At 41.4% G+C, this 72,089-nt stretch overlaps 1 long non-coding RNA gene across 1 annotated transcript; it reads right to left on the minus strand.

Annotated features, from left to right (window-relative positions):
* Positions 1 to 22,566: 22,566 nt before the first annotated feature.
* On the minus strand, positions 22,567 to 52,402 carry LOC138740118 (uncharacterized). The gene is made up of 3 exons (XR_011342684.1): positions 52,358 to 52,402; positions 29,789 to 29,871; positions 22,567 to 22,891 (listed from the first exon to the last, which is right to left on the minus strand). It is a non-coding gene; the product is annotated as an uncharacterized lncRNA (long non-coding RNA).
* Positions 52,403 to 72,089: the final 19,687 nt, after the last annotated feature.

The raw sequence follows: 72,089 nt of genomic DNA on the forward strand, positions 1-72,089 counted from the left end.
ATTCTGTGCCAGTTTCCTGAGTGAATACTGATGCAAAATAAACATTTAAGATCTCCCCATCTCTTCTGGCCACATACTTACCCAGCTACTCTAATCTTCAAGGGAACCATTTTTGTTCCTTACTATCCTTTTGCTCTTAATATACCTGTAGAAACCCTTAGGATTTTCTTAACACTATCTGCCAAAAAAACCTCGTGTCTTCTTTTAACCTTTCTGGTTTCTTTCTTGAGTTTTTTCTTGCATTTTTAAAAAATATTAAAAGTATCTAATTTGTTCTGTGTGGCCTATACCTGCTAAATACCTCTCTCTTCTTCTGAACCAGATCCCCAATATCCAACCAGATCCCCAATATCCTTCAAAAACCAAGGTTCCATATGCTTCTTAACTTTGCCTTTAATCCTGACAGAAACATACAAATGCTCAAAATTTCACCTTTGAATGTCTTCCACTTACCTTGCACATCCTTGCTAGAAAGCAACTTCTCCCAATCCACACATAGATCCTTCCTCATTTCCTCAAATTTGGCCTTTATCCACTTTAGAATCTTAACCTGAGGCCCAGACCTATCCTTCTCCTTAATTCACTTGACCCAAAATCTTCCCCTATAAATATTTTCATCACCTGTCCTGTATTGAAAGCTTTCTAGTTGGTACCACTATATATTGATATAGAAAACTTTCCTGAACACATTTGACAAACTCTAAGTCATCCAGCCCTTTTACAGTATGGGAGTTCCAGTCATTATTTGGAAATTTAAAGTCTACTTTCACAACCTAATGTTTCCTGCAGCTGTCCACTATCTCTTTTCAGATTTGCTCCTCCAATCCTCATTGACTATTGGGCAGTCTATAATACAGCCCCATGAGTGCGGTCACACCTTTCCTGTTCCTTAGCTCCACCCATATAGCTTTAGTAGATGAGCCCTCTGGTCTCTCCTGCCTGAGCACAACTGTGATATTTTCCCTGATGAACAATGCCACTCCTCCCTTTCATTGCCCCTCCCCTCCCCACTCCATCATGTCTCCTGCAACCAAGTTTCACTCATGGCCACAATGTTATAATTCTACATGCCAATCCTCACTCTAAGCGAGTCTACCTTTCCTATAATACATCTTATATTGAAATAGATGCTCCTGAGAACATTTCCACCATGTACAACCTCCCATCTGAATTCACTATCACCTGCTAGCCCATTCCCCTGCTCCTTCCCTACCCTTTAATTTAGGCATCTGCCCTCTTTCTTGTTTGTGCTGATGAAGGGTGTCAGCCTGAAGTGTTGACAGTCTATTGTCTTCCATGGATGCTGCTTGACTAGTTGAGTTTTTTTTTGCAGCATTTTATGTGTTGCCCCTTAGAAATGCAATCTCTTAAACATTTCTTAGTGTTCAGAGGACAACCCCTTAAGTTATTCTGAATAATATTACTGAACAAAGCATTCATACCAAATTATTGCTCCATTATTTTAATGGAATTAAATTAACATGTTAATGCTTTTGTTAAAATAGCAGATACAACAGCTAGAAAAATATATACATTATCTGTTGACATATCTCCCAGTTGAATTATCCTCATTCCACAGTACTTGAATTCTCCTGTTAGATTGTGGTGGTACTTAAAATGTTCCTTTGTACATAGCACAACAAACTATAAAACTTGGGTGCTTTCTCATTTAAACGGGAAAACTTTAAACTTTTATTTTTGTTCATTAATAGCAATCCTTGCTGCTGGTTACATTTGTAATTCTGGATTACTTTTCCCAAGGGTGAGAAATTTCTTGTAGAAAATGCTTATTGAACAGATGTAACCATTTATAAAATGAAGGAATTCGAAGTTCAAGCATTTTAATATCTCATTCCATTTACTGTTTTAGCACCAGTAGCACTTTTTTTTTGGATTTCAATATTCAAGCAATTATTTTGTAGCCTACCTGTATTGTGGTCAGCCACTAATTTATTAACCTAAAATGAGCAAATGAAAGCTGTAACAGAAGGAAAGTGCATCCACTGCCAGTAACTATTCATCCTCATCTTGGTTAGAGGCATGCTTTTCTGGTAATGCCACGCAGAACAGGTCAGCAAACTTTGTTCAGCAGGTGGCCCATGGGATGGCACGGTTGGCTTAGCAGTTAGTGCAATCCCTTTACAGCACCAGTGATCGGGACTGAGGTTTCAATCCTGTGCTGTCTGAAAGGAGTTTATACGTTCTCCCCATGTCTGTGTTTTCCCAGGAGGCTTCAGTTTTCTCCCACTGTTTGAAGCGTACAGGGGTTATAGCTTAATTAGGTGGCATGGACTCGTGGCCTGTTACTTTGCTGTATGTCAAAATTTTAAAACAATTTAAAATTGTCTATGAGTATAATCTGTGAGTGAAAATAGTTGGAAGTTGTGTAATGGTTTTCTTGCACTGTTTGTTTGTTTATTATTTTCACCGAAGTACAGCAGAAAACTTTGTTTTGGATGCTATTCAGGCAAGTCAGCTGATACTTAAGTATAACAGGTCTTGTAAACTAAGACAAAAATGCAGAACATAGTGTTAAAGATACAAGTGCAGTTGCCTCCCTCCTGCTCTACATCAGTGCTGTTCCAAGGGGAGGGTGTGATATAACAGTAAGCAGGATTACACTTCTTGCTACCAGCTTATTCTACACCACTGTCATTTCACCATCCTTCAAGCAGGAAATGGAATATGATGCTTCTTTACCATGTAGACAGATCATTTTTTTTCCATTTTTATTGGGTCAACTATTGGATTCTGTCAGAAAGTTTTGAGAGTTTTCCAATTCTTCAGCACCCCTTCAGAATCCAAGGATTTTTAGGAACCTGTAATTACAATCAATGCCTCCACTTTCTATCATCACTCACTTTAGAATCTCAGTATACATCTCATCAGGCCTAGGAAACATTTACCTTTGTTTCATTCACTTACTTTATGCTAATTTTCTAGTGATGGCATTTAATTTCTCTGCCATATTTACATTTATATTTAAAATTTAGACATACAGCAGGGTCCATGAGCTTGTGCCACCCAATTACATCCAATCAACCTACAAAACCCATACATTTTGAAAGGTGAGAAGAAACTGGAGTACTCGGAGAAAACACACGTAGACTCAAGGAGAACGAACAAACTCCTTACAAACAGTGCCAGATTCGAACCCAGGTCGCTGGTGCTGTAACAGCATTGCACTAACCACAACACTAACCATGTTGCCTCAAGGTATTGCTGGTTTTATAAAATTAAACCACAATATCAGTTAACTCCCCTACAATTTTTTTTTCACCCCTAACTGCTTCCTTCCATCATAAGATCAGAAGTGGGGATATTCCCTGAAGTTTGCACAATATTCAATTTCACTCCTTTGCCAGTGGTACAAACTGTGCTTGAATATAATCATTCCCAGCTTCTGTGACAATGCCAGGCAATAACTATCTCCAACAAAAGAGACTATAACCATCAATTCTTAACATTCAATGACTCCATCAGCAGATCTCCATCAATACCGGAGCACCAAAGAGCTGTGGTCTTAGACCCCTGCTCTACTCAATTTACAACTATGACTCTGTGGCTCAGTACGACATTAACACCATCTATAAATTCGCCAACTTTACCACGGTAGTGGGTTGTATAAAAAAAATGTTATGAACCAGCATACAGGAGGGAGATTGAACACTTGGCTGAATGGTGCACCAACAACAACCTTGCACTCAATGTCACCAAAACCAAGGAGCTGATTGTTGACTTCAGGAAGGGAAAACCAGAGGCGTATGATCTAGTGACAATTGGGGGAATTGAGGTGGAGAGGGTGAGCAAATTTAATTTCTTTGGAGTCACTATCTTGGAGGATCTTTCCTGGATCCAACACACAAATGGCATCATGAAAAAAGCTTGTGTTCGCGGAGGTTTGATCTAACATCAGAAACCCTGGCAAATTTCTACAGATGTGTGGTGGAAAGTGTGCTGATTGGCTGTATCACAGTCTGGTATGGGAACACTAATACCCCTGAGTGTAAAGACCTGCAAAAGGTAGTGGGCACAGCCATGCAGATAAAACCCTCCTCACCATTGAGAACATCTACACAGTATGTTGCCATTGAAGAGCAGCAGCAATCATCCACACCACCCAGCATACCCTTTGTTCTCACTGCTACTAACAAGAAAGAGGACTCACACTACCCTCCACCATCAGACTCCTCAACAACAAACTCAATCAGGGACTCATTCAAGGACTCTTATTTTTGCTCTTTATTGATTTTTAAAATTCTCTCTGTATTACAGTCAGTTTATTTACAGTTCTTTATTTGTTTACTTGTATATGTTGTGTACAGGTTTTTTTGCATTACCAATATGTGGTAATTCTGCCTTGCCAACAGAAAAAAGAAGCTCAGGGTTGTATGTGATGTCATGTATGCACTCTGACAATAAATCACAAAACAAAATCAAAATCATGACCATTGGCGGATCCCCTGGCATCATTATTCTGTAGTCCTCATTACCAGAACTTCATCAGGACCAGCCACATTAACACATGACTACAAGAACAGGTCTGAGGCTGGGCATCCTGTGGAGAATAGCTCACCTCCTACCTCCTAATTTCTACCATCTACAAGTTACAAGTCAGGGTCATGATGAAATAATCTCCACTTGCCCAGATAAGTGCTGCTCCCAGGATAGAACAGTCCACTTGACTGGCTCCCTGTCAATCACCATTTATTTCCTCCACCACTGGCACATCATCTATAAAATGCACTGCAGTTACTCAACCATGCTACTCTGATGGCAAGACCCTGGTCACTAGATTCCTTCATATGGGCTGTGAACAACAGGGGCACAAGCTATTGCAGTCACAAACTCTCAACCTGAAAATGACCCCAATATTCACACTTTCTGTTTCTACTGTTCACTTAGCACAAACCAATGGCAATTTATTAACCTCCATACCATATGTTCTAATTGTATTTAGCAATTTGTACTGTGGCACCGTACCAAAAACCTTTGGAAAGTTCAAACACACCACATCAACTGATACATCCTTATTTATTTCATGAGTCACAACTTTTAAAGATCCAAATGTTTGTCAAATATGATTTATTTTTCACAAGAACATAAGAAATAGGAGCAGGAGTAGACCATCTGGCCTGTAGAGCATTCTCCATCTTTCAATATCTTGGCTGATCTGGCTGTAGACTCAACTCCACCTATCTGCCTTTTCCCCACAACCTTTTATTCACTTACAATTCAAAAATCAATCTAACTCTATATGAGGCAGCCTCTGCTACTTCCTTGGGCAGAGAATTCCTCAGAGGCACTACTCCTTGGGGAAAACAGTTAATAGAACACTAAAGCACAGCACAGGCCCACGATGTTGCGCTGATTTACCAAAAAAAAATGGAAACCCTTCCTACCTCATAACCCCCTATTTTTCTTCCATCCATCTATCTGTCTAAGAGTCTCTTAAATGCCCCTATTGTTCCAACCTCTACCACAACCCCTGGCAATGCATTCCAGGCACCCATAACTCTCTATGTAAAAAACTTACCCCTAATGTCTCCCCTAAACTTTCCTCCCTTCACTTTGTTCAGATACTTGCTACTCCCACCCTGGGATAAAGGTGCTGTCTACCTTATCTCTGCCCCTGATAATCTTGTAGACCTCTATTCAGTCACCTCTCACCCTTCTTCACTCCAAAAAGCCTTAGCTCTGCTAACCTTGTTTCAAGTAATTTTTCCTATCCAGAGAATATCCTGGTGAATCTCTTCTGCACGCTTTCCAGAGATTCCTGTAGTGAGGTGATCGGAACTGGACATAATATTCTAAGTGTGGTCTCAACAGATCTATAGAGCATCAACATTACCTCACAACTCCTGAACTTAATCCCCCAATTAATGAAGACCAGCTTCTCTGCCCCAATATATTCCTCCTCATTTCTGTCCTAAATCTACTTCCCTAAATCTTGGGCTATGTTCCCTAGTTCTAGGCACACCCACCAGTGGAAACAACTTTCCTTCCTCTATCTTATCTATCAAGTTCATAATTTTATGCTTCTATAAAATCCTCTCTCTTCTGATATCCAGCAAATTCAGTCGCTGGTGACTCAATTTTTCCTCTAAGGCAAACGCTCTCAGTTCTGGAATCAATCTGGTAAACCTCATCTGTATCACCTCGAAAGCCAGTATATCTTTTCTCAAGTAAGGAGACCAGGGGTGTACATAATACTCTAGGTACAGCCTCACAAATACCCTGTACAGTTGCACTAGGTCCTCCCTGCTCTTTAATTCAATCCCTCCAGCAATGAAGGCCAACATTTAATTTGCCTTCTTGATTATCTGTTGCACTTGCCAACCAACCTTTTGCAATTCATGCACAAATACTCCCAAACCCCTCTGCACAGCAACATACTGCAATCTTTCATCATGTATTCTTATCACTTCTATTTTTCCTTTCAAAGTAGTTGACCTTGCATTTACCAACAGACCACTCCATCTACCAGGCCTTTGCCCACTCACTTAACCTAACTACAGTAAAACCTCTGTTATTCGGAATTCGAGCAACAGCAGAAATTAATACTGTAGGAAAAACATACGGGTTTAAAATTGGCACACCTCGCCATTAGTTCACCAATCCACACAACACCCAATCTCAAGCAATCGGAAAATTCACTTATCCAGCATCTACCAATCCCCATTCGTGCCAGATACCAAGAGTTTTTCTGGATATCTCTCCGCAGACTCTAAATATGCCACACTCAGTTCCTTCTTCCAAATCATTAATGTATATCGTGAATAGCTACAGGCCCAGTACTGACCTCTGCAGCACTCTGCTCACTGCTGATCACCAACCAGAGAAATACTCATTTCCCCCAAATCTTTATCCAGTCCTCTCTCCGTGCTAACGCTTTACTCCATCTTATGAATGCCTTTATGTGGCACCCTTTTTAATACCTTCTAGAACTTCAAGTTTACAGTATCCACCTGTTTCCCTCTACCCACTGCACTCATTACATCCTCAAAGCAGTCCAGCAAATTTGTCAAGCAGGACCTACGCTTCTTGAATCCATGATGTGTCTGCCTGTTGAAATTATTTCTGTCCAGTTGTCTTGCTATTTATTCCCTAATGATAGCTCCAGGCTGTTAACAGATGTTAAGCTCACTATAGTTACCTGCCTTCATACTTTTTTAAACATGCCATGACCATGGTAGGATGCTCAGGTCCTGGCTTTTCTCAGAGCTTGTGATGCTGCCTTCAGGACAGGGGACAAGATGGCTAGGGCTGAACTCTCCCATGCAATCTGGAAGGCAAAGTGTGGGCTCGCACAGAGAATCCACGGACAGCTGTGCAATATTGGTAACATGAGGCACACGTGGCAAGGAATCGAGTCAATAACAGATCACAAATCAACCTTGCCAGTTAAAGACAATGATGTCTTCCTGTCTGGACATACTGAATGTCTTCACTGTATGATTTGATGAGAAGAACAGGATGATGCCAAAGAAAGCTCTGTGTTCCCGCAGCTGAGGTGAGGAGAACCCTATCCAAGGCAGCAGGACCAGACATAATCCCTAGTTCGGTACTGAAGGAGATCTTCATAGACATCTTCAACATCTCACTGCAGAAGTCTATCATCCTCACAGGTTTCAAGACAGCCACCATTATCCCAATATGCAAAAGGGCAACAATAACAGGCCTCAATGATTACTGTGCTACTGACCACCATCATTACAAAATGCTCTGAGCATTGGGTGATGGAATGCATCAAAGCACACTTCCCAGAGGCGCTGGACCCATTTTAATTCACCTTTAGAAGAAACCGTTCCAATGACAATGCTATACCCTTGTCCCTTCACTCAGTCCTGACCCACCAGAAGAATGATGCCTCATACACCAGGCTGTGGTTCATCAACTTCAGGTCAGGGTTTAATACAATCATTTCCCAGAGGCTGGCGGAGAAGCTGTCCTTGCTGGGACTCAAAACCTCTCCCTGTAATTGGATGCTGGACTTCCTAACAGAAAGCCCACAGTCTGTCTGGGTTGGTATCAGAATGTTGAGCACTGTTAGGCTGAGCATTAGCACACTGTAGGTCTGTGTGCTCAGCCCGCTCCTGTTCACGCTACTAACCCTCGACTGCATCGCCAAATCCAGCTCCAATAGTGTCACCAAGTTGACACAGTCAGTGGCCTCATCAATAACATTGATAAGACTCACTATAAAGAAAAGGTTGAAAATCTTATGGTGTGAGTAACAATCTGAGTCTCAACATGGACAAGATGAAGGAAATGATCATGGACTTCAGGAAGACCAGGAACAACCACCCTCCACTACATATCAATAATGCTATGGGGAGACCATAGTGAGCACCAAGTTCCTTGGAGTTCACTTATGACCTATCATGGGCATACAAAATCTCCTCACTTGTCAGGAAGGTGCAACAGCGACTGCACTTCCTGAGAAGATTGAAGTGGCCAAGGCTACCAGCCACCATTACATTAACCTTCTACAGGAGCTCTATCAAGAGCGTTCTGGCTGGTTATTTCACAGTGTGGTATGGTTGCTGCAGAGAAATAGATTAGAGGTCAATCCTCAGGACCAGAAGAGTGGCAGAGAGGATCACTGGAGTCTCCCTCCCCCATCAACGTGATCTACCAGAATCGTTGTCTAAAGAGGGCATGCAAAATTGTTGAGGACCCTTTTTACCTTGTACACAGCATCTTACAACTGCTCCAGTCAGGAATAAGATACAGGAGTATCAGAGCCAGCACCACCAGGCTGAGGAATAGCTTCTTCCCACAGGCAGTGAGAATGCTGAATGACCAAAGGAACTGCTCACACTACCCATCCAAGACTGACATAATCATGAAACAATATTTATTTATTTATATAGATGAATACTTGTCCTGCATATATATTATTTGTCTATATGTGTGCTATGTCTGGTTGTGTGTCTGCATGTTTTGCATCGAGGACCAAGAACTCTGCTTAGTCAGGTTCTACTTGCATGATCAGATAATAAAGTTGACTTGATATCTGCCCTCTTCAAATCTGCCGGGCTCTGTTCAAAAAAAAGTTAAAAGCCCCTTATCTACCATACTCAGTTGACCATAGAGCATTATAAACAGGCACTTCAGCCCATCAGGTCCTTGATTCCAACTAATCCATCAACCCATACCCAGATTATGACCCTCCCCATCAATATACCTATCAACATTTCTATGAAATGTAATCGGACCTACATCTTCCACTTCTGCTGGCAGCTCAGTCCACACTCTCAACACCTCCCGAGTGAATAAGTCCCCCTAATGTTCCCTTTTCACTTTTCATTATGACCTCCAGTTTTAGTTCTTGTCTCACCCAACCTCAGTGGAAAAAGCCTGTTTACATTTACCCCTCATAATTTTGTATACCTCCTTTAAATTTCCCCTCATCTGACACGCCAGGAAATAAAAGTCCTAGCCTGTTCAACCCTTCCCTTTAACTCAGCTCCTCAAATCCCAACAACTTGTAATTTTTTTCTGCACTTTTTCAATCTTACTTGTATCTTATTTAGACGACCAAACAGCACAGAATACTCCAAATTTGAACTCACCGATGTCAAATATGACATCAACATAATATCCTAACTACTCTACTGAATATTTAGGTTTATGAAGGCCATGGGGTAAAAGCTCATTTCATGGCCTGTGATGCCACTTCCAAGGAATAATGTATATGTATTCCGAGATCCCTCTTCTATTGTACTCCGCAGTGCCCTTTCATTTACCATGTAAGTCCTCCCCTGGTTCGTACTCCAAAAGTGCAACACCTCATACTTGTCTGTATTAAATTCCATCTGCCATTTTGCAGCCTTTTTTTTCAGCTGGTCCAGATCACACTGTCCACTCTACCCCTGGCAAATTTGCTGATCCATTTTACCACATTATCATCCAGATCATTAATACAGATGACACTCGTCAGTCTGTCACCAAATTTTGAGCCATTTATTCAATCTTCCTCTTATCCCAGTGCAATTGTCTTGGTGTTATTGTAACCTTAGTCTGGAGTCTGGGAAAGGAGTCAGAACCCAAGCAATCAGATGCTGGAGAATGGGGTGACCTGGTGAATCCAACTCACTTTTGCCTCCATTGAAGTTTTAACATTGTTTTTAAACACACCCAAGTTTCATGTCAGTAAGAAGCATAATATATATTTGCACTGATGGTGACATACACCAATGCTAAATGTACAAAGTGAAGGTAGCCTTGAACAGAAATATAAATTAAACTGATGCTGCTACCTATCCATATCAATAATGGGTAAGTAAATTAACAAAAACTTTGGCTATTTACTTCTTGTCACATTCATTAGTGAAATCATTATATTAATATGGAGTCTTGTGAGAGATAAATGCAAATGTTCATCAGTTCATTTGTAAGGGACCCTTATGGAAATTGTCTCATTAAATTTTGGATAATCACAATTTCACATTAGCTTTACTATTCCACAAGATGGCGCTAGGATTCTACATTGGTCTGATCCTCCCTGACTCTTCAAACTTCTATATCAATTAATTAAATAAAAATTAAAATGATACTGCTGATTGTTTGTTCCGTTTGTTCCTCCGAAGGTTCAGAGAACAAAGATTTAAATAAAACAATCAGATTCACATGATGATCTCAAATCTGTGTTTGATTTATGAAGTTGAGCAAATGAATGAGTGAGCAGGCTACTCTGAAAGCCCTTCCGTTCTTGCTGAGAGAACTCCTTAAAATGTACATGTCACAGCACAAAATTTTCCACTATTCTTGACTGAAGTCAGTAGATACTGAACGTGGAAAATAAATTCTGACTAACTAATGTTAATTTTAAATAAATGTTGCAAAAAATCTTTACATTTTATTTATAAATAGCAAAAATTTGTCACAATTTTCCATCGCTATGTCATATGAAGAAAATGTAAGAAGGGGCTACAGGGTGACTTAGGCGAAGGACCTTGATGAACAATCTAAAGATCCACAATTAGGAATAAGTTGGCATGTCCAATATTTACCTCCAATGGCCAATGCATAGAATGCATGGGCAGGGATTTTATGGTCCAACTTTATAAAATATCGGCTAGACTGGAACACTGTGCACAATTCTAGCCTAGTCTTTGCTCTTACTTTCTTTACTTCCCTTTCTATTTCCCTCTTTTTTGCCAGATGGTGCCAGACCATAATGGTTCGTTTCTAGCCATTGTTGCATGCAAAAGATAGATTTTTGCTCTGTCTTAGAAAATGTGGCAAAAATAATATATCTAGTCTAAATCTAATCTAATTACATCAGAGAGGGTACAGAGGATGCTTCCCCATGATGTTGCCTCAGGTGAATTATTTCAATTATGAGGGGGATTGGATAGGCTCGGTTTGTTTTCCTTAAAGCAGGGGAGACTGAAAGAAAACCTGATTGAACTACACAAAATTATGAGGAGCATAGTGTTTCCTTTCTCCAGTAGAAACCTTTCACCACAGCAGAGGTGTGTAAAACCAGAAGCTACAGATTTAAGGCAAGGAGTAGGAGATAGAGTCATAACATTTTACAGAGCTGAAACAGGTCCTTAAGTCTGTTTCTGTGCCAGCTTGGAGAAAATCTGGAATGCAATGTCATCAAGATTAGTGGGTATGGGCATTCGGAATCAGAGTCAGAATTTATTATCAGGAACCAAGTCAAAACTCAGGAAAGCAAATAACATGGATAAAATAAGTATACAAATATACCTTTTGTTCCTTAAAGTAAAACTCTGACAATCTAGTGCCCCAAAGACTTTGGTCAAAATCAGAATTTATTGTCATGAATAAGTCACAAAATGGTCAAATAAACCACCTTACAAAAATAAGTAAAACTAGTGCACGAAAAGTCAAAATAAGGCCGTTCATTGGTCATTCTGGAATCTGATGGCAGCGGTGAAGAAGCTGTCCTTGTGCTCCTGTACCTTTTTCTCGACGGTAGCTGAGTGAAGTGGGTATGGCCTGGGTGATGACGGTCTTTGAGGAGAGAGGCTGCTTTCTTAAGTTACCATCTCTTGTAGACATCCTGGAGTAAAGTCTGATGCCCATGATATCGCAGGCTGAGTTAACAACCCTCTGGATATTTTTCTCATTTTCAGCTTTGGCATCTCCAGTGATGCAACCAGCCAAAATGCTCTCCACAGTACACCTGTGGAAGATTTTGAGCATCTTTGGTGACATATTGAATCTCCTCAAACATTTCACAAAGTATAGGCACTAGCGAGCCTTCTTCATGATTGCATCGACATGGAGGCTCCAGGCAAGATCCCCAGAGATGTTGATACCAGGGTGGTCATTCTAAAGGAGGACCCGGACATAGGTAACCACATATATATCTACAGTTTGTTTACATTTGTTGTTTTTGCAATACCATTTAAATCTTATTAAAAAATTTAAACTCTGTGTGTGTGTGTGTGTGTGTGTGTGTGTGTGTGCCTGTGTGTGTGCACGTGTGTGTATGTGTGTGTGCGTGTGTGTGTATTTGTGTGTGTGTGTGTGTGTTTGTGTGTGTGTGTGTGTGTGTGTGTGTGTGTGTGTGTGTGTGTGTGTGTGTGTGTGTGTGTGTGTGTGTGTGTGTGTGTGTGTATGATAATATATGGTATCCAAGACCATGTCCTCCTTTGGAATTGCCACCCTTCTTGATTTCCATGCATTTGAAGTTCTTGACCCTTCAGAGCCTTCGATTAAGTCTGGGTTGCGTTCTCCTGAAGTCCACAATCATCTCCTTGGTTTTACTAATGTTTAGTGCAAGGTTGTTAGTGTGACACAACTCAACAAGCTGATCTATATCCCTCCTGTATGTTTCCTCATTGCCGTTTGTGTTTCTGCCGACAACTGTGGAGTTATTGGCAAATTTGTAGATAGCATTGGAATTGTGCCTGGTCACATAGTCATTGGTCACATCATTTCAGAAATATCTGGTCAAGTACTGGAATCACCAAGGCAAAGAGGGCTACAGAAATGAGATTAGTGTAGTTGAGCACTCAATGAATAGCATGGGCATAGTGTGCCAAAGGGCCTATATGACCCAATTCCAAACTCAAAATCTGATTATGTTCATTTTTTAAAAATATTTTATTTATCATTTTTCAAACTAAAACTCATACAGTGATCAATGTTCATCAAAACTCACAGTCATCATTACTGTAAAAGGTTCACAATCAAGTCCGAGACCTTTTTCTACCCCTCCCTCCCCCTTATCATACACAACAGACCACATAACACGACATTCAAGTCACTCGCAACAAAGGTTGAAAACAGAAATCTGGGATATGTGGATTTGTTGTGCCCAGCAGCCTGTCACCTGGCCAATAACCTGTCCATGGCTTTTATTTTATTTTTGGATTGGGATGGGATGGAGCTAGGCTGCAAAGCTGTGCACCTATGAAATTTAGATATGGTATCCAAATTTTAAGGAAGGTACTGTGCTTTTTCCTGAGATTGCAGGTGATCTTCTCCAGGGGAACACAGTTCTGCATTTCTGCATTCCAGCACGCAATGCTCAAGCTGGAGTTGGACTTCCAGGTAGCTTCTATGTACTTCCTGGCCACTGCCAATGTGACCATTACAAATTGGGTTTGAAATATGGACAACTTCATTGTATGTCTTATGTCTATCATATTTTCCAGCAGGAACAATTCTGGATTCTATGTATATTCTTTGCCTATGATTTTCCCCAGGTCTTTGCCCAGGTCCACCCAAAAGGGCCTGACCTTGGTATGTCCAAGTTGCATGCACAAAAGTTCTTGTTACACTGCCACATCTGAAGCATTGGTCTGGGATTTCTGATTTTGATCTGTTCAATTTTTGCAGCGTCAGGTATAGCTGGTGAAGAGAGTTCTAGTGCACCAGGCCTCTACAGCGCATTAATGATTGCCATCAGGCTGATCTGAGACAGGTCTGACTAACACCGGTCGTCAATTGTTATTCCTAAATCCAACTCCCACCTCTGCCTTGACTTGCGAAGGTCTGGTTTAGGCCCCCCTGCTGGAAGTAAGAAATACATTGCCGAAATAAGCATTCATGTGTTCTCTTTTGAATTAAGGTCTCTATGTCACTGCACGTGGATAGGGCCATAGTTAGACCTAATTTGTCCCTTAGAAAAGATCTTATTTGTAGATAGTAGTGGAACATCCTATTTGATAAACCATATTTATTTCTGAGCTGCTCAAATTACATTTGCTGCCCCTGCTCATAACAGAACTCTATCCACCGGATGCCATTACAATGCCAGGTATCTAGGATCTTGATACCTACAGTCCATGGGAGCAGTTTATTCAGAGCTAGGGGTGTTCTTGGAGATAGCCCAGCCCCAGTTTGAGTCCTTTATGTTGATTAATTTTTTTCTAAATTAGAATTACTTGTTTTAATATGGGCTGCCTTTCTTTCCAGACAGCAATTTAGCATTCCACTTGCAAATAAAGTCCTCTGTTCCCTTTTCCCCCATCACGTGCAGATCAATTTGTGCCCAGGATGGTACACCTTCCACTTCAAAGAGTAAGGTGATGTATCTCGACTGTGCTGCCCAATAATATTTCTTGAAGTTTGATAATTGCCATCCTGAAATCCCAAGTTAATTACTCCATAGAGATCCTGTCCACCTTACCATTCCATAAAAATGAGAAAGCAATTTCTGAAAGAATCCCCGGGGCAATGCCACAGGCAGTGTCTGGAAGAGGTACTGAAACCTCAGCAACACATTCATTTTAACACAGTTAACCCTGCCACTAGCATTATGGGCAGGGACATCCACCTATTCAATTCCTCATCAATCTTCCCAAGCAAGGGGGTATAATTTAGTTTGTGTTAATTATTCAAGTTATTATCTACCTTCACCCCCAGGTATTTGATCCTATTTTGTGGCCACTTCAAATGACTGTTTTCCTGGTATTGACTGTAATGGCCTTTTGTTAGTGGCATAATTTCGCTCTTCTCCCAATTGATCTTATACCTATAGATCTCCACATAGTTCTCCAGAGTAGTGAGTAACTAGGTCAGCAAGTTCACTGGGTCTGTCAGGTAATCAGCACATTATCTGCAAACAAGTTGATTTTATGCTCCTCCTGGCCTGTCCTAAATCCCTTAATGTCTGGATCCTGGCATATGGCCTCGACCAAGGGCTCCATGGCTAGTACAAATAGAGCTGGAGATAGCAGGTACCCTTGTCTGTTGGATCTTGACAGTGGGGAAAGCTGGCAGAATTTGTCCATTGGTCACAACTTTAGCCTTGGGCACCTGATGCCCAGCCCCAATTTTTCCAGCACTTTGAATAAAAAGTCCCACTCTAATCTATCAAATGCCTTTTCCATGTCCAGGGTTACAGCTTACATCTCTTGACTGTGCCAGATGCATTATACTCAACAGCCAATCATTGCTATCCGCCACCTGTCTCTTTTGCACAAAGCCCACCTGATCTTTGTTTATTAACTTTAGTAGATACTTTGCCAATCTTTTTGCCAAAGCTTTTGCCGGTATTTTGTAGTCTGTGTTTAACAACGAGATCTGTCTATAGGAGGATGTTACTAGCGGGTCTTTTACTTCTTTTGAAATCATCGTAACAATTGCTGTCAATAAGGATTCTGGGAGGGTACGGGTCTCCACTGTCCGGTCTACCACTTCCATAAAAAAAGGAATCAACAAGTCCTTAAATACCTTGCAGAACCCATCCTTACCTGGAAACTTGTTAGTTTGTAGTGAACTTATTGCTGTCCCTATCACTTCCACTGTGAAGGGGTGATCTAACCCCTCCCATTCTTCAGGATCTAAATTTGGTAGCTTTAATTTTAACAGGAACTCATCCACTTTGCAAGACTCCACTGCCAATTCAGATTTATATAAGCCCTCATAATTTTGCCTGAAGATTTCGTTGTTCTCTTTTGACTTGTATGAGATCCTGCCATTTCCCATTTGTATTGCATTGATTGACCTTGAAGCCTGCTCTTCCCTCAGCTGCCAAGAGACAACCTTGTGGGCCCTCTCCCCAATTCATAAATGTTTGTTTCTTTTCCATACTATACATTTGGAGCATATTGTATTTTAATTTCTTGATTGTCAGGGTCCTGTAGTGCTAGCTCTTCTAAGCCTGACTCTTGGAAGGTCCTCTCTAAATTGGTAATCTTCTGCTCCAATTCCTCCACCTCCCTCATGTACTCCATTTTAACTGTTTTGGTATACCCAATTATCTGACCTCTCAAATATGCTTTCAGGGTGTCCCACAGGAGAAATTTATCTGGAGTAGAGGTACAGTTGGCTTCACAGAACACGTCTATCTGTGTCCTAACAAAACTACAAAACTCCGGCTTTTCTAGCAGCAATGTGTTAAGGCACCATCTGTACATCATATCCTGCTTAGCTGGCATTTCTATAGTTAGTGTCAGAGGTGAATGATCTGAAAGAAGTCTTGCAGCATACTCGATCCTATCCTCTACGTGGGCTGAAGCCAGGAAAAAATCTATTCTAGAGTAGAAATCATGCTGCTTTGAATAGAAGGAGTAGTCCCTCTCCCTCAGATGCTTCTTCCCCCACATGGCTATCAAATTCGGCTCCCTCATATAGTCAGTGGTGGCCCTTGCTGCCTTTGTTTTGTTTTTTTTGTTGTCTTGTCCAAGACAGGATCCAGACATAAGTTAAAATGTCTCCCAACCAAAATGTTTTCCCTTTCCTCTGCCAATTTCATCATCAAAGTTGGGGGCATACACATTCATCAAGGTCCAGGACTCTGAATATATCTGTTAGTGCACCAATACAAACCTCCCTGCTTTGTCTATGACCATGCTTTGCACCCTCACTGGAACATTCTTTCCTATCAGGATTGCTACCGCCCTTGCCTTCCAGCCAAATGAGGAGGCTATTACTTGACCCGCCCATCCCCTTTTTAATTTTTAGTGTTCCTGTTCTGTTAAATGTGTTTCTTGGAGGAAGGCCAGATCCCCCCCCCCCATTTTTTTGATGTGTGCCAAGATCCTTTTCGTCTTCACAGTTCCTTTCAAGCCAATTACTTTGAGACTTAATAGACTAATACCTAATGTCGCCGAAAATGTTCTCCCAGAATCACAGTGTGGCTTTCGCACAAACAGAGGAACTACTGGCATGGTCTTTGCCCTCAGACAGCTCCAAGAAAAGTGCAGAGAACAAAACAAAGGACTCTACATCACCTTTGTTGACCTCACCAAAGCCTTTGACACCATGAGCAGGAAAGGGCTTTGGCAAATACTAGTGCGCCTCGGATGCCCCCCCAAGTTCCTCAACATGGTTATCCAACTGCACGAAAACCAAAAAGGTCGGGTCAGATACAGCAATGAGCTCTCCGAACCCTTCTCCATTGCCAACAGCATGAAGCAAGGCTGCGTCCTCGCACCAACCCTCTTTACTATCTTCTTCAGCATGATGCTGAAACAAGCCAATAAAGCCTCAACAATGAAGACATCCAGTACCGCACGGATGGCAGTCTCTTCAATCTGAGGCACCTGCAAGTTCACACCAAGACACAAGAGCAACTTGTCCATGAACTACTCTTTGCAGACGATGCCGCTTTAGTTGCCCATTCAGAGTCAGCTCTCCAGCGCATGACGTCCTGTTTTGCGTAAACTGCCAAAATGTTTGGCCTGGAAGTCAGCCTGAAGAAAACTGAGGTCCTCCATCAGCCAGCTCCCCACCATGACCACCAGCACCCCCACATCTCCATTGGGCACACTGAACTCAAAACGGTCAACCAATTTACCTACCTCGGCTGTACCATTTCATCTGATGCAAGGATCGACAAAGAGATAGACAACAGACTCACCAAGGCAAATAGCACCTTTGGAAGACTACACAAAGGAGTCTGGAAAAACAACCACCTGAAGAAACACACAAAGATCAGCGTGTACAGAGCCGTTGTCATACCCACGCTCCTGTTCGGCTCCGAATCATAGGTCTTCTACCAGCATCACCTACGGCTCCTAGAATGCTTCCATCAGCGCTGTCTCCGCTCCATTCTCACCATTCATTGGAATGACTTCATCACCAACATCAAAGTACTCGAGCTGGCAGAGTCCACAAGCATCGAATCCATGTTGCTGAAGACCCAACTGCGCTGGGTTGGTCATGTCTCCAGAATGGAGAACCATTGCCTTCCCAAGATCGTGTTATATGGCGAGCTCTCCACTGGTCACCGAGACAGAGGTGCACCAAAGAAGAGGTATAAGGACTGCTTAAAGAAATCTCTTGGTGCCTGCCACATTGACCACCTCCAGTGGGCTGATATCGCCTCCAACCATGCATCTTGGCGCTTCACAGTTCAGCGGGCAGCAACCTCCTTTGAAGAAGACCGCAGAGCCCACCTCACTGACAAAAGACAAAAGAGGAAAAACCCAACACCCAACCCCAACCAACGAATTTTCCCTTGCAACCGCTGCAACCGTGTCTGCCTGTCCTGCATCGGACTTGTCAGTCACCAACGAGCCTGAAGCAGATGTGGACATACCCCTCCATAAATCTTCGTCTGCGAAGCCAAGCCAAAGAAGAAGAAAGAATATATCTTATACTATTAATCATTGCCCCAAGAACTTCCACCAAGTTCGTGGCCCCATACTTCAGCAGCTCCACCCCCACCATCCACCCAATTTTCTCCTTCCAGCCAGCCAATCCAGCCCAGTCTGCAACAAATCTTTGGGAAATCGGGGACAACAAAGACAAAAGAATGAACAAAAACAAAGAGAAAGCAATGTATAACATCAGACATTGAAACAACTGACCAACCTCACACACTTCTCCCTCCACATCTTTGCAAACTTCCCCCTCTCCCCCAACTGGTGACTGAATCCCCCGCATTATCACCACCCCCCTCTATATTAAAGATTGTACCTTTCACAACCATTTACCTCCCTCTCCTCTCCACCCATCTTCACTGAGCCTCCCAGATTATTTTCCTTATTGCATTTCTTCCCCTTTTTATTTTTACACCCAAATATTTACATTCTTTACTATTATTATTTCATAAACATTATTTAAGCTCTTAATTTTGTTGTCTAACAAAATTTTGAGTCTCTTTTGCATTAGAAGAAAATTTTCTCTCCCCCTGCCCCCAGCATTTCTATCTTCAATTTGCCAGGTATCTAACTACACCCTCATACCCCTTTTGTTTTGCTGCCCTTTTCAATGGCTCCAATTCCTTTCTTTGATGCATTAGGGTCCCACTTATATCAGGTTAAAAGAATACTTTGTTGCCTTCCGGCTCCAACAGCCCAACCCTCGCTTTTGCCCCAGTGACTGCAGCTCTTAAAAACTTTTCTCAGTCCTGGTGACAAAATAGCTTCACCAGCACTGAGCATGGCCTTTGTTCTGGGCCTGGCTGCACAAAGAAGGACCGATAGGCTCTCTTGATCTCTACCGATTCCCCCAGACTTCCCTTCCCCAGGGTCTCCGGGAGCCAAAGTTGAAAGAAGGCTACGGGGTTTCTCCCCTCCATCCCTTCCTTTAGCTGCAAATTTTTAATTGTATTACATTGACTATAATTTTCAAGAATGCCAATTTTCTGCCATAAGTGACATCTACCATGCTATAACCTTTTTTTTCAATTGCCCTATCCTGTCCTCATTGTCCCCTGTTCTTTCTTCCAGTGCTGTCACCCTCCCTTGAAAAAGATTCACTACTGAGTGACATTTATCCAGTTTGGCATTTAACTGGCCTGTTTTCCTGCCCAAGTGCAATGAGAGTCTTTTCTCCATTGTTTCTAGAATTGTCCACAGTGAGGGCTCTGAGCCACCCCACCTTTTTCCCGCCACCACCATCTTGGCCACCTTGTGCAGCCTGATGCCATCATGCTTCTCTATGGTACCATGTCACTCCCAGCATCCCTTATATGTCTGCCGTGGTCTCGACCGTCTTTGGACCGCTGTTTCTCACGTCCCACCTCTTCTCCCGCTCATTGTTCTGGGGGAGGGATATATTTCCTTCCTCGTTGCAAGACAAGCCAGCTGAGGTGCTCCTGCTGCCCACTGTTCACCTCGGGGGAACTAGCTTTGTTTCACCGGACCGACACCTCCCGGTGATCGGTCCCTGTTCACACTGCCAGTTTTCTTGCAGTTGATACCCTCCTCCTGCGTCACAGCCAGGCGTGCGTTGGGGGGTACCCCAGGTCGGGCCGCTGATGCCAATGTCCGGCCCACTGGGGCTCCGGGCCACTGCCTTCGGTGCTCCCAGTGCCATCTTGCTGCTGTTGAGGTGGGCTAGATCTAACCTCGCAGCTTGACGCTGCCTTGCTTGCTGTCTTCTGTTGATTGGGGTTTTTCCTTCCCATCCTCTTCTGGTGAGAACTTTATTCTTCACCTTTTGATGCTTTCCAACTTTAATTTCTGGGTGTTTTTCTTCGTCCTGGTCCAGGGGCTCTCGGAGACACATCCTACTACTCCCTTTGCGCCATGTGACCTTGATCACATTCTTTTCTTATTGTGAGATAACTTGAGTGCGTAGAATCGAAATCTTTGAAATTTTGCACTGAAAACAAAACATGCAAAAATGTTGTGGTTTGCTGGCAGGCCAGCTTACAATTAAGTCATCAAATTATTTTCTTGAAGGTGATGATGCAGTAATGTTAATCATGCACTCAGTCTCCAGAATTTTTTTCTGGTGTACAATGACACCTGAATATCCGTTGACTTCACCCCAGCACAGGATTCAAACAAGTCCTAAACACACTAACCTGATCAGCTGCTGCACAGAAGAATAAATCTCAAGATCCTGGTACATCATGCATTGTAAACTCTTTACTTTCCCATTAATTAACCATAGATAAGAGCTACAAGTAAATCAGGCTGTATCAATAATGTAGCAAAGTGGATCACAGATAAGAATCATAAGGGCTCAGTAGACAAATGTCCTGTGGTTTAAAGATAATTTACAGGTGTAAATCAGATACAGATTGTGACATTCAGATAAAGAGAACAAATTTCAATGTTGGAAACATTAATTCATTCATTATTCTCTGAATGTCACAAAATCAAAAAGCAGAAATGTTATTTGGACAGTTGAATTGAAATCTTAATTTTGCATTTTACATAGATTATTATAACAAATTTGAAATGATCCCAATGCAGAAAAGTATAATTAATATAATTATGCCTAGTGCTCAACTATAATTTATAGTAATTTCCTGATTCAACATTGAATCCAATAAAATCCATCTATTTTCTCAGTAGATGCTCATCTTCATTCATACACACTGATCACATTAGAGAGGTTTCTTCAGTAATCTCCCCACAAGGTGGTAGTGTTTTGTTGCTTAAGTTTTGTGGGTGCATCCAGAACGATTGAGAAAACAGTCTGCAATCCGTCAAACCTTTTCCTTCATACAATCGTAGAAAATCTACCCTCTTGTGGGTTCTCTGTCACTTCTTTAATCCTTTGAGTTCTGAACAAATAATCTCTGCTACCAAGGTAATCAAATAAGCAACGTTAATTAAAAAAAACAGTGTGTATTGAAAAAGACATGAACTATACATTCAGTAAATACTTACGAACTTTGCCTTTTGCATTTGGCTTCAATTCAACTATACTTATGAGAATTACAAGCTGTTCATTTGCAATGTAATTACACATCATGAAACATTTTGATATTTCCAGTTTAATTATCAACACAATATAGTAGCTACATGAGGTTGCCATGGTTCCCAATAGATTTGTGGCTTTGTAAATATGTATCTTCCATAGCCACTGACAATAAAATACTTAATGTAACTTAGCTTCAAGGAGTGGACAATTTAATTTACAACTGTATCTTTGGGTTCTTGTTATAGCTGCATCAACGTTTCAAGTGGGAGCCAGATTAACCCAGAGGAGTTTAATAAAATTTACCTTTTTATTTTTTTTTTTGTTTTTCTATTTGTCTAATCATGCCATGAGCTCAACTCTGAGTATAGATTTCTGAATAAAGATAAAAATCCAGCTTTGCTGTTACAAACCCCTGAATCAACAGAAGCTAGCATTGAAGAAGATAAGGTCCAACATCACCTTGGTAATTAAAATTCTGCTCTTCCTGTGCATCAGATGAGCATGAGAAAAGAACGAGTGAGCCATCTGGCCTTTAGAACATGGTCCACGGCTCAGTGAGAGTATGAATCCTCTCTTTCAGTGTTGTTTTTCCTTGAATCCCTTAATATTCTGCTTTAAATTGGTTCAGTGATTGATTTTCAAAGGGACTTCCAAAGGTTCGACTCACTTTGAGAGAGGTTTATTTCTGAGTTCATTCCTAAACATTCCACCACTTATCACCTGGGTTTTCATTTTCCTAGTTAAGGAAGCTCCCTCCTGCTTTCAGCCTGTGGAGCCCTATTAGAAATGGGCAGGTTTTGATACAATCTCCTCTCATTCTTCTAAACTCCAGAGAACAGATGAGATGTGATGAGAGTTTATTATCATATAAAGAGGTACAATGTACAGATTCTCCAACATTCTTACTCGCTGCAGCCACACAGATACATAAGATACAACAACTGCAATAAAAGACCAGAATATGTCCAGTTGGAAAATAAATAATAAACATAAAAGGATAGATAAATAAATATTCCCAGTTGCAGTCTTTAATTTTTAAAAATTGATTTATAGCATGGTAGAACTGACTCTGGTCATTAAACCCATGCCACCCAATTACAGCCAACTAATCTATCAACCCGTACATTTTTGGCGGGTGGGAGGAAACCAGGGCACTCGGGGAAACCCACGAAGAACGTACAAACTCTTCACTCCATGCATGAAAAAAGGGGCAGACAGATATTTTGGTCCCAGAGTAGTTTATGGTTAGCCTTTGTCTAGCAAGGGAAGGTTCAAGAACTTGATCGTTGTTTGGAAAAAAGTATTCTTGAACCTCGAAGTGTTGAATTCAGGCTTCTGTACCTCCTGCCTGAAAGTAGAGACGAGAAGACAGCATGACAAGGGTGATGGAGGCCCTTTATGATGTTAGTCTCCTAATTCTGTCCTCTAATGACCAATCTGCCACCCTAGAACCAGTCCAACAGTTCATATCTTATTACCTTTAGGGTAAATATTTTCTTCGGTAAGGAGATCAAAACTGCCCCTAATCCTTCAATTATGGTTTTCTCCATAGAATATTCATGTGTTGGAGTTAGATATAATATGTTTTAACTTATTGCTTGACTTTATAAGCCACAGCCACATCATTTTATTCTCAGAACATCAGAGTCCCACTTTTATTCCTTTATGACAACAATGTTTGACATCAAATAATCAGAAGTGATTTCCTACCTGAACCAAAGAATTATTTCACTGCCAACTCTCTTAATGGCTTGGCAAAACAGTTTCCTTCCAGGCAGGAAAACATCAACTCAGCTGATTTCAAGTTGAGGTAGAAACTCAAGAACAAACCTGACCAAAATTGTATGATAGACCTTTTCTTTCTCTCCATGGATGCTGCTTGACCCACTCCAGCTACCCGTTGCTTAGTCAAGGTGCTACAGGCTGGAAAGTAGCTAGAAAGTTAGCAGGTAGCAGTATCCACTGCCTGAGCTCACAGTGAGGACAAGGAGGATACAATAGGGCTTTGGCATTTTGGTAAGCTGGAATTTGTGGCAGTGAAGGTCTGCACTTCCTTGCCTGGTCACAAAAGAAAAAGATCTTAATGAGTGAGCCAGTCTTCAACTATTGGTCCACCTCCACCATGACAAAGAAATCCTAACTTTTACTCCACTGAGATCAACATTAAAATTAGCAATGGCCTTGAACATTATCATGCACTCTTACACGTGGACTCTGGGGTGATCACATGATGTACCCATAATCATTTTATCCTTTGATCTGCCACTGTAAACCTCAGACACTAGGTGCAGCTGAATATTTGATGCTCACTTTCACTTGCTGGGGTCAGGACCTGGTATCGGCTGTCATGGGAGAGTTCTGTGATGGAGAGTTTGCAATGGACACTCCCATGACAACACAGAGCAGTCTCCCCAGTGATATTCCAGAGGAAAAAAAATCCATTGGAGAAACTCAGCAAATCAAGCAGCAACAAATCAAGTTTATTGTCATCTGATTGTACAAGTGCACTCCAACAAAATAATGTTGTGACAGATTATAGATATGATTTTGGGAGATAAATTGGGGCAGGTTTTTTTTTTAGTGTAGGTCACATACAAACACTTCAAAATAGACCTCATTTAAAATACTGCAGCTCTGCTCAAGCCAGACAGGTCAGCTCCGAGAAACTTTGCAAAACCTTTGAAGAGTGCCCAACGGACTTCACTAATGAATTGTTGTTTTGAAAAGCAATAGATGAAAGAACTCGGAGGAGTTGGTTTGGAGCTGTAGGCTATCTGGGAGTGCTGCTTGCTGTTCTAAGAGGGTCATGTGGTTTTGCAAGCAGTGAGAGTAAAAGAGGCTTTTTTCTGAGTGAGCTGGAGAGAGAGAATTCAGTTCTGCAGTTTTACAGTTCAGCAGCAGCAGCTGGAACTGGAACAGGACAAGTTGGCAAGCTTGTGGAAAACTCATTTTGAAGACGTGTTGTCAGTGCTTAGTTCAGCCTGGTCAAAATCCTTGTGGTTCATACAAGAGGAGAGGACTGGCTGTCTAATGTTTCACTTGAAATAAGGGAAACAAAAAGGAATTTTGTGGTGACCTGAAAGAAAGAGGTTATCATCCGGAAAACCCTGATGGGAAAAGTTTCTTCGGCAAGACGCTGAAGTGGCTGATTAAATGGAATCAGTTGTGGGTTTCCAGTGATCAACAAATCTCTCATTGAAAACTGACAAGAACCTTCCTGAGTGGTAACCATTTAACCTTTCAAGATCCAAAACCTGGTGAACTTTATAAATGTTAAATTCTGTGCCCAGTATAAGAATTGCCTGCAACCAGTGAACTTGGAGGAATGAGAAGTGAGATTGAACTGTGAATCAAATAACTTTTCAGAACTTACACACACATTACACACACGTGTGCTTAGAATTAGAAGGGGGTTAAGTTTTGCTAGTTTAGTTAGTAGTTAAAGTGTGATTCTGTTTTCATGTTGAAAGATAATTAAAAGCAACATTTGCTTAAGTAACCATTTATCTTGGTGAATATTTATTGCTGCTGTGTTTTGGGGTTCCCTGGGCTCATAACAGTGTTCTCTGGTCCTTGATGCAAAACGTGAAGACACAGATAACCGCACAGAGAAGGATAAAGAATTGTGGACTTTTTGGGTCGACATCCAGTGGGATTGTAGCAAAGGAATGATGTCATGCCCCTTACTACAGGAACATTGCTCCATTCATACTACTGAAAGTACCAGATTGAATCATCAAGTAGTATGATTAAGTCGGAAATGTTCATGGGTCCTGTTCCCTTCCAGCAAAGAAAAATGATCAAGTACATAGCACTGAGTAAAACAGTATTCTGTTTAAATGAGAATTCTTGCTGGCAGCAATTTTAAAATTGTAATCAGCAGGATTGGGACTAGATGTCGGTCAGCAAATGACCCACCCACCTCTCTGCACTCCACTCCCACCCCTCCATATCCCCTCCATCCCCACCATTCCTACTCACTTTTCTAAATGCTTCCAAACCTGCTTTCCACTAAATAAGTGAGTTTCAATTCAGCCCATGTTTCCAGTCAATCACACCACTCAACAAATGCATTCAAGAAATAAAGATAATTGCAGATAAAAGTGTGCTATTTTTAGCATGGTTTATACAAACAAAAATCAAAAGTAGATGAATATCCAACTAAGTAGAAATGAAGCTTCAAATCTCACACATTCTTACTTTGCAATGAATGGTTACAGTTTATGATTATCCCTTCCCCCCCAGCAAAGATTCAAACCATTTTTGTTGATGAAAACCTATTCTAAGTGTTCTGAGCAATTTTTATTTTAATACTTGCAGCAGGTTTTTTTTTGTCAATACTGAACCTTTTCTGATGAATGTACCATATTGTTTGTACAAGTTATATTCTTATTTTCCTAAAATGTTTTGCAAATGCAAATTCTTCTTTTATCTTTATGGTGCTTTTTGTATTAGGCTCCAAGATGCCAACACAATGAAGGTAGTACATAGAACAGTTCAGGCCCTTCAGCCCACAATATTGTAACCTATGACACCAACGAATTCCGAATCCAGGCAGCCAAGAATCCCATGCCTCATAATTTTCTGAATTAGTCTTACTAAAATCCATGTACACCATATCCACTGCCCTACCATCATCAACTTCTTTGTCACCTCCTCGAGAAGTTCAGTTAGGCTCGTGAGGCATGACCTGCCCCCTATAAAGCCATGCTGACTATCCCTGAGAAGACTATGCTTTTCTAAATGCTCGTAAATCCTGTCCCTAAGAATCCTTTCCAATAATTTGCAAACTGCTGATGTAAGACTCACTGGTCTATAATTTCCAGAATTCTCTCCTTACCATTTTTAAACGAGGGGGCTACATTTGCCATTCTCCAGTCTTCCAGTACCTCTCATGTGGCTAGGGAGGATGCAAAGATCATTAGGCCCTTTCAAATTGCCATGTAAAATGGGGTTAACCGGGCAATTTGCTTGGTTGTCAGCCCAAGTACATGGCTATTTGAAAGAGTCCAACTGCGTCAACCCAGGGAAAACCCAACCAAATCCCAGACCCATCTCAGAGGTGATCAGGGAACTCAGTAAAACTTATCTAGGAGTCTTCCTACAGCAATTTGAAAGGGGAAATGCTGGACCCGGTTACTCTAGTGATGTCAGCGCCTGCATATGTGCATCACAGACAAACCCCTGGCTGGCTCGATGCAGGATGCTGTCATGACTTTGCCTTGATGTGCCGCTGCCACAGATAGGGGGAGGGTGCTTCAATGATCGGGGGGTTCCTCAAATGGGGGAGAAGTGCTGCTGTGACTTGCCACTGCTGTGAATGGGGAGAGGTGCTGTTGCAATGTGCCACTGCTGTGGATGGGGGGGGATGCTTCCATGATCGGGGGGTGCTGCTGCAACTTGCCGCTACCGTGAACAGGGAGAGGTGCTGCCAAGATTGGAAGAGATGTCGCAATGTGCCGCTGCCGCGAATGGAGGGGGGGTTGCTACCGGGATGTGCCACTCCAGTTCACGGCAACGGCTCAATGCAGGAGTGCAGGACCAATGGCCGTTTTCCTTATCCATAATCCTCCATGCGGCTGGAACCATTCTGATCGGGACTGGGATTCAAATACTGTGCTATCTGTAAGGTGTTTGTACCTTCTCCCTGTGTCTGCATGGGTTTCCCCAGTGGCTCTGGTTTCCTACCCCAACTCAAAATGTATGGGGGTTGTAGAATAATTTGGTGTAACTTGGGTGGCATGGACTCATGGGCCAAAATGGGCTATTACCATGCTGTTTGTCCAAATTAAATTAAATTAAAATTAAAATTTTTAATTCACAGAAACTTAGAACTATTTTCATTCTTACCACAGACCACTACAGCACAGAAACAGGCCCCTTATGCCCTTCTCGTGTGTTTTGCCTAGTCCCACTGACCTGCCTCCATTCCTCTCCCATCCATATACTTTCCAAATTATTCTTAAATATTAAAATGGAGCCTCATCTGGAAGCTAGTTCCATACCCTCACCACTCTCTGTGAAGAAGTTCCCCCTCATGCTCCCCCTAAACTTTTCCCCTTTCACTCTTAACCCACATCCTCTGGTTTACATTTATTCTGTCTGTCCCTCTCATAATTTTAAATACTTCTATCAAACCTCTCCTCATTTTTCTATGCTCCAGGGAATGAAGTCCTAACCTGTTTAACCTTGGCCTGTAACTCAGTTCCTGAAGTCCGGGCAACATCCTAGTATATCTTCTCTGCAGTCTTTCTATCTTATTGACATCTTTCCTGTAGTTAGGTGACCAAAACTGCACACAATACTCCATATATGGCCCCACCAATGCAATATATACAACTTTAACATAACATCTCAACACCTATACTCAGTACTTTGATTTATGAAGGCCAATATGCCAAAAGTTCTCTTTACAAACCTATCCACCTTGACACCACTTTCAGGGAATTATGTATCTGTATTCCCAGATCGCTCTGCTCTACCACATTCCTCTGTAAATGTCTTACCATTTACAGTGTATGTCCTTTTTTGGTTTGTCCTTCCAAAATGCACACCTCACACTTGTCTGCATTAAATTCCATCTGCCATTTTTCAGCCTATTTTTCCAGCTGGTCCAGATCCCTCTGCAAGCTTTGAAAACCTTCTTTGCTGTCCACAATGCCTCCAATTTTAGTGTCATCTGTAAACTTTCTGATCCAATTTACCACATTATCATTCAGATCATAGATATAGACAACAAACAACAATGGTCCCAGCACCGATCCCTGAGGCAAACCACTAGTCACAGGCCTCATGATGAGAAGGAATCATCCACCACTACTCTCTGGCTTCTCCCATCCAGCCATTGTTGAATCCAGTTCACTACTTAACCATGAATACCGAGCATCTGAACCTTCCTGACTAATCTGTCCTGTGGGAACTTGTCAAAGGCCTAGTAAAGTCCTTATAGACAACATCCCCAGCCTTTCCTTGGTCAAATTTCCTGGTAACCTCCTTGAAAATCATTGGTTAAACATGACCTACCATGCACAAAGCCATGTTGACTATCCCTAATCCAAATAATTTACCTACTACTGACATTAGGTTCACCGGCCTATAATTTCCAGGGTTACTTTAGGAGCTTTTTTTAAACAATGGAACAACATGAGTTAATCTCCAATCTTTTGGCATCACACCCAAGGCTAAAGACATTTTAAATATTTCAGCCAGAGCCCCTGCAATTTCTACACTAGCCTCTCTCAAGGTCTGAGAGAATAGCTTGTCAGGACCTAGGAATTTATCTGCCCTTATTTAATTTAAGACAGAAAACACTTCCTTCTCTTTAATCTGTATAGGTTCCATGATCTTACTGCTTATTTTCCTTACTTCCCATAAATCTGTACCCATTTCCTGAATGAATACTGATGGAAAAAAAATTAAGATTTCCTCCCTCTCTTTTGGCTCCATACAAAGCCGACCACTCTGATCTTCAAGGGGTCCTATTTTGTCCCTATTGCTTAATATACATGTAGAAATCCTTTGGATTTTCATTCACATTATATGCCAAAGCAACTTCATGTCCTCTTTTAGCCTTCCTGATTTCTTATTTAAGGTTTTTCTTGCATTTTCTATACTCTTCAAGAACCTCATTTGCTCCATGATGTCTAGACTTGTTTCCCTCGGAAACCAAGATTTCCATATTACTGCTAATCTTGCTTTTAATCCTGACAGGAACATACAAATTCTGTACTCTTAAAATTTCAACTTTGAAGGTCCTCCACTTACCTCACACATTCTTGCCTGAAAACAACTTGTCCCAATCCATGCATTCTAAATCCTTTCTCATTTCTTCAAATTTAGCCTTTCTCCAATTTAGAATCTCAACCCAAGGCCCAGACCTATCCTTTTCCATAATTAACTTGAAACTAATGGCATTATGATCATTGAACCCAAAATCTTCCCCTACACATACTTCTGTCACCTGTCCTGTCTCATTCCCTAAAAGGAGGTCCAGTTTTGCATTCTCTTGACTTGGTATCTTTATATATTGCTTTAGAAAATTTTCCTGAACATATTTGATAAACTCCCCTTTTACAGTATGGGAGGCCCAGTCAATACGTGTAAAAATAAATATCCTATTATCACAACCTTATGTTTCCAGCTGCTGTCTACTATCTCTCTACAGATTTGTTCCTCCAATTTTTGTTGACTATTGGGTGATCTATGGTACACCCCTTGAGTGTGGTGTTATGGACCATGGACTGACCTTTTGGACTGTGGACTGTCAACATAAAGGATGGAATTCTGCTGGGAACTCTTTGTGACGACTTGTGATGCAGCTGGGTCGAGCTGTGCAGACAGAGAGAGAATGAAATATTCAGAATGGCAGTTGGAGCAACAGAACTCCAGCAGTTGGAGTGGTGGAGACCAACCAGGAGAGTTGTGTGAAAGGCAGATGCCTCATATGTTAATAAAAGGTTAAAAACCACAATTTTAGACCAATGGACATCATCTAAGGAGGCCTTGAAAAAGGATTCATAAGCTTACGGCAACTCAACATCAGTCATTTTTCTCTCTCTCCAACATTCAATACGACGTCCTTTTATTTGTACATTTGTTATGGTTACTTACAGTGGAGCTAATTGGTTTAAGATGTTATTGTTAATAGTAATTAATAAATTTAGAGTTAAAATTTATCCTTTTGAATTGCATTTTCTGTTGTTGCTGGTTTGAGGCATAACAATGGTCATACCTTTCTCGCTCCTCAGCTCCACCCACATAGCCTCAGTAGACAACCCCTCTGCTCTGTCCTGCCTGAGCACAGCTGTGATATTTTCCCTGATGAGCAATGACACTCCTCCCCCTTTCATTCCACCCCCCCCCCCCCTGTTTCTAGTGCATCTAAAATAATGGAAACTTGGAACATTGAGCTCTCAGTCCTGCCCCTCCTGTAACCAAGTTTCACTAATGGTCACAATGTCATAATTCCACATGCCAATCCACACTCTTAGTTCATTTGCCTTTCCTACTACAATACTCATTACATTTGATCTGCACAGCATTTTGATCAATGTAAATTGTTTTAAATGTGCTTTATAAATAAATAAACTAAACTAAACTTGCCTTGAAATAGATGCACCTGAGAACATTTCCACCATGTACAACCTTCTACGCAAACTTTTTTTTGCTTATTTTGGCTGTAGAAATATCAGTGCATGCAGTTCTCACATCATCTCTTCCCTCCTCCACTCCTCTGGCACTGTGGTTCCCGTCCCCTGCAAACCTAATTTAAACCCACCAGAGCAGCACTAACAAACCTTCCTGCAAGGACACTAGCTCAACTCCAGTTCAGATGAAAACCATTCCATCAAAACAGGTCCCACATTCCCTGGAAGAGAACCCAATGATTCAGAAACCTGAAGACCATTGGAAATCACATTGTATTCCTGTTGCAATTTTAGCTGCTTGATCTCAAATTTAACATACATTGTACTTTAATTTGTGTCTTCGTGGAAACCTTGTTCTAATCTTGGTTTGCTGAAAGTTGTTGAATGAGTGGCCATTCAAATTCCTTCTTCTTTTAATTGACAGCGAGAGTGAGGCCGATTATTTCTGCGAAATTCAGGTCTGGGTATCAAGTTTCCACCAATTTGACTAACGGCATAAATGGAGTTTGTCCGGTTTCTCATGAATAACTGAATATCAAGAACATGGAGACTTTTATTTCAAAAACAATAGGCCTGCTTTTGATGGATTAATAATGGCATAAATGACGCTGTAAAATCTGAAGACAAGGCTCTACGATAAAAATGTAAAACTTTACAGCCACATCAGTCAATCTAATTACCTTTTAGTGGGGATGCAGAGTTGTTACACTAATCTTCAATTTGTATATTCCTTGTAAGCTCTAGCAATTTTGCAAATCTGTCTGTGCAAAAGTGTCAAATAATAATACCACATTGATAAAAGCTAAGTGGAGTGAAGAGTGGCCAAAGCAATTCAGGCCTTGTCAATATTTTTTTACAACATTGTAAAAGCCAATTACTCTCAAATTAAGGAGAGAAATTTGTTGACAGCAATTTTAGATGATAATGTTTAGGAAACAATTATCTTAGGTGAATTATAGCGCCTGGAGCATTAAATGATTTCTCAGTTTAGTGAGCTCCCACTGGGTTCCCCTTTTCATTCCTTTATGAACCATGCTGCTTTAATGTAACAGTCGAGATTTCATTGGTACATGTCATCATTAGAAATTATGTTATTGTAAATGAGAAAGAAGTTTTGAGGGAATTGGCTGCAAATAGTTGGAACATTTGCATAAAATAAAATCATTAAAATGTCTTTTGTCTTCCACCACATATGTTTTGATGATGTAATTTTTAGAGACATTTTACGAATTATTACACCAAAGCATCATTTTTTGGACTGTTCAAGCCAATGAGAAAGACTTGATGGGAGCACTTTATAGTCACTGGCAATTGTCTTTTCACCTACCTAGGGCTTAATACTTATTGTTAAACCTTTTGCCTCTTCGGCTCTCTCCTTAAAGCTTAGTTTCAGGTCACCCCTGGGTTAATGTGTAGCTTGGTGTCAAAATTATCTAGGATGTTCCTCTAAAATGTTTTATAAAGCTAAAGCCATCATATAAATATATCTTATTTATGCTGACAACAAAGAAGAGGGTGTCATTCCAGAGCACTGACTGACATCTCACTTGCTAGTCATTTCTCCACAGCCCCATCCCCATTCATGAAGTGCAATGGTTCCCTACAACAGTCCCCACACTTCAAACAGAATTCATCCTCAGAGATCCTTTGATAAATTGGATGTGCCGATAACACTTCGCATGATTAAGGATTTAAAAAGTAACATATGAAACTGATGTAAATGAAGAATGATGTCTGACTGAATGATGTAGATTTCAGTTTAAAACAGAATAATTTGTGCTGAGATTCGTTCTTGTCCAGTCTACGATATGGCCTGTCTGCATTAATCAGGGTGTTTCTTTTCGGGAAACTTTTAAAAATGTAATTATGCTGATTGCACCAAACCCACGTGCTCCACATGTTCTCCTGGTAGGAGAGCTGCAATACAGAGCTGACTTCACAGGATCATATCAGTGTTTCCTTTCCCTTAGGCAGCCTCAGTTCCTACTGGTTAATAAAAGCAGAAAATGCTCAAGGCACCTCACTCTGGTCGCACAATGCCCACAGAGAGAAACACAACTGATCTTTCAAGGTGGTGGAACATGTTGGGCAACTGCAGCATTTTCTGTTTTTAGTTAAGTTTAGCCTTTCACTTTGTCTTCTTTTTGTACCTCTGATCTGACTGAAAACCACAGCAACACCAAAGTGGTGATGGCCCAAGAGATCTCAGAATTTCATTTGAAAACAAAATGAGCCCAAAAGGAGTTTATTGTGAAAAGTTACCTGCTTTTCACTCCACACATGCCACCTGACCTTCTGAATATCTATTTCCAGCATCATTATATGTATTTCTGACAAGAATCCAGCTTAATTGTCACCCAAATAGGAATTTACTCATAGCCGAGAGCTTCAGTGGTTGCAGTCAATTCCCTCACATCGTGATGGAAGAAGACAGCTCGGGATTACAGAGCAAACTAACAGATGGTAGGGTCGAGTACACAAATGTGCTGGAGAAACTCAACAGGTCACGCAGCATCCAGAAGGGCTCAGCCCAAAACATGGGCCACTTTTTACTTCCTCTGAACATATTGCACTAGGATTTATAGAGACATCACTGGCCAGGAAACATATTTGGCAAATCCCAAGGGAATGGTCGGAATATCTCAAATTTGAGGGCAGGACGAGACTCCTGAGGCTCCGTCAGGACATAAGGAGCTGAAAATCAGCTGGATCTCTCAGCTCCACTCTCCACACTGCCCGTGAGCGGGAGGCAGTGGCTTGACACAGGCTCGAGTATGGTCACCATAAACTAAATATTTTCAGCCACAGCTTTACTTTATTGTTGCCCGAATCAGTTTTATAATTTCCATCTTCTCAAGCTGGAGTCCGGTGGCAGTTGAAAAGGATTCTTTCACTGGCAGAATGTTCATGTGATGACTGGTTCTCTTCTCAGACTTCAATGAGAATGAAGAACAAGGGACCTAGAACCCTGGCTGTCAACTGGTTTCCTTTTGCAGGGTTTAAATGCCCTCCCTTGATGGGGTTTCGAAAGGGAACTGCATCTCTGCCCTTCCAATGAAGTTGGTAAATTTTCACCTGAAAAGTCAAGCGCTCGGGATATTATTATTGGCAACAATCTGCCCTGCCAAAGGTGCTACCTTTTTGGTCTGGGCACCTGTTTCCCATTGGATGGGAAAAAGTTGGGCATTTATTGCAATATTTTCCTATTGCCTCACCATTCATGGCTGCAGTCCAGAGTCTGTTGGCTACAGATGAAATGTTAAATCAAAATATAAATCCCATGCAAGAAGTTGCATTCTCCCTCTAAGTGGCAGTTGCCTTGCCAGTTCCTCATCCTCCTAATTGGCAAGTTGCATACCAGCCCTGGCAGTTAACAACTACCTGGTAATGTCCTGATTGCGTAAATAAGAAGTCCTAGTCCTACTCACTGCATTGAGGTGACAGAGCAGACACTACTCATTCTGCCTGACAAATCTTTTCACACTGGCTAATCAGTAGGTTGGCTGTTCAATGAACCGGTTAAAGAAGCCATTTTTGCCATTCATGCTGGACGGCTGTAACTGGTTCTCTGCATCCTTCCACCCTAACCACCAGACATCCCGGGGAGAGGGGCACCTATCCTCACTAATTGGTCCCAGGATACCCCCTGTCCCTTTCACACTGGGCTAACTGGCGCACAGGCATCAGCTTACCCTGGGGATGATACACCCTACCTAGACGGTCCATCCCCGGGGTGATCTGATACCCGCTTGCCAATTTGCGAGCATTCACACTGGCACGTTAACTGGTATATTGGCAGTTAATTACTGGGAATGGGGCTTATATACTAAAGTTGATCCCCATATTTCCTGTGGCATAGATTCAAGACATGGAAAAATTGTTTCAATGAATAGTGGAGAATCTGTGCCTATATTTGCTTTCGTTATTTTTTTATGCACCGCCACATTGCTGCAATACAAAGAAACTTGCATTATCTTTTCATAATTCTCCTTAAAATCAATTTTTTACAATATGTGAGTACATCAGACTTCGCACAGGTTCTTCTTTACGTACACAAAGATGGATATTCGACATCTTTGGCCTTGCAAACACAAAATGGAGAATCAGGCAGACTGCCAATAATTCCCTATGTGTAACACACTGATGTAGAAGCAGCAAAGCAATGTCATTGTATCAGGGCTCTGGTGAAAATACCGGCAGGCTTTTCGTCTGGGGCATCTTCCAGCTCTCTTTGTGTCATTAGGTCTAAAGTTTCAAATAGAGGAAATCCAGGTCATTGTAAATCAAAAAAGTTTAAGGTAGGTAAACATAAATATCCTTCTCTGGGACGTTGAAAGACCAGCTGAGTTCCTCCAGCATTTCGAAGTGTTTTTTCTCTGGGCAGTGACCAGCTTCTTTTCTCTTTGGAAAACACATTTAATCAATAACAATATGGGGCATCTTATGTGGTTTGGACACCAGTTAACATAAATCTTGTACATTGTTCCTCTAAATTTTGAAAGTTTATCCTGTAAGAAACATTTTATTTTATCTGCAAAATAATGAGTTAGATTAAATCAATTGAATTGGCTTGTATCTTACTGCTTGCCTTTCTCAAGTCGAGCCTACACCCCTGCTGGCAAGTAGCAAAAACCCATTCTGGGCAACAAGAAAATACTTTGCTCTGGCAAATCTTATCAGTCAAACCTGTCCTTTGATCAACCTTCAACAGGAGAGGCAGATAACCTGCTGGCAGCTGCTATCCCATGATGGTGCAGACCAGTAACTCATAAACATTTATGGCATGCTTAACTGTGCTGATAAAGGCAGGCCCCACATCTCACTGAAGTCAGCAGCTTCCAGGAAAAGCAGCTTTAAATATCTCCAAGGTTTAGTTATTTAAACATAAATGGAACTTGAAGACCAACCCTGTGGCAACATTTGGAAATCACAGATACCAATAGAATAGTGGCCTTTCCTGTGAAAAACTGGTATTGCTTTTTAAAGTTCATGGACAACATCATGATTGATACCAGCCTGTAACTTAAAGTGAGCTATAAGTAAATTTCTCAATGTAGCCTTATGACAAGTGGATTAACAAAGGTATTATCAATGTAAGTAAATTTACTTTGAACAGCAGGGAAATGGTAACATAATCTTTTACTCATTATCCGAATTTCCAATCTTGCATACTCTGCAAGATTCTCCTGTAAGAGTAGCAGTATGTATCTATAGACAAAGTTATAAAAATGTCAGGATTGTTTTCATTCTGCAATGCGCCACTTGTCATCTTGCTCTCTCCAAGCTTTGAAAGGTTTTGATATAATTGTTAGTTCCTGCTGACTTGGCCTCAGCATATCACTGCAATGGAAATGGCAAACCTAGAACATGCTTTTTGGTGTCATAGGTACTTAACTAGAAGATCTTTCTAGCTGAATTACCTTTGAAGATCTCCATCCCCTAATTTGAAGAATTTATTCTGGCAGTATCCCTCCCAACACTGGGGAAGTAGTGAGAGAAGAAAGTTTCAGAAAGCTTTGGGCTTCAGTTTAATGGCAGTAAAACAAATGAAAGAAAATGCTAATAGCAAGAATCACAATCATCATCCAATTATCTTACCTTATTAAGTGTTAAACACACCATATAAAATAGATAACTCCACCAAAAGTTAAATTTTATTAGCCCATTAACATTTCAGATAAGCCATGAAGACAGAGAAGGAAGAATGAACATAAGATTGGAAGGGAATTGCAAGAGTAGGTATCAACCAGGTGACTATAATTTGTTCTTATGTACAGCAAAAGAACAAAACAACAAGTCGAACCAGGGCCATTCTTGTTTTAATTTAGACACACAGTAAAACAGGCCATTTTGACCCACGAGCTCGTGTCACCCAATTTACGCCCGATTGACATTTCGAACGGTGGGAGGAAACCGGAGCCCCCAGGGAAAACCAACGCAAACGCAGGGAAATGTACAAACTCACTACAGACAGCGCAGGATTCAAACCCCAGTCCCGATAGCTGGCGCTGTAAAGGCGCATGCCGTTTGTTATGCTGTTATGTTACATCTTCTTTTCTCAGGTTATAAACAGCTATCCACCCTCACTACTGGTGAAGAATGAAGGACTATAGGAATGCGGATATAGACAACAGCCCTCAAGGCATGGCCGATTAGTAGTCATATAACAAAGCAGATGTAGAAAACATCCCTAGGCTTCAAACCCCTTCCAAATAGAAACATTATGGCTCTGTAATTATCTTAATATACACACATCAAAAGAAAAGTGGGAAACCTCACTAAAGATGCAGGAGAAATAAATCATCCAGACACACTTAAAGTATTGGAGATAAATCATTTGTTATGCATGGGAGGTAGGATAATTGCTCCTTATCTAGCTGATTTTTTCCCCTGGTTGTCCATTGTTCAATAAATTTAACTGACTGACAAGATGATTACTTAATCATTCTTTGAACACTTTAAAAAGTTGAGGCCTTTACATTTGAAACATTCTTAATTCCACAAGTATCCTGACACTGCACATCTGTAAATATACAGTATATATCTGAGGTGCACATTTTCCTCAATAAGTCAAGAAAAGGTTGGAAATGTATTAAAACCAGTTTAAATTGGAGTGGGGCATGATTAAGAAGATCCCTTTTTATTTATTTGTTCATGGGATGTGCATCTCGTTCCCATTCCCAGATGTCCTGGAGCAGGTAAATGTCAATCATGTAGGTGGGTCTAGGATTACATATAGATCTGTCCAGTTAAGAATGGATGATTTCATTCCCTGAAATCATTTGTGTACCAAAGTAATTTTAACGTTCAATGTGAGTTTATTCTCACTACAGATGCATCCAAACAAGTCTGTTTGATTGGTATGATTGGCAATTTTGCAGATGACACTAAAGTGTTTGGTATTGTAGATAATGAAGACAGTTGTCAAAAAATTACAACAGGATCTTAATTAGTTGTGCAGATGGGCAGAGGAATGGTTGTTGGAATTTAATATAGAAAAATATGAGGTGTTGCATTTTTGGAGGTCTAACATGAGTCTGGCCTACACAGTGAACGGCAAGGATCTGGGTCGTGTTGTAGAGCAGAAATATCTAGGTGTACAGGTACATAGTACTTTGAAAGTGGAGTAGATAAAGTGGTAAAAATGGTTTTTGCCAGATGGGCCCTCATCAGTCAGAGTTGGGAGGTTATGTGGCAGTTGTAGAAGGCAGTGTTGAGGCCATATTTGAAGTATTGTATTCTCTTTAGTCACCATAGGAAATATATTGTCCAGCTGGAGAGGGTGTAGAGAAGGTTCATCATTTCTTTTATCCGGGTAATAATGGTGGTGTCATCGATTAATTTATTGATTGCATTGGAGGCCAATTTGGCTACATAGTTATGAGTGTTCAGGGAAAAGTGTAGAGCCTGAGTCTGCTTATTGTTTCTCTCTATTATGGTTAATCTACTGGTTTTTTTAATTCTTATTTTTAAATTCTCACCTGCTATTGTGAGATGGGAATAGATCTTCAGGTCAATGATCCTGGTCTATGGATATTGTGGGGAAAGGAGAGAGACGTGTATGAAAGAACTGACAAAAAGAAACTATGGAAGGTTAAAGGGCAAGGGAAGAAGATGAAAAGGATAGAATGACTGGGGAAGCAAGAGAGTAAGAGAAGAGGAAATTAAAATGATTTATTATTAATCCAATCCTGATTCCTTCATGAGCAATACCAAATATCTGTGCCCGTAAGGTCAAACCATTATGAAATCAATTGTAAAGCAATTTATTTTAAAATGGAAAGCATCTGCAGTCTTCCTCCTGGTACAATGTGCACACAACATCCATTTTTCTCTGCCAGCACTTGAGCAAGTAATGGAGTAGTAGTGTTAAAATCACTGCCATTCATATGAAACAGAACTACAGGAAACCCACTGGAGTCAGAAATCACTGAAACCATCTCTCCAGCAGATTTCCAATTGGGTTGGAAAATGTAATCATTCATCTGGTATCTCATAATCATCAACCCTCTTGTCAATCTACCAGCAAACCTCAGCATATGGTTTCTGCAATCCCAGAGAAATTACATTTGTCTTAGCTTCATGGTGATAATTATGAAGGAGAGTATAGGATAGTAGTTCTCTTACTAACCACAGAGCACCCATGGCATCTTATGCCAAAGGTGCTCTGTGGTTAGTAAGGGTTTACTTAAGGTGGTATGTGAATGGAAAAAAAGGGTGGAGAACCATTGGTATAGGACATGTGGAGAAAGCCATTAAAATTCTCCCCACCATGTGCAAATATACACATCATTATGGAATTTGAACCTAAAGATGTCACTGTACTGTTTAATACAAGTGCACTTTGACTGACTTAACCACATAACACAGTGACCTTGATAGTATATTGTACATTACAAATGATAATCCTGTGACTCACCCCTTATAACCTCATGGTAAATGAGCTGGTGATACATTCTAAATTCACTAACTGAAGGCTCTGGTTTTCAACAACGATCTGCACATTGATATTCCCCAAATTAGGTGATACTTAACTACTAGAAAAGGTATCTCCAATTACTTGGTATTGATCTGCACTTAGTTATCAATGATGTGGTGAATCTATTCTTATTGATCGCAATCTAATCAAACAGATTATTGAAGGAAGGAGATGAAAGCTTAACCAAGATACAAGGAACTAAATTTTCACCACAATTATTTAAAAATCAATCAATTAATCAATTAATTAGTTGGGTTATCCATTTTGTGCATTTATTATGATGGCAAACTGATCACATTGTTGAGAACACAGCATTAGCTGCTACCGTAATTTTCATGGATGACACCATCATATATCAGGCTTTTCTCAGCATTTGAAATAATTGACAAATCCCAATTCATGCAGCCCATTCTGTAAGTGAGAGGAGCTTGAAGATGTGTTTGCAGCTTCGATCCGAGGTAGGAGTCAAAGTCAGTACACGCCTATTGTCAATAGATTCATCAGTTCATTTAGTTTCCCAACAGGTCAGAGAAGAGTAAACAGGCAGTCTACGACCTCTGCTTCGTGGTGCTGTTAATAGCAGCCAATCAGCTTCATATTATCACGCAAACTAAACAGAACCCAAGGCTGCACTTTTCTACTCTCAGCAATAAAAAAGGTCCAGGCCTGCCAAACATGTTTGATAACTTGTAGAATATGGCAGGCCAGTAATTAATGATTAACGTGGCCGTGATGAAAGTCCTTATTTCAGAGTGATGAATGCAGAGATAAATGAAATGTTCCCTCCACTATCTAAGGTACAGAGAGGCTTTGTAGGTGTTGTCAATCTGACAAATTGCAGAACTGTTCACACAGCAGGATTATGGGTCAAACTTTATGGAAACAGGTTGTAGTTGCAGTTAGGCTTCTGTACTTTGTTTTTTCTCAGATGATATTACAATTTTCATTGATATTACTGAAAAATCTTTGCTATATTGAATATTAAAACAGCAGTCTTTTAACTCTATTTGAGTCACAACAATGTTTTTCCAGTGGATGGTTCACAAAATGAACAATAAATGCTTTATTATAACAAAATAAGATGTTCCAATCACAGAATGCGTCAGGTCAAGCCCTTGATAGCATCACTGGATATGGATAAGGCACCAAAGCATGGTCCATTAGTGAGAGGAAACCTCATCAATCCCAAACATTGCTGAGCTGTGCTGGGGTGGGGGGTAGTGATACTAATCACAAATTAGTATCACAGCTGCAGAAAGGGAGGATGTTATGGAGGGATTATCTACTGAGTCAATGTGGGTGGAAGTCAGAAACAGGAATGGTGTGATCATTCTATTGGGAGTAGCCTATAGGCACCCAAATAGCCCTCGAGTACTGAGGAGCAGATAAGTAGGCCGATTTTGGGTTATTGTTATGGGAAACTTCAACTTCCCAAATATTGACAGGCACCTCCTAATTGTAAGAGGGATAAATGGGACAGAATTTGTCAGGTGTGTCCAAGAAAGATTCCTGAAACAGTATGTGGACAAGCTGACTAGAGGAGAGATTATACTGGATCTCGTATCAGATAATGAACCCGGTCAGGTGACTGTAGACAAGAATAGGAGTAGGCAAGTGTTTGAATGGGGAAGGGGGTAATTACAGTGATATTAGGCAGGAATTGGGGAGAGTAAATTTGGAACAAATGTTCTCTGGAGCAAAAACACAGAAGTGATGTGGAGGATGTTTAGGGACTAATTATGTGGATTTCTGGATAGGTTTGTCCCATTGAGACAGGGAAAATATAATAGGATATGGGAACTGTGATTGACAAAAGAGGCAAGACAGCTAGTTAAGAGGAACAAGGAAGCATACATAAAGCTGTGGAAGCAAAAGACAGGAAAGGCTCTAGAGAATGACATGGCAGCCAGGAAGAAGCTTAGGACTTGGGAGAGCTTAGAATTCTACTTGCCAAAAAGTCCTTGCCAAGTAGAATTTAGGAAAACCCTAAGACATTCTGTACATACATGAAGAACAGAAGGACGATGAGAGTGAAGGTGGGGCTGCTTAATGATAAAGGGGGCAACATGCGCTTGGAGGGAGAAGAGGTTGGGGAGGTCCTAAATGAATACTTTGCTTCAGTGTTCACCTGAGACAGGGATCTTACTCAGTGAGAGATTAGTACAGAACAAGCTTACGTGCTGGAGCATGTTAAGGTTAAGAAAGAGAGAGTGCTGGATTTTTTTTAAAAAAATCATCAGGATTGGTAAGTCCTGGGGACCAGACAAAATATGTCTCAGGTTACTGCAGGAAGTGAGGGAAGCGATTCCTGGGGCTTTGGCAATGATCTTTGCATCCTTCCTTGCCATGGGGGAGGTACTGGAGGATTAGAGAATGGAAAATGTTATTGTCTTGTTTAAAAAAGTTAATAGGGAAAATCCTGAGAATTATAGACCAGTATGAGGATCAGTGGTGGATAAACTACTGGAGAGGATTCTTAGGGATATGATTTATGAGCATTTCGAGAAGTATAGTCTTTTCGGGGATAGTCAGCATGGGTTATGAGAGTCAGGTTGTGCCTCACTGAATTTTTTGAGGAAGTAGGAAAGAAATTGATGAAGAGGGGATGATAGATGTGGTGTATATGGACAAGGTTCCCCATGGGAGACTCATTCAGAAGGTCATGAGGCATGGGATCCATTGGAGCTTGGCTGTGTGGATTCAGAGCTGGCTTGCCTGCAGAAAGCAGAGAGTAAATGGAATGTATTCTGCCTGGAGGTCAGTGACTAATGGAGTTCCACAGGAATCTGTTCTGGGACCATTTGTGAATTTTACAAATGATTTGGATGAAGAAGCAGTGTAAGTCACAGACAAACACTTTAAAACAGATCTAATTTAAGATACTGGAGCACTGTTCAATCCAGACAGGCCTTTGCCAAGAGCCTTTGCAAAATCTTTGGGGAGTGCCCAAGAGACTTCACTAATGGATTATTGTTTTGTAAAGCAACTGATGAAAGAACTTGGAGGTGTGGGTTTGGAGCCACAAGCTGTCGGGGAGTTGCTTTTCTAAGAGGGTCATGTGTTTTTTTTCAAGCAGAGAAGAAGTCAAATAGGCTTTGCTCAGAGAGAGAGAGAGAGAGAGAGAGAGAGAGAGAGAGAGAGAGATCAGTTCTGCAGTTTTACAGTCAGCAGCAGCAGCTGGGACTGGAACAGGACAAGCTGGCAAACTTGTGGAAACCCCATTTGGAAGATGGGTTTGAGTGTTTAGTTCAGCCTGGTCAAAGCCCTTGTGGTTCATACAAGAGGAGAACACTGGCTGTCTAATGTTTCACTTGAAATAAAGGAAACAACAAGGAACTCTGTGGTGACCTGGAAGAAAGAGGTTATCATCTGGAAAACCCTAATAGGGCAAGTTTCTTCAGCAAGACACTGAAGTGGCTGATTTAAAAAAAATCAGTTGTGGGTATCCAGTGAACAACAAATCTCTCAGAACCTTGGGTTCTGTTTAGTTTGCGTGATAATATGAAGCTGATTGGCTGCTATTAACACCATTTACCTTTCAAGCATCAAAGCCTGGTGAACTTTATCAATATTAAATTCTGTGCACAATATAATTATTGCCTGCAACCAGTGAACTTGGAGGAATGAGAAGTGAGATTGGACTGTGAATCAAAGAACTTTTCCAAACTTACACACACATTACATACACGTGCACTTAGAATTAGAAGGGGGTTAAGTTAGGTTAGTTAAGTCAATAGTGATAAGTTAAAGTGTGATTCTGTTTTCATGTTTAAAGATAATTAAAAGCAACTTTTGTTTAAGTAACCATTTGTCTTGGTGAATATCTATTGCTGCTCGGTTTTGAGGTCCTCTGGGCTCATAACAGTATGTATGTGCTTTATGAGCTGGCCTGTCCCCTGAACCTGTGACTCCTCCCTCCTGGAAATCCTCATAAAGTCTGTTACACCCAAACTCCTCCTTCACTACCTTCCTTGGAACTGGGCCAGCAACATGGGCTATATGTTGATGTCTTAAGGTGATTAACACCTATTAATCACAACACTTAGTATAATGTGGTTGATCGATAGCGCTACAATTTAATCACCTTAATTTTGGACCATGGACAAGACAATACTGGTGGATAAACTGGAATCGACCCTAAAGATCCAGAGGCCTCAGTCAAATTCGATCAATGGCTGCACTGCCTCAACCCTTTCATGAGACACAATGACAGGCAGAGTGAGGAAGACAAACGAGATCTACTCTTTACTCAGGTCGGCCACCTCATTTTCCAGATGACAAGGGACTGCGCTATTTACTCAGCCACAATGAAACCGTATCAGGCTCCGACAAATGTAATCTACATCAGGTACCTTTTGGGTAGTTGTAGACAAGTGCTTGGTGAGTCTGCAGAGATGTCTCTGCTGCTGTCCACTTAAAAGAACTGATACACGATGCATGTGTGGCTGGATTCAAATCTGATCATATCAGACAAAGTCTCCTGGAAAAGGCAATCGAAGCCTGCAAAAAAGTAATTGACCTGGCTAAAGTGATTGAAGCAGTGCAGCTGAACACAGAGGTCTTCTCCTCGGGAAATGCAGTCGCCAGGTGGGGAGCTCGGGCACCGCCATCTTGGGATGCGGGGCCCCAGGTCACCACTATTGAGCACTCGACTTGCTACTTCTGCAGCCATGCGAAACATCCCCAAAAGAGCTGCCTGGCCTGAAATGCTACATGCTCCACCTACAGGAAGAAGGGACACTATGGGAAGGTATGTAGGTCCCAATCCACCACGTGCAGCCAGCAGCTGCCGCCATCTTGGACCACGTCACTTCCGACTTCACTTCTGGTTGCAGGAAACAGCTCAGCAGGACCACGGGGACAGAAAACCAGGACTGCACTACTTCCAGCGTCACATCCAGCAGTGAGGAGCAGCACCATGTAGGCGGCATGGGGGCAGCCATCTTGGAGGGTGCCCCCGAACCAAATCTACAGTAGCGATTCAGACAGCAACCAGACGTTGGCCTCAATTACCATAGATCAGGACAGCTCACATCAAATAACCAGGGCCATGATGAACACCAAGGTAAATGGTCATGTCACGAACTGCCTATTTGTTACCAGGAGCATGGGGAGCTTCATTCTTCCAGGCACAGTGCTGCGCCACTCCCTCACAGTAGCCCCAGCAAGGTGTAAAGTTTCCCTGGGCTCCAAATCTCACTCAACTGAGATCCACAGCAGCTGCACCTTCACATTGACTGTGCAGGGCACGGAGTATAAGAACTTTAAGCTCCTTATCATGCCACAGCTCTGTGCAGCAGTCATACTGGGACTGGACTTGCAGACTTTCAAATATAGTTTGACAGCCCACACGTTTCCCCCCCCCCCCCATCACAGTCCACAACTACCTATTTTTAAACTACCCAATTCCCCCTCCAAACATGACCTGCGGTCTGTCTACCCTCCAGGTCCCACTGCCACCCCTGTTTGAGAACTTCACCTCCAACTGCAAGCCAGTCACCACCAAGAGCAGGCGATACAGCCCTGGGGACAGAACCTTCATCAAAGCAGAAGTCAAATGGTTTCTGGCAGAAGGGATCATAGAACCCAGCACCAGCCCCTGGAGGTTGTTAAGAGTGGAGAGAAACACCGCATAGTCATCGACTACAGCCAGACTATAAAACATTTTATCCAGCTGGATGCCCACCCATTCCCCCGCATTGCTGACATGGTAAATGAGATCACCCAATTCTGGGTCTTCTCAACCATTAACCTCAAGACGGCTTACCACCTACTCCTGAACTGCCTGGAGGACAGCCTTCAAGGTGGATGGCCGCCTTTACCACTTCCTCCAGGTCCCCTTCTGGGTCACCAAGGGGTCTCTGTCTTCCAGAGGGAGATGGACCGGATAGTAGATGGGTTAAAGGCCACATTTCCCTACCTGTACAATGTGACCATCTCCAGCCATGACCAGCAGGACCATGATGCTAACTTACACAAATTTCTCCAAACGGCCAAAAGTCTCACCTTAACATACAACCAAAAGAGGTGCATGTTCGGCACTTCACAGCTGCCATCCTCAGTTGCGTGGTGGAGAATGGCGCATTGGGCCCAAGCCTGACCATATGTGGCCCCTGTTGGAACTCCCATTGCCCCACAACCTCAAGGCCCTGAAAAGGTACTTGGGCTTCTTTTTGTATTACGCCCAGTGGGTCCCGAATTATGCAGAGAAAGCCTCTGTCAGCGGAAGCCCAAGTGGTGTTCACGCGCATTAAGGGCGACATCGCCAAGGCGGTGATGCACACTGTGGATGAATTCATCCCCTTCCAGGTGGAGAGTGATACGTCCAACTTTGACCTGGCTGCCAAGTGGGCAGGCCCGTGGCATTTTTCTTCCCAAACTCTCCAGGGCCCTGAACTCTGGCACTCAGCCATGAAGAAGGAGGCGCCACTGGAGACACTACACGGCAAACTATTCACCCTGCTGACTGACCAATGTGCAGTTACCTTTATGTTCAATAACAAACAAGCAGGGAAAAGTTAATAACAGCAAGATCCTGAGGTGGAGAATTGAGATATCCACCTACAACTATGAGATCTTGTACCATCCCAGGGGACATGTGCCAATGTGCAGTTGGACCACCTCCAAGCCCTCCACAAAAGTCTCTGCCATCCTGGGGTCACCTTGCTCTACCACTTCATTAGAGCCCACAACCTCCCTTACTCAGTTGAGGATATCAGGGAGCTGCCCGGTCTGTACCGAGTATAAATCACAATTCTATCAGCCAGACAAAACCCACCTGCCGTTTCGAAAGCCTGAGTGTGGATTTCAAGGCCCCCCTCTCTTTCACCAACAGGAACATATATTTCCTAAATATCATTAATCAATACTCCCATTTCCCTTTCAACATCCCCTGCTTGGACCTGACCATGGCCACAGTCATAAAGGCACTATGTAGCTTATTCACTCTGTTTGGTTACCCTTGCTATATCTATAGTGACTGGGGATCCTCATTTATGAGTGAAGAACTGCGTCAGTATCTGCTAACCAAGGGTATAGCCACGAAGAGGATCACAGGTTATAACCCCTGGGGTTAGATAGAAAGGGAGAATACCACTGTCTGGAAGACAGTCCTCCTAGCCCTCAGGTTGAAAGGCCTGCCCATCTCCCAGTGGCAAGACGTCCCTCTGAGATGCTCCATACCACCAGGTCTCTCCTCTGTACCCACTACTAATGTGACAGTGCATGTAAGGCTCTTTTTCTTCCCCAGGAACCGTTCTGCCATCCTGGCTGATGACCCTTGGGCCCATACTGCTCTGGAGGCATATCAGATGCCACAAGACTGACCCAGTAGTTGAGAAGGTCCACCTCCTCCATGCAATATGCTTATGTGGAGTTGCAGGATGGGGGACAGGTCACGGTTTCTATCCAAGACCTGGAGCATGCAGGAGAGCCCTTGACCAACCAATCAACATCCCCTTCGTGGTATCACCGGCCAACCGTCCCCACTAATTGTGCCTGACATAGCATTCCAAACCCAGACCAAGCAACACCACAGTCCTATTAACCTCCCCTGAACCACTGGAGGCATAGCCTATCACGCAAGACATTGGCCGGGAATCAGCAGGTGAACCACAGCAAACCTTACAATGTAAGTATTGAATGAGATGGCCCACCCTCTGAACCTGTGACTCCTTCCTTCCGGAAATCCCTATAAAGGCTGTTACGCCCAAACTCCTCCTTCACTACCTGCCTTGGAACCGGGCCAACAACACGTGAGATGTGTTCATGTCTTAAGGTGATTAAAGCCTATTAATCACAACTCTCTGGCTAATGTGGTTGATCAACAGCAGTACAATGTGAAAGCTATGGAGAGGGTGCAGAGGAGATTTACCAGGATGTTGCCTGGTTTGGAGAAGATGGCTAATGAGGCAATATTAACAGGGCTAGGGCTTTTCTCTTTGAAGTGAGGAAGGATGAAAGTGACATAATAGAGGTCTACAAGATTATGAGAGGCCTAGATAGGGTGGACGGCCAACATCTTTTTCCCAGGGTGACAGTAGTAAACATTAGAGGAAGGCGAGGAGAAGAAAGTTTAGGGGAGATGTCAAGGCTCTTTTTTTTTTTACACAGAGATTAGTGGGTGCCTGGTATGAATTGCTCTGGATGGTGGTGGAAGCTGGTGTGCGACAGAGTATAAATTGGGAAAGGTTTGTTCAAGTAGATCACATGCAAACACTTTAAAACAGATCTTATTTGAAATACTGAAGACATAGTGGCTTCTCACACCTTTTTGCAAGAGCTTTGAAGACTGCTTGAGAGACATCACTAATGAATTATTGTTTATCAAGGCAATAGATGAAAGAGCAGGCTGGAGCCACTATTGTCTGCAGGAGAGTTTTGCTGTTGTAAGAGGTATTGCAAGCAGAGAGAGTCAAACAGGCTTTTTCTCAGTCTCAGTGTGTGAGAGAGTGGGAGAGACAATCAGAGATCACTTGACAGTGTTTCAGCCAGCAAGAGCAACTGGAGACTGGAACAGGACAAGCTGGCAAGAAGCCCAGTTTGGAAGATTGCCTAGTCACAGCCATTGTGGTTCATGCAAGAGGAGAGGACTGACTGTCTAATGTTTCACTTGAAATAAGAAAAAAACAAAAAATGAACTCTGTGGTGACCTGAAAGAAAGAGGTTACCATCTGGAGAACCTTGAATGGGCAAGTTTCATCAGCAAGACACTGAGGTGACTGATGGAAGTACTTCCATTGTGGATGTCCTGGAAAACACATCTCTCTCTGAAAACCAACAAGAACCTTCCGAGCAGTAACCATTTACCTTTCAAGCACCAAAGCCTGGTGAACTTTATACATGTTAAATTCTGTGCACAGTATAAGAATTGCCTGCAGCAGTGAATAGGAGGGATGAGAAGTGAGATTGGACTGTGAATCAAAGAACTTTTCTGAATTTACACACACATTACATACACATGTGCTTAGAATTAGAAGGGGGTTAAGTTGGGTAAAGTAAGTTAATAGTAATAAGTTAAAGTTTGATTCTGTTTTCATGTGTAAAGTTAACCTTTGTTTAAGTAACCATTTGTCTTGGTGAATATCTATTGATGCTGGGTTTTGGGGGCCTCTGGGCTTGTAACAGGTGCAATGGGGACATTACAAAAGACTGAATCAGGAACATGGATACAAGAAAAATAGAGGGTCATGGGTGTGAGGCGGGGAAGGTTTAGTTTGTTGAGTTGATTTATATCACAGCATCATGGGCTGAAGGGCTTATGCTGTGCTGTGATGTTCTTTGAATTAGCAGCAGACCAATTGATTTGCAGAGTGAGAGAGCTACACGCACATCGGCAGAAGAGCTTAGAATGGAAAGTTTTGCAGGTCTCTTCACGGATTGCGAGAGTGTGACTGTGAACAAGAGGAGAAGCATTTAAAAAGCAGCAAAAGAGGTAGGTGCTTGTTTAATTGTTTTTGCTGGCTAATTAGATATAGCCAATAAAAGGAAGATAAGGTCAAGCAGAATGGTCCTTGTGTGAGTGGCCCACTGTAGGAGTGGGAATTTTAGGCTTTGGTTCGAGAAAAATCAGTGAGTAGAGGCTGAGGTGGCGGTTTAAGAGTTGAGGCACGGTTTTTCTAACTTTCTCCTTACTGATCATGCTACTCCCGATGCCACGAGTTAGGGAAGGCCAGGACAGAAAGGAAGTGCAGACAAATGTGTGACTGGAGACGTGGTGCAGGGGCAGGGCTTCAAATTCTGGGATTATTGGAACCTTTTCTGAGGGAGGTGGACCTATACAAGTAGGATGGGTTGCACCTGAACTCAAGGGGAACAAATATCCTGGCAGGGTGGTTTGCTAATACTGTTGTGGTTGGGGGGAGGCGGGGTCCTTTAAACTAGATTTGCAGGGGGTTGGCCACCAACGTGAAGAGGTAGAGGAAGAAGTAGGTGGAGCACAAGTAGGGACAGCTGGTAGGGAGTTTGTGTGGAAGGACAGGCAGAGAAGGCAAAACTGCAGCCATGGGGATGAGTTGAAATGCAATAGGGACATGGAGTCCAACATTACATATAAAGGGCTAAAGGTTTTGTATTTAAATTCATACAGCAGAAGAAATAAAGTGGATGACCTTGTTGTAGTACAGCTACACATTGGCAGGTATGATGTTGTGGACATGGCGGACACATGGCTAAAGATAGATGTCATTGGAAGCTTAATGTCCAAGGATGCACAGTGTATTGAAAGTACAGGCAGATAAGCAGAGGGGGTCGTGTTTGTGTGTTGGTAAAGAATAAGATTAAATCTTTAGAAAGAGGTGACATCAGAAGATATAGAATCACTGAGGGTTGATTTAAGAAATGGCAAGGGTAAAAAGACACTGTTGGCAGTTATATACATACCTCCAAACAGTAACCAGGATGTGGACAACAAATTACAACAGCAAATAGAAAAGGTGTGTCAGAAGAGCCATGTTATGGTAGTCATGGGAGATTTTAACAAGCAAGTAGATTGGGAAAACTAGGTTGGGGCTGGATCTCAAGAGAGAGGATTTGTAGAAAACTGACAAAATGGCTTTTTTAGAGCAGGTTGTTGATGAGCCTACGAGGAGATCACCTGTACTGGATTGAGTGTTGTGTAATGAACTACAGGTGATTAGAGAGTTTAGTATAAATAAACCATAAAGGGGCAGTGTTCACAGTATGATTGAGTTCAATATGAAATTTAACAGGGAGAAATTAAAGTCAGAAGTGTTGGTATTTCAGTAGAATAAAGGAAATCGCAATGGCATGAAAGCAGAACAGGCCAAAGTAGATTGGAAGGGGGCACTAGTAGGGAAGATGGCAGATGGCTGTGGCTACGCAGGGGGTCCATTCATCAAGGGGAAATGGAACTTTCTTTGCTTCTTCTCATCAAACTGCATAGTTGTTCGGTCTATCCAGAAGGGAGGCATCATTCTCCTTAACTTGCAAGGTTGACTTGTGTCCCATTATAGTCATGATCCTTTGCCACATCCGCCTTCTGTCACCAGCATCACACAGATGTTTGTAGATCTTCCATGTATATCCTCGCTTTGCTTTCCAGATTATACAGGAGAGTTCAGCCCTAGCTGATCTTGGTGCTATCGTATTCCCTGTCCTGAAGGCAGCATCATGAGCTCTGAGAAGGGCCTGGACCTCTGCATCCAACCATGGTTTCTGGTTAATCCTAGTTGTGAAGCATTTGATCTTGGTGACATCCTCAATACACTTGCTGATCTATCCAATCACTGAGCTTGGGTACTCCTCTATGTTTACACGACCTCCCTGAAACAGCTCCAGTCTGTGGTCTCAAAGCATTCTTGTAGTGTTGCTGTGTCCCCCTCAACTAACCCCCCCGCCCCTGACCAACCACCGGCCACGTCCTGATTTCCCTGCGAATTGACCTAGTTTGCTTTGATGGCTGTTTGTACGCTGGGGTTAGCAAAATGGATATGATATCTGAGTAACCAAGGTGGGGGTGAGGTATAGCTTTGTATGCACCAGGAACACCGATCTAGGGTGTTCTCTCCTCTGGTGGCGACGTTGATGTGCTGTTGAAACTGTGGTAAGACTGTTTTCAGATTGGCATGATTTAAGTTACCAGAAACCTCACTATCAGGGTGGGATGTCTGGTCTCTGCAGATTGCACTGTAAAGCTCTTTCAAGGCTTTACCATCATGAGCCAAAGGTGGAACATTGACTGCCACAATCAGTGTGGCTAGGAACTCCCTGGGCAGGTAGAAAGGTTAGGAACTAACCCATTAAGGTCAGTGGTTGGGAAGGTCAAGGATGAGGATACAGAGTATTTGGAGGGACATGACAAGGTAGGCCAAAGCCAGCATAGTTTCCTTAAGGGAAAATTTTGTTTGACAAACCCTCTGGAATTCTTTGAAGAAATGACAAGCAGGGTAGATAAAGGAGATGCAGTGAGTGTTGTGTATTTGGATTTTCAGAAGGCCTTTGAGAAGGTATCGCACATGAGCCTCCTTAACAAGAGCCCATGGTAGAACAGGAAACATCCTAGCGTGGGTAAAGCATTGGCTGATGGGCAGGAAGCGGAGAGTCAGAATCCAGGGGTCATATTCTGCCATTTGCTGATAATTTTCAACAGGGGTCGGGGTTGGGGGTCCGCTTCTTATTATGTTGTATATTATTGATTTGGATTATGGAATGAATGGCTTTGTGGCCAAGTTTGCAGATGATATGAGGGTAGGTGGAGGAGCAGGGAGACTGCAGAGGACTTAAGGCAGATGAGAAGAATAGGCAGAGAAGTGGCAAATTAAATACAATGTTAGTAAGTGAATGGTCATGGACTTGGGTAGAAAAAATGAATGGGCAGACTATATTTTTTTTGAATGGGGAGAAAATTGAAAATACCCAGATGCAAAGGGACCTGGGAGTCCTTGTACAGGATAGCATGAAGGTAACTTGCATGTTGAGTCAGTGGTGAAGAGCTGGCATTTATTTCAAGAAGAATAGAATACAAGAGCAGGGGTGTGATGATGAGGCTTTATAAGGCAATGATGAAAGTTCACTTGATAGGTCATGAGCAGTTGTGGGCTCCTCATTTAAGAAAGGATGTGCGGGCATTGGAGACGGTTCAGAGGAGGTTCTTAAGGATGATTCCAGAAATGAAAGGGTTATCACACAAGTAGCATTTGGCAGCTCTTGGTCTATACTTGTTGGAATTCAGGAGAATGAGGGTAATGTCACTGAAACATTTCAAACGTTGCAAGGCATGGACAGAGTAGGTATAGAAAGGTCATTTCCTATGGTGGAAGAGACTATGACAAGAGGGCACAACTTCAGGATTGAAAGGTGTCCACTTAGAACAGAGACGTGGAAATATTTCTTCAGCCAGAGGTGGGGTAAATCTGTGACAGGGCAGAGGTTAATAGGTTCCTAATTAGCCAGGGCATCAGAGGTTATGGGGAGAAGGCCTGGCAGTGGGGCTGAGTGGGAAAATAGAGCAGCACATGATTAAATGGTGGGGCAGACTCGATGGGCTGAATAACCTATTTCTTGTGTTCTATATTCTATGTAAGCCACTAAAAGATGGCTAGTTATTCTTCTCTTTTAAAGTTGCAAGGAGCATAATTCATGATTTCTGGCAGCTATGTGAAGAGCTGCACCAACAGTAGTATATGAGGGGAGATTTGTTTCCCTTCTTGGTGATGGCCCTACCACTTACCAGAAATGAATTCCTCAAAGGCCTGGAGTATAGAACTACAATGGTGTGCAAAAAACCATTAAGGAAAATAAGAGAATAAGAGAACTCCCATTCTACCACTATCTGTAAAAATGTTTGAGTTTACAATATTATTCTATTTCTTTATTATACATTCAATCCTGTAAGACTTTTTAAGTCAATCACATTGACTGTTGAAGCACCGTGGATGACCAATATGAACTACATCTTTATAAAAATGTTTTCCAGACATATCTACTGACATTCTGGGGTAATTTTCAAGTGCCTTGATTATAGGTTGCACAAGTATCATGAAAGAAAAATGGAGTTCCATGAAAAGAGAAAAAAAGGCAATAAATACTGATTTTTTTAATGTCACCTGTCGAAGGAGTTTTTAAGCTGTAAAACACTGTGCTTGTCTCTGGACATTTACTATAAAAATAGGCAGTGCATTTGCCACCTCCATCAGCACCTCCTCCAATTCTTCATAACCTACTTGCTCACTTCTCCTTCACACATATTGAGAGATGTCGGAGCCTAAAAACTTGTAAAATCTAGCACTATATTTACATGATTTCTTTATACACAAGCTGTATTCTTTACACAGTTGGAATCATGTCATTTGATAGGCAAAATACCTGATTTATTTCATACTAAATTGTCATTTTGCCAAGTTATTTGTGCCAGTTTACAAATGTATAAATGATTGAATGGATAGATTTAGAACAGTTCACTTGGTAAATAAGGAATTTCAATGTATGAATGTGATTTTCATTTTAAGTGACAAATTTTCACATGAAAAAAGCAAAGCAACAAGTACCTCTATCTTGGATTATTCCATTGGAGGAACATCTGAAAACAATGTGCCCCCAGTGGAATAATTTTGAAGTACACATCAGAGGGAAATGAAATACAGTAAATCCTTGTTAGAATGCAGTAGTTAGGGTCCAAGATTTCATACCGAGTCGCGGAACAGATGCATATATGTTATGACTCAGGAAGCAGGAAAACAGAATTTAAGCCCACCCGAATTGTGCTGCCGTATCCACCCCCACCCCCTTCCAGTCGCGCTGCCATTCTCCAGCCCGCCCGACTCGCGCTGCTGGTCTCCCCCCCACCACCCCCCCTCGCCCATGATAAGAGTCCATTTTTGAGTTTGTGGCAGTTAGTCAGGCATCCTAAAATCAATGTTTGGGGTCCACAGACACCCGCGCTATAAGCAATTCCATGGATTAACGAATTGCGTTCTAACGAGGTTTCATTGTATATCAAAATCCTATAAAGAATAATCTAACGACCAGTTCATCTGATTTCAATGGTTCTGTTAGAACAATAAATATCGAGTAGAAGAATATTCTTGTTCTTTTTCAAACACTGCCATGGGATCTTTCATGTTTACCTGAATACCTAATCTGAGACAGTATGCCCAAAAATGCACTTTTCCTTCAGTCCAACACTGGGACGTCAGTCTGTAATTATCATACATCAGATCTGGCTAGATTATTTTGAGAAGGTGCCTGTACAAAATGATATAAAGGAGCTCCAACTCAGTTAGGTTTCTGAAATGTCGGCATATCATCCAATAAATTTATTTCTGATCTCATCAGTGAATTAACACAATCAAACTTATTAAAGGGACAAAAGTGCATGTGTGTAAAATTGTGTCTTCTATGGAGATGATATCAATCAATGGTAAGGAATTACATTGGATGAAAGATGCAAGAACAATTGCCATCACAGAGTGCCAGCGAAGGCAGAACTTCCAAAGTAGAAGCACATGTGAATTGTTATCATGTGTAATAGAATATAAGAATTCAAGACAAAATGCAATTGAAGAAATGCTTTCATGATTACAAAACCTGACCTTCACATTGAAAATAGTAATGATTTCCAAGTTATTACACAAGAATATATAAGTTGCTGATACAAAAAGGTGTTTAAATGGAAATGTCAAAGTTGTGTCATGCTTTATTAAGACAACAAATGCTAGATGAACCTCACACTGAGCATTCTGATATTGTGAACTGGAAGGCAATGTTCAGGTTTTATTGTCTGATTTTGAAGAGGTAGAAGATAAGTACTATCTGTCAGTAGTGTATCAATATTGCAGCTATCAAGTCAGCTAAGCTACCTTTGAAGAATTGGAAATGGCCAAATGGAACTTTCCAAGAATACGTTTTAATTAGTGTGTGATGGGCTTAATAAATCTTAATACTCACAGATAGTTCCTCAAAATAAATCAAGGTTAAACAGGTTGAGCCTTGGACTGTTACAGCATATTAATAGTAAAACGTGAGCTCTATTTTCTCGTCATGATTTACCAGTTTTGGATAATAGTCCTTGTATTTATTTGTTTCTATATGATTGTTGTATAAAAAAAGATACGGTAAAATCCCTGTTATCCAAAATTTAAGCAACCGGCAGCCTGAAGCAACCAGCAAAAACAACTGCGGAAAATAAATAGGTAAAAAAATACAAAGGTTTAAAAGCTGTACCCCCAGTGGTCAGTTTGCCAATTACACAACACTCAATCTCAAGCAACTGGAACATTCAGTTACCCAGCATCTACCCAGAATCTTGAAAGGGGATGATCAACTTGAAACCCACAACAGATCTTGAATATCTGAAATCAAAGCACAAAATGCTGGAAGCACTCAGCAGGTCAGACAGCGTCCAGGAAGAAAGTGAATGTTGGTGACCTCATCAGTACTGTTCACAAGGAAGGCCTGAATTATTAAGTTTATCTCTCTTTCCACAAATGCAGACTGACCTGCTGAATATTTCTAGCATTCAGGTACTTGCTCAGGTCATAGACAACCTTCTTCAGAAAGTAAAACACACAAGCATCAAACTTAGTTCTATGTGTAACCGGAAAAAGTTGGGAGGTTGAAGATGCTGGAATCGGAAGCCAAACTCAATCTACTGGAGGAACTCAGCAGGTCATGCAGTGGGAGAAAAAGCTTCCTCAAACTCCTTCCTCCTTCCACCAATGCTGCTTGACCCATTGAGTTCCTCCAGCAAATTGTCTTTAGTTCTATGTGCATATGGCTTTATACCATGGCAGATGGAATATAATTTTGATAAGTGCAAAGGACTGCATTTTGACTTGTCAAACTAGGGGAGGACTTGCACAGTAAGTGCCAGGTCCTGGGAAGTGTTACAGAACAGAACTTTATCAGTCAGAGTGTTGTGTATAGGAGCTGTAATGTCATGTTCGAGCTATACAAGATGTTAATAGGGCAACATTTGGAATACGGTGGACAGTTCTGGTTGCCTTATAATAGGAAAGATAACAAAGGGTAGGAAAGGATGCAAGAAGTGATTTACCAGACTGTAGAGCATGAATTAAAAGAAGCTGAATAGGCCAGGACATGCCTTTCTCTGGAGTAAGGAGGGTGACGTTGAAGGGGTATGCAAAATCATCAGGAGCATAGACAAGGTCAATAGTAACAAACCTTTTTGGAGGATCAGAGAGTCTAAAACTAAAGGGCATAGGTTTAAGGTGAGAGGGGAAAGATTTAAATAGGAACCCGACGGGCATCTTTTTCCACCTAGAGGGTGGTGCATATTAGGAATGAACTGCCAGAGAAAGTGGTAGAGGTGGGTAAATTATAATATTTGGGTGGGAGCATGATGAAGGGAGGGTTACCGGTCTATGGAAAGTTCAGACAAATGGGACAAGGTCAGATGGGCACCTTCATCAGCATGAATAAGTGGGGCTGAAAGGCCAGTTTCCTCACTGTCTAGCCCTATGCCTCCATGACCATCTGTGAACATGCAAACAACACCCATAACACTGCCATCTACAGCATAAATGTTGATCATGAGAAGCAGTCAATTAAACATTGATTGGGCCTGTGGTAGTTTATCAGGCAATGGTAGTACTGACACTAAAATCCAGAAGACAACGTATTTTTCAATGTATGTTATTCAAACGAACCAGGTTAATTGGGCAACACGGGTTCATGGGCTGAAAGGGCCAGTTGCCATGCTGTATGTCTAAATTTAAATCCCAACATTTTACCTGAAGACGCTTCAATTTCTCTATTGGTCTTTGCATTTATATTAATTATTTTAAATTTAGTAGCAATTAATTTAGTAGCAATTTATTGTATCACTTACAGTGAAGATATGTAAAATATTTTTATGGAACCTTTTTCCTTCACTAAAATCATTTCTCCTGCCTCTACCTTCGAACACCCTTGTTTATTTTGTTTTTTCTGTTTTTATATCATGAGTGAAGCATTTAATTTTTTTTCACTACTTTATTCACCTTTCTACCTTCTTCTTTAACAGCTCTCCCAATCTCCGTTGCCTTTCTTGACAAATTACAGACTTCTTTCAACTTAATACTGTCTCTGGTTAGCTGCAGATAGAAATCATTCCATGAAGTGTTTATTTTTCAATGAAATGCACAATGGAATATATTAAACCTTATCTTTGGATCCCAAATTCTACAATTATTTCACTGACAACTAGCTGATATTAATTTGGCATAATAATGTCTGTTTGTGCACTGTTCCATCTTTCTCTTGCAGTGACTTAAGAAGAATTGTTAACATTAAGCAAATGAATGGAATACAGGATTAATTCCCTTTCTTGCTTAAAGTCTTGTTGAGTATTCTGCATCGTTCCTCAGAGACATTGTTTATTATAATTTACAGTGCCCTCCATAATGTTTGGGGAAAATAAACTTTTTGTCTTTATTTTCTCCTGCTCTCCACAGATTTAAATTTGTTATCAAACAATCTACATGTGATTAAAGTGCACATTCACGATTTATTCAGATTATTTGAATATATTTTGGTTTGACCTTGTAGAAATTACAGCACTTTTTCATATTTCATCCATTTCAGGGCACCATAATGTTTGGGATATTTGGCATCACAGGTGTTTGTGAGTACTCAGGTGAATTTATTGGTGCTTGGCTTGCTTCTAAGCTTTTGATCATTTTTGGAGTCTGTAGTTGCCATTTTTCAACATTAGGACCAGAGTTGTGCCAATGACAGTCAAAGAAACCATTATTAGGCAAAAAAACAAGAATAAATAAGTAAGAGACATCATCCGAACCTGAGGATTACCAAAATCAACTGTTTGGAACATCATTAAAAAGAAAGCGCTCAGTAATCGCAATATCCCAAGGAAGATCTCCACTGCTGATAAAAAAAGAATTCTCATCATAATGAAGAAAACTCCACGAACACGTGTTAAACAGATCTTCAGGAGGCAGGCGTGGCACACAAGACCATGAACAGGGGCTACACTGCAAGATGCAAACCACTGTTTAGCCAAAGAAACAGGATGGCCAGATTATATTTTGCCAAGATGTATTTAAAAGAGCCTGTAGAATTCTGGAAAAAGGTTTTGTGGGCAGATGAGACCAAGATTAACCTGTATCAGAGTGATGGCAAGAGCAAAATGTGGAGCCATGAAGGAACTGCACAAAATCACATACCACTTCATCTGTGAAATGTGGTGGTGGGGGTGTTATGCCCTGGGCCTGTATAGCTGCCACAGGTACTGGTGCACTTATCTTCATTGATAGCAGTAGAAAAATGAATTCTGAAGTGTATAGAAGCATCTTATTTGCTCAAATATGAGCAAATGCCTCCTACAGCAAGACCATGATCCCAAACATACCAATAAGCAACAAAGGAGTTTTTCAAAACTAAAAACTGGAAAATGCTTGAACAACCAAGTCAGTAACCCTATTTAAATACAATTGAACATGCTGAAGAGAAAATTTAAGGGGGCACTGTGGTGTGCTGTTAGCCAGAATAAGAGTAAAGACTGTACAACAGGCTTTAATCCACAAAGCCTTCCACAGATCCAGGCTGGCTGTAGCTGCAGTAACTCTGAGTGAATGGTGCAGGCTTATATCCCGGAGGGTGATTGACACCCGACCGGGAGGGGCTTGGTCCCTTTAGGCCAACTGATTGACAGCTAGCCAGGTGTTGGTCCTGTCCCCTTACACTCTGCAGGTACAGAAGTGTACCACCATAGGCACAACCCCAAAACAAGCAGGAGCTGAAGGTGGCTGCAGTAGAGGCCTGGCAGAGCATCTCAGACCTCAAACAGTCATTGCATGCAAAGGATATGCAACAAAGGACTAAACATGACTACTTTAATACACATACTTTTGCTATGTCCCAAATATTATGGAGCCATGAAATATGGAAACTATATAAAAAGTGCTGTAATTTCTACATGGTCAAACCCAAATGTATAAAAATGATCTTGAATAAAATCTGGAATGTGCACTTTAATTACATGTGAATTGTTTGATTACAAATTTAAAACTGTGGAGCACAGGGGCAAATAAAGGAAAAAAGTGTCTTTGTCCCAAACATTATGGGGGGCCCTGTACATGAATACATTGAGATATAGTTAAGTTTTTATATTTCATAATCCTTAGTGAACACCATTATCATCATAAATGTAAATCTTTTACAACATCTGAAGAAATATAAACCAGTCATGAACATATTGGAATACAGTAACATAAGAATGGGTTTTACGACAAATGAAATATTTCAAGACCACAGAAGCCAGAAATCTGAAATAAAAATTAGAAATTGTTGGAAAACATCAGCAACTCAGTCAGTATCTGTGTTGAGAGAAAGACACGGTTGATGTTTCAGTTCAACGATCTGATGGATCATCTTTATCCACCAAAGCTACCTATCTTCTGACACTCTCTGAAAATGTGTGTTTATTATGTGAACTAACCATTTATGGTGTGCATAATGATAGGTGACCAGCCTTAATTCAATAGAGAACTGGTGATAAATGACAAATGTTCATCCAGACTCTACTCTCCAGTCACATGGTGGAGGCAGGTTCAATTATGACATTTAAAAGATATTTGAATATTTACATAATCACCTCGAATGCAATACTTACCCTACAATATCACAATGATGATCTGAGAGAGAAGCTTATCCGCTGCTTACCTTGGATTATGTGTAGTAGGATAACAATTCCCTGCCAGTAGCTTCAGGAAGACTCCTGCCTGTTAGAGGAAAACAAGAAAATGCTGGAGTTTCTCCAGCACCTTTGTGTCCTCCCTCATTTTACAAAATTCATAGACACCTCCAAGTTAAGTTCTTCTGAATGAAGGAAAAGCAACAAATGCGATAATCACATCACAATGGCTTCAAGGGGTGACTGCCTAATTGTTAATATCGATGGACACATTCTGAGACTGACTGAGATTTCCTCGAAGAAGGGCTCATGCCCAAAACGTCAGCGATATATCTTTGTCTCCAATAGACGCTGAAAAGACTGGCTGAGGTCCTCCAGCAGCTTGGTGTGTTTTCACTACAATCACAGCATCTACAGATTTTTGTTTTTCACACAGTAATACTTGTGAATGTTTAATCAGGCATTTTGAATAGTGTGAGAATTCAGTGGGCATACAGCTGAATATGCTGTGTGTGTAGACACAGTTTCAGGGAATTCACCAGTTTGTTTTACCAGATAAATTATTCAGCATTGAATGAAGCCAATTGCACGAATTATCTTTTACTTGGCAAGTTAGATCCTTCCACCTTTGGCGTTTGGTCAGCCTGTACTTCTCATTGCCCATTTACCCTAATGAAAACAGCCACAGCTTTGAATAGTAAAGCTTCCCTCTTTCAACCATATCATTCTTTGTCTTGCATATTTCAATGATTATTTGGAAGCATGTCAGGTAATATCAGACTTCTAATTTTGTGCTCCAATCTTTTGGAGCAGAGAGAAGCACCGTGGCCCACCTAGTACTACTCCCATTTCACATGTTGAATCCCAATCTCCGGTGCTTTCTGTGTTGGACTTTCACATTCTCCATGTGGGTCCCCACATCCCAAAGATATGCAGGTTGCCTTTGGTATTCAGGTAAGTGGCAAAATCTTTTTTTTTCCCTTTTAATGATTTAGAAGAAAGAAATATTACAAGTTACATATTGACCCCACAATAACCACAGTAATAATACTCTAGAATACAGAATATGAGTCATTTGTACATTGTCTTAAATACAATGTAAATTCCCTTAAAACACTTCAGCTCACATTCTAATATTACAACGTATTCATGATAAATGATCTAATTAAAGTAATCTTTTCTACTTATAAAGAAGGAAGAAAGAAAAAAGGAAAAAGAATAAAAACAATTATAATCCTACCCCTCTCACTAAACACTGTCATCATCAAATAACATGCAAAGAATCAAGTCTTGGCTCCCGGACAATGGAGAGGAAACCCCCAGAGGACTGCCACCTATGTATTCAAACGACAGTAATAGTCCATAAATGCACCCCATATCTTGTCAAATTCAATCATGGTCTCTTTAATGTTATATCTAATTTTTTCCAAGCTCAAGCAAGACATAATGTCCTGTACCCATTGCATATGACTTGGTGATAAACTATCTTTCCACTTCATCAAAATAGCTCATCTGGCTATCAGTGAAGTAAAGGCTACAACTCTTTTTGAATTAAATTCAAGGAAATATTTTCCTGTGGAGAATAACCAAACAAAGCAATGCAAGGGCATGGTTCCACTTTAATCCTAAGAATCTCTGATAGAGTTTGGAAAAATTGTTCCCAAAATCTTTTAGTTTTGGACAATCCCAAAACATTTGAATCAGAGATGCCTCATAAATTTTACATTTGTCACATAATGGATCAACATCAGAATAAAATCAAGATAGTTCAGCTTTAGACGTGTATTCTATGTACCACTTTAAATTGTAATAAACAATGTCGAGCACAATATGAAGTATTATAAATCAGATAAAGTGTAATAACCCAGTGAGTGGCAGAATCAAATGGAATTGTTGCAGGATTAGTTAAAGCAATGTATATCATGAAAATCTGTAGACACCCTAGTTGAAGTAAAAGCACAAAATGCTGGAGAAATTCAGCTGTTCAAACAGTGCCCTTTATGTGGCACCTCCTCTTCCCCCCCCCCCCCCCCACTACAACAAAGACCTCCCAGTAGCCAACCATTTCAATTCTCGGTCACATTCCCATGCTCGCATGGTCTTATGACTACCTGCAGATTGGAGGAAAACACCTTATTTTCTGTCTGGTCACCCTTCAGCCAGATGGCATTAACATCAGCTTCTCTGCTTTCAGCTAACCAGCTTGCCTTCCTTTCCCATCCCCATTTCCAGTTCTTCCTCCTTATCCCTTCACCCACCCAGCCATCCCTCCTCTCCTGATCACTGCAGTCCCCTCCCTCCCTTCTCCACCTATCATCTGCTGTCTTAGCCACCCCCCCTTGCCCCTCCCCCATTTTGTTCAGACACCCGCCCATTCTTTCATACCTTGATGAAGGCCTCAAGCCTGAAATGTCAGTTATGTATTTTTACCTTTAAGGACACTGCTTGACCAGCAGAGTTTCTCCAGCATTTTGTGTTTTTAGTTAAATGTCTGTCCACTGCAATGTGATTTAGTTGTTATTAATACAAATATAGCTCTTGACACTCACCGAAGAGAAAATTTATTTAAGAACATGTCCATAAATTTTAATGAAAGCTCTGTTTTCCTTCTTTGTGTTATGTTCCTATTTAGAGCATCTGTCTCTGTTAGGGACCTGGCGCCTTCATGGACTCTGGAAACTACCACTGATTACCCCACACCACTCACCACTCATGATGAACCAGGGCCATGGCACATTACCTTGGCCCCAACAAATGATACACCAGACTCGTTACCGCGCACCCACCTGCTCAATGCCAACGACTGCATCCAGGCACCCCAGACTGTCCAGGATCCCATTACTGTGCCGCAGTCACAGCTGGTACTACGACAGTCACAGTGAAAAACCAAACCACCCAAAAGACTTAATTTGTTATTATATCATCAACACTTCACCCTGTCAGACTCTTTTTAAAAACAAGTGGTGAATGTGCTAAACCACTCTACATATATAGTTATCTGTCTGGGCACACCCATTGGGTGACTGTATCTGTGGCTCCTCCCACAGGCTCCTGAATAAAGGTAACTGACTCTCAACCTCCTCGTCAGTTGGGAACAGTCAACCAGCAGGGATGCGCCTTCATTCTATTGCAAATAAAAGCCTATCAATTTTGCTCAACTTCAATCTTTTGAGTCATTGATGGTACATCAAGGCATCTGCCTGATTTTAAGCATGTACAACGAGGAGGCCCTGTCTGAAACATCAACTGCCTTTTGTTTTCTACGGATACGGCATTAAACTGCTGATTTAACAGCAATTTTGTGAACTGCAGTTTGCGGCTTTATGAAGTCTCTTGAAATCTTGGGCAGAGCAGTTCCTGTACCAAACTGTGATGCATCCAGACAGGATATTTTCCACGGCGTGCCTGTAAATGTTTGTAAGAGACTGAAGGAATATGTTGAATTTCCTCAGACTTTTAAGGAAGTAGTGTCATTGATGCAACATCTTAGCTGCAACATTGATGTCTGGACTAGAACTGGTTGTTGATGAATATCAGAAATTGCAGCTCTTTACCATCTCCAGTTTAGCACTGTCAAGACATTCTGGGGTATGCGATCCCCTCCTTTTTACTGAAATCAGTGACCTGCTCCTTCGTTTGGGTGACATTGAGGGAGAGGTTGTTATCCTAACACCATGCTATGGATTCTGGGTCCTTCATACAGCATTTATCCAATGTCAACATTCCTGGGCATTAGATTCTCTTATGTTGTGAAAAGTCCTGCAGTAAAGTCTCAAAGAAAATCTGCAGGAGTTACTTTCAAAATTTACAAAGCAGATTGCACTATTAGTACCTTAAACTAGTTTTACATGTTGTTATTTGCTTAGCATCAACCTCAGTAAAAAGCATGCCACATCTTTCTATCACTTAATACACTGTGGCAATATTAATGGGTAAAGTATTGATTGAACAAAGAAACGATGCAGGCAGTTTGAGGAAGCACGATCGGAATAGTTATGATATATCCTGGCGCCACCCAGTCTCAAATTGAATGCAATTAATCATCCAGACTGACCTATCTGTTTCCAGGTATTGCAAAATTTATCATATGGTGATACAGCAGACATTATATCTGATAGAATGAATAATAATTATATATTATTGTAAATTAAGTACAAATGACTCTTAATTATTTAGAGAAAGCAGTTACTGGTATTTTGGCACAAACTTCTAAACCTTTTATATTAAAATTTTACGAAGAGCAAAAGTTCTTGTGTATTATTAAATTTTAAATCCTACATTGAGATGCTGTGTAGGTTTTAAATGGCAATGTAAGCCCATTGTCCAGAGGTTTTACTTTTGAAAACAAATTGACTTTTATTTTACCTTTTCGACAGGATTTTCATCTAACAGCTGATCATAACACAGCTCTTATAGGAACATACAAATTGGGAGCAGGAGTAGGCCTGTCAACCCCTCAGACTTCCTACATCCTCAGCACTAAAATGCCATCTACCCCCAGTAACACTTCACTCCTTTGCTCATCAAAATGCTGGACTATGAGGACACTGATGCTGGTTCACTTGTCTTTCCAACAAATGCTTCCTTGAAGTAATGCATCGTCTCTGTTGACTGCTGAGAGTTTCTGGCCCGCGGCTGCTGAATGTGAAGAAGGCTTCTTCAGAATGATACTGAGAAGTTGAGGCCATGCATTGGGAACACACAGAAGCCCTGCATACACAGCTGAAGACCTTACCATCCACCTGCACAATGGCCTATTACAGAAGGGTTCCCACACAGGCCTCATTAATCCACAAAACCAGAGCAAAGACAAATCATCTCTGATCTCGAGAAGAAAACACACTGAAGCATGACCGCTCCATTTTTGCAGTCAATTCTTCCTGTAATAGAGGACATAGAACAGTGCAGTCCAGTGCCAGGCCCTTCAGCTCAAATGTCTGTGCCAAACACAATACCAAATTAAATCTCTTCTGCCGGCAATCATACCTGTGCCTCTATATTCATGTGTCGACTTCAAAGCTGCTTAAACACCATTATCATATAAAAGCATTGAAAGTAGGATCAGAAGGCCATTCAGCCCATTGATCCTGGCCTAACATAACAGTCAATTTTGTAACTATTTTCTATACTTAGATGTTATCTGTTTGCATCATGACTTAGGTTGTGACGTATCACAGATGTCATGTAAAGTTCCAAGCTGCTTCTGTTGCATTATATTCTCTGTATTTTGAATTAAAATGGAAATATATCTGTCTGACCTTAAAGTATTGTTTTCATTGCTATCTGGTTAATTTTATAATTTTCACTTACGTTAATAACAAGAGAAATGCTATTGTTAAAGATCTTTAACACAACTTTCCTCCTCAGGAATAAACATATTATCTGGTAAATTATTGATATTATTTACCTTGTGCTATTATTAAGAGATGAGACATATTATAGACCAATGGAGTGGGGCCACACGGTTGGTGTAGTGGTTAGCGCAACGCCTTTACAGCGCCAGCGATCAGAACAAGGGTTCAAATCCTGCTCTGTCTGTTAGGAGTTTGTATGTTCTCCATGTGTCTGTATGGTTTTCTCCAGGGGCGCCAGTTTCCCCCCACCATTCGAAATGTACCGGGGTTGTAGGTTAATTGGGTAGCACAAACTTGAGGGCTGAAATGGCCTGTTACTGTGCTATGAATTTTTTAAAAATTAAAAATTTACAGAAGCATAAGTCACCTGCATCCTAATTTAAATCTATTACTGGGTGTACAAGCTCCCAAATTGATTTCATCTCTGGAGCTTGGTTTTAAACACCTCATGCTAATTTTAATTAGAACTTCTCCCTCTGCTGGCTGAGTACTTCCTGGGTAAAATAAATCTGCACCCAGTCAATGGAGGCTCACAGTGTAAAGAAAATTGGCAGTATTTTTTTGCAGCTATGATAAGGAAAATGGAAATTCCTTGAAAACAGTACAGAGAGTGGGTCAGAAACATTGGTTTGACCTTCGAGCCTCTGGATGATAACAGTTTTCTTCATTGCCTCTCTAATCCTGGCAATTAAATTAAATATTAGACCCTTTGGTCTATGGCCCCTTTCTTCAGGAAATCACTCCTTGCTGTTTATTCTTTCAATTTTTTTTTGTACATACTCCTCATTTAAGCCTTCAATTCAGCTTTCTCTATTCCAAAGAAAACAACCCCAACCTCTCAAAGTGTTCCTCAAAGCTGCAATTTTCCAGTCACAACTTTCTTGTGCCCTGAGCTGGGAGGCTCTAGTCAATCCCATTGGGTTGTTGAATGAAGGCCGCTTCTCCAGGCTCCAGCTCAGGCTCAGGCTCAATGGCTAAAGGCCTCATGCTAGGCTGCAGGCTCGTGGGATCAGGCCTGGAGTTGTATGTTTGGCCACCATGGCCTCCCTGCTCTCAGATTGTTACAACTAATGATGACTTCCAGAAATCAGGACTAGGGGCTGAGGAGTTGTGACAGAGAGAGCAGGCATCTGTGCCAAGCTGCTTCAGAGGCCAAAATGGTATGATGGGAAGCAGTCTGCTGGACATGTGGTGACAGAGGCAGCTACATGAGAGGAAATGGTGTGATACTTGTCATCTCTGAAGGGATAAACAAGATGGATCAGCAGGAACTGGACTTGGGGGAGCTCCGAGGAGGAGTCCACAGCAGAGGACCAGGTCAGCCAGGGCCAAAAAGCAGTACCAGTGCTGTCTCCACAGAGCTTTTCTGTGTTTTATTGTTGTATGGAAGACAAACAGCTGCCATGTCAGGTTCCAGCTCAGGCCCGGCATCCAAAGGCCAGCTTTTGAGAACCAGGAATTAAGACCAGGATTATTTTTTTTAATTATTATATAGATGTGGCATAATGACAGGCCCTTCCAACCCATGAGCCTATGCTGCGTAAATTCACCCAATTAATTCCTTATTCACTGCACTGGATTTGAACCCAGGTCGCTGGTGCTGTAATGGCATTGCTCTAAGTGCTAGGCTAACCGTGCTGCCCAAGTATTCCTGTAGGTGTAATGGCAAAGGTAACCTCCCTACAGGCTGCAGGTGCTAATTCCTTCTTAATACTTCAGGGATTTGGAACCAGGCTCATGTTGATGAGATCGGGAAATAGAGCCTTGACTTCATTGTTGAACAACATGAGAGATAGAGACAACAGCTTATACTGGTTATGGGGGCGCCTACAATGGAGGTGATGGGATCAACTGCCACTCAATGTCTCGAAAGGGACTCTCTTTTGCTTCTCTTTCTTTGTAGGATAGCAAATGCAAACTTCACACAGTATCTTGTTATATATGTGAATACATCGAATTGATTTTCTTTTTTCTATTTTTTTTGCAAAATGGCCTACAAAATCAAACACTTCATTGTCAATAACAAATAAACCTAAAAGTTTTTCTGTAAGACTTTAAACACTTCATTGACTTGCCCCATTGTCTTTCAGGATCCATGGACTCCTCTTTTCTCCACACTATGCAATATCCTCCATTTATTACATCCCCTTATCTTCTTGCATTTCCCCAAATACATTTCCTCATACATCTCTGGATTAAATTCCATTCACCACTTTTCTGCCCACTGACCTTCCTGCAGTCTAACCCTTCCCTCCTCACTTTAATGACACCAAGAAATGTTTACTTCATCTGTATCATTTAGGCTTGGAAATTATTTATATTGTTCTAATTTGTTGCATCTTTAATTTTCTTGTGCAATCTGAAAAAAAACCTGAAATAATTTTAGCAAGTTCTTGATACACAGTCCACTAGATGGCAGTAAGAGACAGCTATTTGAACAATGCAATCCCAACAGAATGATTAAACACAATGGATTTCATTCATAACTTAGAGATACAGCATGGTAATAGGCCCTTCTGAATCCACGAATCCAAACTTCCCAATACACCCATGTGATCAATTAACCTACTAATCCCTTACGTCTTTGGAACGTGGAAGGAGACTGGAGCACCTGGAGGAAACCCCACGTTCATAGGGTGAACATAAAAAAACTACCTTCCGACTGTGGTGATATGACCACCAGCCAACTGCAGGGGGCGATCTCTGTACCTGCAGGAAGACCACCTAAGGGGCTGACTCCATCTGGCCGGCTGTCAATCAGCCGACCTGAATATAAACCTGAACCGGCCCCTCCTGAGCCAGTCACTCGGGGAGCCACCAAGGCTTGAACTAGTGTTCAGACTTTGACTGGAATAAAGCCTATGGTACAGTCTTTTGAGCTACCTCAGCGCACCACACAGACAGTGGGAGAGTTGAACCTGCATGCCATCACTGTAATTCTTTGGATGAAATAGCACCAGTTACAAAATTAGACTAGCCACTTATATGCATGATTCAATTTCCCATTTCCACTGCATTAACATTAATTGAAGCTCGAATCTCCATGTAACAAAAATCATGAAATAGTCTCAGCAGAAATGAGACTTGGAGGAAGGGCTCAGGCCCAAAACATTGGTAACATATCTTTATGGACGCTGCGAGACTGGTTGAGTTTCTCCAGCATCTCTGTTTTGACTATAATCAGAGCATCTGGCATACTTTTGTGCTTCACCCTTCAAAGTAGAAATGAGCACTTTGTGCTTTTGTGTTGTTTTTCTCACTACTTAAAAGGGAGACCCTGCAATATCAGGGTTCCTGAGACCATCCAAAGTTACAAGAGAGTTTCCTTCACCATTTAGGTGGTGAGATACTTATTCTGTGGATTTCTCAATAATCACATTGCTGGAAGCACTTATCATTACCGCAAGCATTATGGCAATGACTTGCCACTCAAGGACAGTTAGGGACAGCTGCAGGAGAAAATTATGTTTTTTTACATATCATTGATGGATTTTTTCCATCAGCAATTATTGCATCTACCTTCCAGAGTGGCTGTTCACTCTGGAATGACCAGTGGCTAGAAATGTGTCCATGTCGACTGTGACATATAACCTACATGCAATGTACAGCGTTACGGTGTCGATGTCGTCCTATTCACTAGCCCATTGTTACGGACCACCTGCACTTAAGTTCAGACTGCTGGCAGTCCACAACAATGTCTAGTGGTGCCGCAGGTAATTTTTAGAATGGGAATGAGTCACTCGTTTCCATTCCGATCTTTTTACACTGAAGACAGAAGATCTGGAAATTTGACCTCCTGAAAAGATAGGACTCTCATTATCCTATTCACAGGAGATACAACATAAGTGGCTTTTAAATAAGTAAGACCACTTCTCATTTGTGCCTAGAAAATGGTCACTCCTGTTTGAAGACTACATCTATGAAAGACAACTCATCAAGAGAATCGGGAGTTGAAAGAGATCTGAAAATATAATGTTTAAAAGTGCATCATAATTACTTCTGAACTGCAATTTAAAAAGACCCTAAAGTCAACAAGATCATTGAAACTAGACTTTTAAAAGCGACTTTTTCCAAATCAATTTTAAACTGTAATGCTTTTGGACTTCAATACACCAATTCGCCAAGGAAAATAGCGCCTTTGGAAGACTACACAAAAGAGTCTGGAAAAACAACCACCTGAAGAAACACACAAAGATCAGCGAGTACAGAGCTGTTGTCATACCCACGCTCCTGTTCGGCTCCGAATCATGGGTCCTCTAGTGGCATCACCTACGGCTCCTAGAACGCTTCCATCAGCGCTGTCTCCGCTCCATCCTCAACATTCATTGGAATGCATTCATCACCAACATCGAAGTACTCGAGCTGGCAGAGTCCACAAGCATCGAATCCATGCTGCTGAAGACCCAACTGCACTGGGTGGGTCACGTCTCCAGAATGGAGGACCATCGCCTTCCCAAGATCGTGTTCTATGGCGAGCTCTCCACTGGCCACCGAGACAGAGGTGCACCAAAGAAGAGGTACAAGGACTGCTTAAAGAAATCTCTTGGTGCCTGCCACATTGACCACCGCCAGTGGGCTGATATCGCCTCCAACCATGCATCTTAGCGCCTCACAGTTTGGCAGGCAGCAACCTCCTTTGAAGAAGACCACAGAGCCCACCTCACTGACAAAAGACAAAGGAGGAAAAACCCAACACTCAACCCCAACCAACGAATCTTCCCTTGCAACCGCTGCAAGCGTGCCTGCCTGTCCCACATCGGACTTGTCAGTCACCAACGAGCCTGCAGCAGATGTGGACATACCCCTCCATAAATCTTCGTCTGCGAAGCCAAGCCAAAGAAGAAAAGAAGAAAGAAGAACACACACACATTTGTGCTTAGTGGGGTTAGATTTAGTGTTAAGTTTGGAGATAAATAAGAAATGTTATGTTATTAATAGTTTAATTAAAACCTGTTATTTTGAATTTACCATTGCAGATCGTTTGTTAGTACTACTAAGGGTTAATTAGTTCGTAACATTAGGGATGTGCAAATAATGCTAGTCTTACTGGCAATGCCAGGACCACAAAAATAAACTTAAAAACAATCTACGAAGTGCTTATCCATTCGCTTATGTTTATTTCCCACAATAGCCTCTCTGCACATACCTCACAACCCACACTATCGCCTAGCTTATATCTTCAGCAATCTTGATCCCCTCAACCAAATCTTTGAATATAGATTATGAACAGCTAAGGTCCCATCACCTACCCCAGACTAACCAAGATCCATTATGCAAATGCAAAATCCTGGACATCAAAAGTAAAAACTCAGAATGCAAGAAAGGTCAAAGATTATTAGTTTCTGATAGGTCATCAATTTGAAATGCAAACTATTGTCTTTCTATCCAATCTGCTGAATATTTCCAGCATTTCTACATTTAATTTCTGCATCAGTTAATACTATTGCAAGGTTTACGATTGTGGAGACCTGAGCCCTTGTACTGCATGCGCAACATTTCTCTCCAGCAGTGAGACCAAATGCCCTTGGGTGACCACTTCACCAAATACCTGCATCCTATGGTGGGTCTGAACTTCCTCCAGCCAACTATTTCAACTTCACGAACCATTCCTACACAGATATATTTGTCCTCAGTCTCATTCATTGCCAGGTTGATGACAAAAGTGAACATGAGGAACTCATATTCCTCTTGGACAGTCTTAAACCTAATGGCCTGGATGTTAATTTTTCCAATTTCAGGTGAACTCCATCCCCATCTGACTTCATCTCTTCTTTACCTACTCTTTTACTTACTTTTCACCAACTTCCCCTCCTCCTTTACAATGGTGTCTCCCTCTACCGATCTCTCCATCCCTCACAACTTCTGTCCAATACCCTATCACCTCTTGGCCCCTCTCCTGATCCTTTACCCCTTCATATACATAATATCATCTCCATTTTACTTTGGTCTCAATAAAGGGTCATCACCCAGTGTTGATTGACTATTTCTACCTATGGATGCTGCCTGACTCAATAAGTTTCTCCAGTAGGTCATTGCTTGCTTATTCTCCTGATAAAGACTTAAATTAGGAAATGTATTCAAAGTTTTTAATTATACTTTGTTTTGCAAAGAGATAAAGAAATGAGGAAAGCAATCATGTAGAATATCAAAACTGAGATGACAGAGATGAAGTCATAAATATTGAAGAGTGAGACTATCAACAGGAATTCCTCAAAAGGTTGAATAAGGCAGTACGGTAGGCATAAAAGTTAGCAAAATGTTGTTACAGATCCGACAATTGAGACGGGAGTTCTAATCCTGCACTGGGTCTCCAGTTATACTGGGGATTGTAGGTCAATTGGGTATAAATTGGGCAGCAATGGGCTTGTGGGCCAAAAAAGCCTAATATTATATCGTGCTGTATGTCTGTAACCACCTACAATTTGTGATTATGATCACAAAAATGGGACGGTTCACTTGCATTAATTAGGGAAGAAAATCTGCATTGTTTTTCGACTCCAAACCCACAGCAGTGTGGTTGACTCACAGCCATCCTCTGAAGTGGCCAAACAAGTGACTCAGTTCAGGCAGATTTTCGGATGGACAATAAATGTTGCCCATGAATCAAATCCCAGAGAAAAAAATGAAAAGAAAGACATCCAGTCAACAGGTTTCTCACAAACCAATTTTTTTTTCTAAGACCATTAAAATCCCATTAGTGCATAATGCTAAATATGTGGATGAATGTTGAAATATTATTATCCTATTTATTTGGAGTGCAATTCTCCAGTTATTATACTGGATCATATTGTTGCACTTCATTTAGTGATTTCCAAGATTGAACAGGTTTCCTGTAAAATGAATGACACTTTTTAAAGAACAGAGAAATCTACAGTACAGGCCCTTTGGCCTAGAATTTCCCTACTGCATAATCCTCCATTTTTCTCAGTTCTATGCACCTATCTAATAGTCTGTCAAAAGATCCTGTTGTATCCATCTCCTTGTATCTAATTTCTGGCAGCACATTCCATGCATCCATCATTCTCTGTGTGAAAAATTTACCTGACATCCCCCTGTACTTATTACCAAGCACGTTAAAGCTTCGCTCTTTCATTTCAATCCTGGGAAAAAGCCACTGGCCATCCATACAATCAATGCCTCTATCAGGTCACCCCATGTCATTTGTCATTCCAGGGAGAAAAGACCAAATTCACTCAAACTATCCTCATAATGTATGCTCTCCAAACCAGGCAGTGCCCTTGTAAATCTCCTCTGCATCCTCTCTATAGCATCCTCATTCCTCCTGTAGTGAGGTGACCAAAACTGAGCACAATATTCCAAGTGGAATCGAACTAAGATCTTATACAGCTGCAATATTACCTCAGCTCCTGAACTCAATCCTATGGTTAAACCTTTGGAACAACAACACAATCAATGTATGTAGCAGATTTGAGTGTCCTATTGTCACTGACCCCAGA

The sequence above is a fragment of the Narcine bancroftii genome, chromosome 7 (assembly GCF_036971445.1).
Source record: "Narcine bancroftii isolate sNarBan1 chromosome 7, sNarBan1.hap1, whole genome shotgun sequence".
NCBI classification, from domain to species: domain Eukaryota; kingdom Metazoa; phylum Chordata; class Chondrichthyes; order Torpediniformes; family Narcinidae; genus Narcine; species Narcine bancroftii.